Source organism: Nerophis lumbriciformis, linkage group LG23 (assembly GCF_033978685.3).
Source record: "Nerophis lumbriciformis linkage group LG23, RoL_Nlum_v2.1, whole genome shotgun sequence".
Classification (NCBI taxonomy): Eukaryota; Metazoa; Chordata; class Actinopteri; order Syngnathiformes; family Syngnathidae; genus Nerophis; species Nerophis lumbriciformis.
In genome coordinates, this window is record NC_084570.2 from 1,470,806 (window position 1) to 1,542,894 (window position 72,089).

The 72,089-nt window shown below is 41.5% G+C and overlaps 1 long non-coding RNA gene across 1 annotated transcript; it reads right to left on the reverse strand.

The window, feature by feature from the left end:
- Nucleotides 1-5,580: 5,580 nt before the first annotated feature.
- Nucleotides 5,581-45,411, reverse strand: LOC133622616 (uncharacterized). The gene is made up of 3 exons (XR_009817808.2): nt 45,302-45,411; nt 12,715-12,850; nt 5,581-6,587 (listed from the first exon to the last, which is right to left on the reverse strand). It is a non-coding gene; the product is annotated as an uncharacterized lncRNA (long non-coding RNA).
- Between the last annotated feature and the right edge of the window lie 26,678 nt (nt 45,412-72,089).

Here is a 72,089-nt window from a genome sequence, read left to right on the forward strand (position 1 = left end):
ATTTTTATTTTTATGTATTTATTCATTTTACATTTTATATTAAATGTCTTGGTTTTTCCTCCCTCTGAAAATCCTATTCAATGTTTAACATGCCATCCTATAATAATAAAACAGCTATTAATGTAACAATACAATAAAACAAATATATTTAATGATGTTTTTTTCATTATTTTAACAATAGGCTAATGTATATTACTTTATATAGATTCTACAAGAAACACAAAACTTAAAAAATAAATGATTTACAATTGCACACTAAAGGTTTTGTGCAGCTTCACTCATTGTAAAGGAAGATAATGTGCTTTGTACACCTGCAGGACCGCAAGCAAGGTCGCAGAGAAAATGCGGGCTGGAATTTGAGTGATGTGGGCATTTTCTATATGAACAAGTGGAATGGATTGGATACCGACGCACGAAAGGGGCTCTCTACCTTACGCTACGAAGTGAGGGGAAACTGAGTGAATAATAACAGGTTATATGATTTATTTAAACTCATATTTGGGCCACTTTATAATGAATATATCGGCACAGGATGCGAGCGAATGTTACGCACGAGCACAAAACCTCACAAACGGCTAACAAAGACTTAGAAATTATTCATTGTTATTTTTTTATTTTTTTTAAATGCACGGGACGAAATGAAATGATCCCCGGGACGATGGCTTTTAACCATATATTTTCTTTTTCTTTTTATGTATTTATTCATTTTACATTTTATATTAAATGTCTTGGTTTTTCCTCCCTCTGAAAATCCTATTAAATGTTTAACAAGCCATCCTATAATAATAAAACAGCTATTAATGTAACAATACAATAAAACAAATATATTTAATGATGTTTTTTTCATTATTTATATCTTTATATAGATTCTACAAGAAACACAAAACTTAAAAAATAAATGATTTACAGTTGCACACTAAAGGTTTTGTGCAGCTTCACTCATTGTAAAGGAAGATCTTGTGCTTCGTACACCTGCAGGACCGCAAGCAAGGTCGCAGAGAAAATGCGGGCTGGAATTTGAGTGATGTGGGCATTTTCTATATGAACAAGTGGAATGGATTGGATACTGACGCACGAAAGGGGCTCTCTACCTTACACTATGAAGTGAGGGGAAACTGAGTGAATAATAACAGGTTATATGATTTATTTAAACTCATATTTGGGCCACTTTATAATGAATATATCGGCACAGGATGCGAGCGAATGTTACGCACGAGCACAAAACTTCACAAACGGCTAACAAAGACTTAGAAATTATTCATTGTTATTATTATTATTTTTTTAAATGCACGGGACGAAATGAAATGATCCCGGGGACGATGGCTTTTAACCATATATTTTCTTTTTCTTTTTATGTATTTATTCATTTTACATTTTATATTAAATGTCTTGGTTTTTCCTCCCTCTGAAAATCCTATTAAATGTTTAACATGCCATCCTATAATAATAAAACAGCTATTAATGTAACAATACAATAAAACAAATATATTTAATGATGTTTTTTTCATTATTTTAACAATAGGCTAATGTATATTACTTTATATAGATTCTACAAGAAACACAAAACTTAAAAAATAAATGATTTACAATTGCACACTAGAGGTTTTGTGCAGCTTCACTCATTGTAAAGGAAGATAATGTGCTTCGTACACCTGCAGGACCGCAAGCAAGGTCGCAGAGAAAATGCGGGCTGGAATTTGAGTGATGTGGGCATTTTCTATATGAACAAGTGGAATGGATTGGATACTGACGCACGAAAGGGGCTCTCTACCTTACGCTCTGAAGTGAGGGGAAACTGAGTGAATAATAACAGGTTATATGATTTATTTAAACTCATATTTGGGCCACTTTATAATGAATATGTCGGCATTTATTTGTAAAAAACAAACAAAAAAAACCACCAAATTATTTAGGGGGGCTTAAGAATATTTTAGGGGGGCTTGAGCCCCCCTAAAATAGGCCTAACAACGCTAATGATGCCCACTAATAGTATACACACTTTTTATAGTTTGCACACACTGTTTTGCACATGTTATTTAGATCTTAGTAGATCAGGCCCTTAGTGTGTGCAAGTGCAAACAAACAGCATTGAACGTTTACACCTACCACACATCCACTCCCAGGACCTGATCCACGACCCTCAGGGGTGTTTGCAGCATTGCTGGGATGGGATTGTGCCAGGTTGCTGCTGCGGAAGACGCGGCTCTTGCCCATCTCATGCCTGGGCCCAGTACGGCTGCTAATACGCTCCCATTTCTCATCCAGACAGTCAGTAAAGCACTGGGGCAAAATATTCTGTCTCCCTGAGCAGCTTCTAATAAATTGTCCTTTCATCCGCACGCAAGACACATTTTGCCTTCTTTCCCTTCTCTCTGCGTGCCTACTGCTTCCTCGGCTGCACTCGAGCGCCCTCCTCTCCGAGGTTGGTCGGCTCCCTGCGTTTTTTTTGTATAAAACTGGCACACTCCGCCCGACATTGAACCGCAAGCGATGCCAGGGCCGGTTTGCAAAAGGGGTGAAAGAGCGGCGACGCGGGGAAGTGGTTTACAACGCGGCGGCTCGGCGTAATCGGCTTCTTCTTCGTAATTGCACAATTTGCGCCGCAGCCTGGTTTCCATACATCACAAACAGTACTAATAACGCTAGCTGTGCCGACTAAAGCCAAGATGCATTCAGGGCAGCGTTTTGTAAAAATGTGAGCCGATTCATCATGATCTGTTTTCCACTCCCACCCACCGCCTTAACGCCCCTACTCCCTTGTCTTTGAGGCTGACCTTGTGTTGTGTGTGTGTGTGTGTGTGTGTGTGCATGCTCGAACATGTGCTTGAGTCTTAGCATGCAGAGGTTCAATTTGCTCATTGTTCCTCACTCCAACACCTTCATGTGCATGCACACCTCCACATGAAAAACAAAAGGGATTGCTTGCACGGCTACACTGCAAAAAGTCAGTGTTCAAAAACAAGAAAAAAAAATACAAAAATGAGGGGTATTTTATTTGAACTAAGCAAAATTATCTGCCAATAGAACACGAACATTTTGGCTTGTCAAGACTTTCCAAAACGAGTCAAATTAGCTAACCTCAATGAACCCAAAAATACCTTAAAAGAAGTATATTCTCACTAATAACAAGTGCACTTTTCTTGGTAGAAAAAAAAGAGACATTTTTGCTCAATATGTTGAAAAATATTCTTAAATTAAGTAAATGCTATTGCCATTATTTTTGACATAATGATATGCGCTCTGCATTATATTTCTTGAAACCAGCAAATTTATACTAAAAACTAATTTATTGTTCTTAATGGAAAGGCAACAAGGCAAGCGCTTGCTACTCTCGGGGTCTCCAATCCGCTCAGGAAAATCATATTGTCTAAAAATGCATTTTTCCATCGATAACATGACATCATCGCACCAAGTGCGTGCTCTTTCAGTCAATTAGTGCGCATATATACAGCCCGGCCCCCGGCCAAAACATGTTTAATTGTAATTTTGAAGAATTTACCTGAATGTGCATACATTATTTCTGTTCAAAATTGTTAGAAATTAAATTAAATGTTAAATATTAAGTGTCGTATTTTCTATTGCTTCATTGAAAATAAAACAGCAAAGTCCATTTGGCTGCCATCTGTTTTAATTATGAGACACAATTGTGTCAAAGTCATGATTTTTTTTATTCATGCTTAAAATAAGAAATTATTACTTTAAAAAAGTAGTTTTATACTTGTGAGAGTTGATGACACAGCTTTGCAACAGTTGATATTCTAGTTTCAAGCATGTTTTACTCAATATAGGTCATCAAATCTCAGCAACAAGCTGTAATATCTTACTGAGATCATTTAGGACCAAAACCCTTAAAACAAGTAAAACACTCTAACATAAAATCCTGCGAGAAAAGTATAAAAATGTACCTAAAATTTTGGAATGAAAGAAACAGCAGTTCTAAATGTGTCCACCGGATGTTGTAATCAGTCGAGGAAAATGAGCAAACTACATAAATAGCATACTGTAATTTGATTTTGATAACATTTTGGGTAACACTTTAGTATGGGGAATATATTCACCATTAGTTAGTTGCTTATTAAAGTAACACATACTTAACTTAGAGATATTTAGACACTAGGGGAACATATAAGGATTAGGGTTAGGGTTAGGGTTACTAGTAAGAAATACTTTACTCTTAGTTAATGGCTTACTGGTTGTATGATAAGGCCACACTGCAAAAAGTCAGTGTTCAAAAACAAGAAAAAAAATACAAAAATTAGGGGTATTTATTTGAACTAAGCAAAATTATCTGCCAATAGAACAATAAAATTCCGCTTGTCACGACTTTCCAAAACAAGTAAAATTAACTACCCTCAATGAACCCAAAAATACCTTAAATTAAGTATATTCTCACTAATAACAAGTGCACTTTTCTTGGTAGAAAAAAAAGAGACATTTTTGCTCAATATGTTGAAAAATATTCTTAAATTAAGTAAACGCTAGTGCCATTATTTTGACATAATTATATGCACTCGGCATTACATTTCTTGAAACCAGCAAATTTATCGGAAAAACTAATTTATTGTTCTTAATGGAAAGGCAACAAGGCAACCGCTTGTTACTCTCGGGGTCTCCTAACCGCTCAGGCAAATCATATTGTCTAAAAATGCATTTTTCCATGGATAACATGACATCATCGCGCCAAGTGCGTGCTCTTTCAGTCAATTAGTGCGCATATATACAGCCCGGCCCCCGGCCAAAACATGTTTAATTGTAATTTTGAAGAATTTACCTGAATGTGCATACATTATTTCTGTTCAAAATTGTTAGAAATTAAATTAAATGTTAAATATTAACTGTCGTAATTTCTATTGCTTCATTGAAAATAAAACAGCAAAGTCCATTTGGCTGTCATCGGTTTTAATTATGAGACACAATTGTGTCAAAGTCATGATTTTTTTTATTCATGCTTAAAATAAGAAATTATTACTTTAAAAAAAGTACTTTTGAACTTGTGAGTGTTGATGACACAGCTTTGCAACAGTTGATATTCTAGTTTCAAGCATGTTTTACTCAATATAGGTCATAAAATCTCAGCAACAAGCTGTAATATCTTACTGAGATCATTTAGGACCAAAACCCTTAAAACAAGTAAAACACTCTAACAGAAAATTTGCCTAGTGAGAAAAATGATCTTATCAGACAGAAAATAAACAAATATCACCCTTATTTGATATATCACCCTCTTGGGGTCTCCTAGCCGCTCAGGCAAATCATATTGTCCAAAAATGCATTTTTCCATGGATAACATGACATCATCGCGCCAAGTGCGTGCTCTTTCAGTCAATTAGTGCGCATCAAAAACATTTTTAATTGTAATTTTGAAGAATTTACCTGAATGTGCATGAACTATGTCTGTACAAAATTGTTAGAAATATCACATGTTAAATGTTTGAATATTAACTGTCAAATTTTCTTTTGTTTCATTGAAAATAAAACAGCAAAGTCCATTTGGCTGATATGAGACACAATTGTGTCAAAGTCATGATTTTTTTTTTTTCATGCTTAAAATAAGAAATGATTACTTTAAAAAAGTACTTTTATACTTGTGAGTGTTGATGACACAGCTTTGCAACAGTTGATATTCTAGTTTCAAGCATGTTTTACTCAATATAGGTCATCAAATCTCAGCAACAAGCTGTAATATCTTACTGAGATCATTTAGGACCAAAACACTTAAAACAAGTAAAACACTCTAACATAAAATCTGCTTAGTGAGAAGAATGATCTTATCAGACAGAAAATAAACAAATATCACCCTTATTTGAGATATTTCATCTTACTTAGATTTCAGTTTTTGCAGTGTTCATGTGCACCTTCCACATGAACACAAAAGTGATTGCTTGCACGACTACGTTGTCCGTGTACTCCCTCTGCGTTCTCTAAAACCCCCTCGCTCGCACACGCCGTGGCTAAAAGGCATTCATTTGCAAGATTGCAAGCGGTAGAACACCAGTCATTTTTCCTCACCAATTTCCAGTGCACTTTCCCCTTTAGCTGTCATAAGCAGTGCATTAAGTAAGTGAGGCAAATCCGCTCCGCCGCTCGACGCCATTTCCACGTTCTTTCAGCTCGCCGCTTCTCCATCACCCACTCGTCACCCTCCCTTATCCTTGCTTGCATGTTGCTGCTGTGAAGATTTGCAAGCGCACGCCCATCCCCTCGAACATCCCTGTTTCCTCTCATCCTTCCCTTTCTGCCGAGTTGTGGAAGCCAAGGATGACTACCCCCCACCCCCAACCCCAGAGCTCATCAGAACCCTGCTGGCTTTTCACCCCGCAGAGCCGCCCTGAGCACGCTGCACTGTAGATACCTGCCCTGCTCCGGCACATCCTGCTGTGACGCTTGCAACCCGGCGAGGCTGCACCGGAGGGGGCGACGCTCGGGGCCGGGCTCGGGGAGAGTTGGGTGGAGGGCTGCGGAAAGGGGTCTGGAGCCAAAGGGAGGCTGAGCGCTGAGATCTGGCGTTGAGGATGTGGCTCGGGAAATATGTGAAGATTATTCAGAAGCTGATTCAGCCTTCAGGTTGATCCTTTAGAAGCAGCTTCCTGCAGATGAAAAGGAAGGCAAAGGAATAAGACAGAGCTAGACTTTGTCTTAAAGTCCACCATCATTAGATTGGCTGATTAAGCAATCCTGTAAAATATTTTGACAAAAAAAAAGGGGGAAATAACCGAGGTTTTCTGACTTATTCCACACTTTGTGCCACATTCATATTCATATGGGCCAATGCACCCAAAGTTGTTATGTTTACGGAGGGGGAGTAGACGGCACAGACCACAAGGGGGCGTAGTTAAGCTATATGTTTTATTTATATATACCGTATTTTTTGGAGTATAAGTCGCACCGGCCGAAAATGCATAATAAGGAAGGAAAAAAAAAACATCTATAAGTCGCACTGGAGTATAAGTCGCATTTTTGGGGGAAATGTATTTGATAAAAGCCAACACCAAGAATAGACATTTGAAAGGCAATTTAAAATAAATAAAGAATAGTGAACAACAGGCTGAATAAGTGTACGTTATATGAGGCATAAATAACCAACTGGTATGTTAACGTAACATATTATGGTAAGAGTCATTCAAATAACTATAACATATAGAACATGCTATACGTTTACCAAACAATCTGTCACTCCTAATCGCTAAATCCCATGAAATCTTATACGTCTAGTCTCTTACGTGAATGAGATCAATAATATTATTTGATCATTTACGCTAATGTGTTAATAATTTCACACATAAGTCGCTCCTGAGTATAAGTCGCACCCCCGGCCAAACTATGAAAAAAACTGCGACTTATAGTCCGAAAAATACGGTATACAATATATATAAATACAAATATACAAATATAAATACAAACCCCCCAGCTAAGGCCCTGGGCGACCGGTGCAATGGATGTCGAGTGGATCTAGCATAATATTGTGAGAGTCTAGTCCAGGGGTCGGCAACCCGCGGCTCCGGAGCCGCATGCGGCTCTTTGATCACTCTGATGCGGCTCAGCAGCTTAACTTGCCGAACCCCCCGATTTTCCCGTGAGACTTCCGGAATTCAGTGACTCTCGCAGAAAACTCCCGGTATTAATATTCACCGATTTTCACCCTTACATCTATAATAAGGGCGTGCCATGATGGTACAACATTTGACGCCCTCTACAATCAGTATTAATAGTGTGCCAGCCCAACCACTTGTTATACAGTATGCATCTTCTGCTTGCACACGTACGTGACAGCAATGCATACTTGGTCAACAGCCACACAGGTTACACTGACGGTGACCATATAAAACAACTTTAACACTCTTACTAATAATGCGCCACACTTTGAACCAAAACCAAACAAGAATGACAAAAACATTTCGGGAGAACATCTGCACCGTAACACAACATAAACACAACAGGACAAATACCCAGAATCCCATGCAGCCCTGACTCTTCCGGGCTACATTATACACCCCTGCTACCACCAAACCCCGCCCCCACCCCAACCCTGCTCCCTCACACATCAACCCCCCCCTCTCTGTGCGTCGGTTGAGGTGGGCGGGGTTTGGTAGCGGGGGTGTATAATGTATCCCGGAAGAGTTAGGGCTGCATGGGATTCTGGGTATTTGTTCTGTTGTGTTTATGTTGTGTTACGGTGCAGATGTTCTCCCGATAGTGTTTGTCATTCTTGTTTGGTGTGGGTTCACAGTGTGGCGCAGTATTAGTAAGAGTGTTAAAGGTTTTTTTTATACCGCCAGCGTCAGTGTAGCCTGTGTGGTTGTTGACCAAGTATGCCTTGCTGTCACTTACGTGAGCAAGTGGAAGCCCACACAACGTGTGGTTGATCAGTCACACTGGTTGTAGTGGGCGCTATATGCTGTACCATCTCGGCACGCATGACGCTGACAATCGCCATTCATATAAAACCCGCGTCCAGTCCATAGTGGATCTAACATAATAGTGAGAGTCCAGTCCATAGTGGATCTAACATAATAGTGAGAGTCCAGTCCATAGTGGATCTAACATAATAGTGAGAGTCCAGTCCATAGTGGATCTAACATAATAGCGAGAGTCCAGTCCATAGTGGATCTAATAATACTGAGAGTCCAGTCCATAGTGGATCTAGCATAATAGTGAGAGTTCAGTCCATAGTGGATCTAACATAATAGTGAGAGTCCAGTCCATATTGGATCTAATAATAGTGAGAGTCCAGTCCATAGTGGATCTAACATAATAGTAAGAGTCCAGTCCATAGTGGATCTAACATAATAGTGAGAGTCCAGTCCATAGTGGATCTAACATAATAGTGAGAGTCCAGTCCATAGTGGATCTAACATAATAGTGAGAGTCCAGTCCATAGTGGATCTAATAATAGTGAGAGTCCAGTCCATAGTGGACCTAACATAATATTGTGAAAGTCCAGTCCATAGTGGATCTAACATAATAGTGAGAGTCCAGTCCATAGTGGATCTAACATAATAGTGAGAGTCCAGTCCATAGTGGATCTAATAATAGTGAGAGTCCAGTCCATAGTGGACCTAACATAATATTGTGAAAGTCCAGTCCATAGTGGATCTAACATAATAGTGAGAGTCCAGTCCATAGTGGATCTAACATAATAGTGAGAGTCCAGTCCATAGTGGATCTTACATAATAGTGAGAGTCCAGTCCATAGTGGATCTAATAATAGTGAGAGTCCAGTCCATAGTGGACCTAACATAATATTGTGAAAGTCCAGTCCATAGTGGATCTAACATAATAGTGAGAGTCCAGTCCATAGTGGATCTAACATAATAGTGAGAGTCCAGTCCATAGTGGATCTAACATAATAGTGAGAGTCCAGTCCATAGTGGATCTAACATAATAGTGAGAGTCCAGTCCATAGTGGATCTAACATAATAGTGAGAGTCCAGTCCATATTGGATCTAATAATAGTGAGAGTCCAGTCCATAGTGGATCTAACATAATAGTGAGAGTCCAGTCCATAGTGGATCTAGCATAATAGTGAGAGTTCAGTCCATAGTGGATCTAACATAATAGTGAGAGTCCAGTCCATATTGGATCTAATAATAGTGAGAGTCCAGTCCATAGTGGATCTAACATAATAGTGAGAGTCCAGTCCATAGTGGATCTAACATAATAGTGAGAGTCCAGTCCATAGTGGATCTAACATAATAGTGAGAGTCCAGTCCATAGTGGATCTAACATAATAGTGAGAGACCAGTCCATAGTGGATCTAACATAATATTGTGAAAGTCCAGTCCATAGTGGATCTAACATAATAGTGAGAGTTCAGTCCATAGTGGATCTAACATAATAGTGAGAGTCCAGTCCATAGTGGATCTAACATAATAGTGAGAGTCCAGTCCATAGTGGATCTAACATAATAGTGAGAGTCCAGTCCATAGTGGATCTGGCATAATAGTGAGAGTTCAGTCCATAGTGGATCTAACATAATAGTGAGAGTCCAGTCCATAGTGGATCTAACATAATAGTGAGAGTTCAGGCCATAGTGGATCTAACATAATAGTGAGAGTCCAGTCCATAGTGGATCTAACATAAGAGTGAGAGTCCAGTCCATAGTGGATCTAACATAATAGTGAGAGTCCAGTCCATAGTGGATCTAACATAATAGTGAGAGTTCAGTCCATATTGGATCTAATAACAGTGAGAGTCCAGTCCATATTGGATCTAACATAATAATGAGAGTCCAGTCCATAGTGGATCTAACATAATAATGAGAGTCCAGTCCATAGTGGATCTAACATAATAGTGAGAGTCCAGTCCATAATGGATCTAACATAATAGTGAGAGTCCAGTCCATAGTGGATCTAACATAATAGTGAGAGTCCAGTCCATAGTGGATCTAACATAATAGCGAGAGTCCAGTCCATAGTGGATCTAATAATACTGAGAGTCCAGTCCATAGTGGATCTAACATAATAGTGAGAGTCCAGTCTATAGTGGATCTAACATAATAGTGAGAGTCCAGTCCATAGTGGATCTAACATAATAGTGAGAGTCCAGTCCATAGTGGATCTAGCATAATAGTGAGAGTTCAGTCCATAGTGGATCTAACATAATAGTGAGAGTCCAGTCCAGTCCATAGTGGATCTAACATAATAGTGAGAGTCCAGTCCATAGTGGATCTAACATAATAGTGAGAGTCCAGTCCATATTGGATCTAATAATAGTGAGAGTCCAGTCCATAGTGTATCTAACATAATAGTGAGAGTCCAGTCCATAGTGGATCTAACATAATAGTGAGAGTCCAGTCCATAGTGGATCTAACATAATAGTGAGAGTCCAGTCCATAGTGGATCTAACATAATAGTGAGAGTCCAGTCCATAGTGGATCTAACATAATAGTGAGAGTCCAGTCCATAGTGGATCTAACATAATAGTGAGAGTCCAGTCCATAGTGGATCTAACATAATAGTGAGAGTCCAGTCCATAGTGGATCTAACATAATATTGTGAAAGTCCAGTCCATAGTGGATCTAACATAATAGTGAGAGTCCAGTCCATAGTGGATCTAACATAATAGTGAGAGTCCAGTCCATAGTGGATCTGGCATAATAGTGAGAGTTCAGTCCATAGTGGATCTAACATAATAGTGAGAGTCCATTCCATAGTGGATCTAATATAATAGTGAGAGTTCAGTCCATAGTGGATCTAACATAATAGTGAGAGTCCAGTCCATAGTGGATCTAACATAATATTGTGAAAGTCCAGTCCATAGTGGATCTAACATAATAGTGAGAGTCCAGTCCATAGTGGATCTAACATAATAGTGAGAGTCCAGTCCATAGTGGATCTAACATAATAGTGAGAGTTCAGTCCATAGTGGATCTAACATAATAATGAGAGTCCAGTCCATAGTGGATCTAACATAATATTGTGAAAGTCCAGTCCATAGTGGATCTAACATAATAGTGAGAGTCCAGTCCATAGTGGATCTAACATAATAGTGAGAGTCCAGTCCATAGTGGATCTAACATAATAGTGAGAGTTCAGTCCATAGTGGATCTAACATAATAGTGAGAGTCCAGTCCATAGTGGATCTAACATAATATTGTGAAAGTCCAGTCCATAGTGGATCTAACATAATAGTGAGAGTCCAGTCCATAGTGGATCTAACATAATAGTGAGAGTCCAGTCCATAGTGGATCTGGCATAATAGTGAGAGTTCAGTCCATAGTGGATTTAACATAATAGTGAGAGTCCATTCCATAGTGGATCTAACATAATAGTGAGAGTTCAGTCCATAGTGGATCTAACATAATAGTGAGAGTCCAGTCCATAGTGGATCTAACATAATAGTGAGAGTCCAGTCCATTGTGGATCTAACATAATAGTGAGAGTCCAGTCCATAGTGGATCTAGCATAATAGTGAGAGTTCAGTCCATAGTGGATCTAACATAATAGTGAGAGTCCAGTCCATATTGGATCTAATAATAGTGAGAGTCCAGTCCATATTGGATCTAACATAATAATGAGAGTCCAGTCCATAGTGGATCTAACATAATAATGAGAGTCCAGTCCATAGTGGATCTAACATAATAGTGAGAGTCCAGTCCATAGTGGATCTAACATAATAGTGAGAGTCCAGTCCATAGTGGATCTAACATAATAGTGAGAGTCCAGTCCATAGTGGATCTAACATAATAGTGAGAGTCCAGTCCATAGTGGATCTAACATAATAGTGAGAGTCCAGTCCATAGTGGATCTAACATAATAGTGAGAGTCCAGTCCATAGTGGATCTAACATAATAGTGAGAGTCCAGTCCATTGTGGATCTAACATAATAGTGAGAGTCCAGTCCATAGTGGATCTAGCATAATAGTGAGAGTTCAGTCCATAGTGGATCTAACATAATAGTGAGAGTCCAGTCCATATTGGATCTAATAATAGTGAGAGTCCAGTCCATATTGGATCTAACATAATAATGAGAGTCCAGTCCATAGTGGATCTAACATAATAATGAGAGTCCAGTCCATAGTGGATCTAACATAATAGTGAGAGTCCAGTCCATAGTGGATCTAACATAATAGTGAGAGTCCAGTCCATAGTGGATCTAACATAATAGTGAGAGTCCAGTCCATAGTGGATCTAACATAATAGTGAGAGTCCAGTCCATAGTGGATCTAACATAATAGTGAGAGTCCAGTCCATAGTGGGGCCAGCAGGGGATCACCTTGAGTGGAGACAGGTCAGAAGCGCAGAGACGTCCCCAACTGATGCACATACGAGTGGTCCACCCTGGGTCCCGACTTTGGACAGCTAGCGCCTCATCTGTGTTCACCGAATTACTGCTGCAGTTGGTTGACCTCCTAAAAGGTCATAGTGAGCTATTGGTATCCATACTAGATGAAACAGGCTGAACCTTCAGCCCTGCAATCCCCTCACAAAGTCTCCATAACAAATTCTATAGCCAAGGTTGAAATCATGTATATGACGGAAGTTTACTATTTGTTTCAACTTGACGGGATGGTGAAGGCCTTACAAGTCATCTTGTCATCTACAAACCCCGTTTCCATATGAGTTGGGAAATTGTGTTAGATGTAAATATAAACGGAATACAATGATTTGCAAATCATTTTCAACCCATATTCAATTGAATATGCTACAAAGACAACATATTTGATGTTCAAACTCATAAACTTTATTTTATTTTTTGCAATTAATAATTAACTTAGAATTTCATGGCTGCAACACGTGCCAAAGTAGTTGGGAAAGGGCATGTTCACCACTGTGTTACATGGCCTTTCCTTTTAACAACACTCAGTAAACGTTTGGGAACTGAGGAGACACATTTTTTAAACTCCTCAGCTGGAATTCTTTCCCATTCTTGCTTGATGTACAGCTTAAGTTGTTCAACAGTCCGGGGGTCTCCGTTGTGCTATTTTAGGCTTCATAATGCGCCACACATTTTAAATGGGAGACAGGTCTGGACTACAGGCAGGCCAGTCTAGTACCCGCACTTTTTTAGTATGAAGCCACGTTGATGTAACACGTGGCTTGGCATTGTCTTGCTGAAATAAGCAGGGGCGTCCATGATAACGTTGCTTGGATGGCAACATATGTTGCTCCAAAACCTGTATGTACATTTCAGCATTAATGGTGCCTTCACAGATGTGTAAGTTACCCATGTCTTGGCAACTAATACACCCCCATACCATCACACATGCTGGCTTTTACACTTTGCGCTTATAACAATCCGGATGGTTCTTTTCCTCTTTGGTCCGGAGGACACGACGTCCACAGTTTCCAAAAACAATTTGAAATGTGGACTCGTCAGACCACAGAACACTTTTCCACTTTGTATCAGTATGATGCTTTTATTTTTATTTTATATTTTATTTTATTTTTATTATTTTTTATTTTTTATTTTTTATTTTTTTCTGTTTTGTGTAGTTATAATTATATGCTTTTACTTGTAATTGTATTGAATTGTAGACCCCAGGAAAACTAGTGGGTTGTTGAGGCAACCAGCTAATGGGGATCCTTAATAAAAATAAATAAGATAAATAAATCTTAGATGAGCTCAGGCCCAGCGAAGCCGACGGCGTTTCTGGGTGTTGTTGATAAACGGTTTTCGCCTTGCTTAGGAGAGTTTTAACTTGCACTTACAGATGTAGCGACCAACTGTAGTTACTGACAGTGGGTTTCTGGTGATATCCTTTACACTCTGATGTCGCTTGTTGATGCAGTACAGCCTGAGGGATCGAAGGTCACGGGCTTAGCTGCTTACGTGCAGTGATTTCTCCAGATTCTCTGAACCTTTTGATGATATTACGGACCGTAGATGGTGAAATCCCTAAAGTCCTTGCAATAGCTGGTTGAGGAAGGTTTTTCTTAAACTGTTCAACAATTTGCTCTCGCATTTGTTGACAAAGTGGTGACCCTCGCCCCATCCTTGTTTGTGAATGACTGAGCATTTCATGGAATCTACTTTTATACCCAATCATGGCACCCACCTGTTCCCAATTTGCCTGTTCACCTGTGGGATGTTCCAAATAAGTGTTTGATGAGCATTCCTCAACTTTATCAGTATTTATTGCCACCTTTCTCAACTTATTTGCCACGTGTTGCTGGCATCACATTCTAAAGTTAATGATAATTTGCAAAAAAAAAAAAATGTTTATCAGTTTGAACATCAAATATGTTGTCTTTGTAGCATATTCAACTGAATATGGCTTGAAAAGGATTTGCAAATCATTGTCCAGGGTGTACCCCGCCTTCCGCCCGGTTGTAGCTGAGATAGGCTCCAGCGCCCCCCGCGACCCCAAAAGGGAATAAGCGGTAGAAAATGGATGGATGGATGTATTCCGTTTATATTTACATCTAACATAATTTCCCAACTCATATGGAAACGGGGTTTGTACGAGACAACTGAGAATGTAGTAAAGGTTAATTGTTCTCTGCATGGCCCCTCGCATATTTTCTATCCATGCTGCTCGGCTAAAATAGGTCAAATGAAAAGCACGTAATTATACGCTGTACATCCATGCACGTTAAAACACGGAGTTTTCAGTGGGGATTAATTGGCATTTGTCGTTTTTCAAATCATTTCAACAAGATAGAAATGTAACATCATAACAAGCACTCAGCTGGCGAACTAACACGTCTCCCACCTTGGTGTTAATGTGTTTGGTGCTACTTGTAAAACACCCACTTGTTTAGAATTTTTTCACAAGAGCCTTGGCACCATTGCCATTGGCAGTTAGCACGGGAGCCCAATTACTGTTTTGACTTTATTTTTTTATGAGAGCCACATGACATGCCAACTTTTCGGTGCATTTGACATATGGTCCTTTTTTCCCCCTGTCACTGCCTATTTTGATAAGTGGGCATTTTAGAGTGCTGCGACCTGAAGGCAATGGGCTCTCCAAGTGTCACCATAATGACCAATATTAAAGTACATTAGCGTAGTGTGCCTAAGTATTCAATACAAACAAGGCAGAGGTTTTATTTAACACGTATATTTAATATTGTGGCCATTGTAAAATCACTGCAACACTGTATTTGAATATAGGAGGATAAAACACTGTACTTTTATCAAGTGTATTTTTTGGGGGGGCGTTTTTGATTGATTGATTGAAACTTTTATTAGTAGATTGCACAGTACAGTGCATATTCTGTACAATCGACCACTAAATGGTAACACCCGAATACGTTGTTCAACTTGTTTAAGTCGGGGTCCACGTTAATCAATTCATAGTACAATTATATTCTATCAGCATAATACAGACATCACACAAGTTAATCATCAGAGTAAATACATTGAATTGTTTACATTATTTACAATCCGGGGCGGTGGGATGTGTTTGGTTTGGTTGATATCAGCACTTCAGTCATCAACAATTGCATCATCTGAGAAATTCAAGATTCAAGATGCTTTATTATCGTCCGTTCTTTAACATGTACAAGACACATAAGAACTGACATTTCATTTTCGGCACAGCCCCACTAAGAGCAGACATACGTTACAGGGGGACAAGACGGGACCGCCGAAGACTCAGCCACTTATGGCGCTCCTTAAAAAAGGTGGGGAAAAAGGTGATATTGGGAAAGGGGGGAAGAGTAAAGAATACCAGTCTAAGGCTGGACCCTCGGGAGGGGGTCCAGACTGAGTCCAAGGGAAAAAACTCATTTAGCATAGCACACATAAACATGTTACATATAATCACAACAACTCGCAACAGAGGGGGGGATTTGGGGCCATGGAGCGCTAATATCCGTCCATAACCCCGAAGAAGAAATAAGCAGTGGTGATGAGAGGCGTTGGATGTGGATGGGGAGTGTGTTTGTATATATGCCCATTGTCTTTGGGTGAAGTGTAAATGTTCATAAGCCCAGAGTCGTTCTGCATGCAATGCAAGCAAAGTTCGATTCCCAGGTGTCGTTGAGGAGGGGAGGCGGTAGGGAGGTCAAAAAGTGTCCATCTTTGAAATTCCTTAGGGGATTATTACAGAACAGCCTGTTCTTGTCTCAGGCCATTCGGGGGAGTCAAATCGTAGATAAGGATTTTTGTTTTTTCTCGAACAGGCATTAACAATGACTTGTCTGTTCTATTCGTCCATGCTGGCTCTCATATCCAAACCTTCCTTTATAGCAAGCTTTTTCATGATGTGATCCATCTTGCGATTCAGTTCAGAAATCGCCACAGACCATACTTGCCAATCTTGAGACCTCCGATTTCGGGAGGTGGGGGGTGGGGGGGCGTGGTCGGGGTGGGGCGGGGGCGTGGTTGGGGGCGTGGCTAAGAGGGGAGGAGTATATTTACAGCTAGAATTCACTAAGTCAATTATTTCATCTATATATATACACAGTATATATATATATATATATATATATATATATATATATATATATATATCAAGAGGGACAGAGACAGCGCACAGTGCATGTGGATCACATGTTACCATGGCGAGAAAACATGGAGAGACTGCCACTTATCTAGTCTCCACCAGTTGCAGAAAATGTGCCATCAGTACAACTGGACAGTGCTGTTTCAGTTCCATCACCAGGACCATCAGTGAGTCAGACACAAACTAGTCTCATCATTGAACCAGATTCAAGGGCTGCTGAGTTGCCATCATCAGAACCCAGATCACCCACAACAAAAACCCCACCAGTGATCCGCAGGTACCCAGAAAGGTTTCGAGTACCACCAAAAAAACTGAATCTCTGAAGACAGTATAAAAATCTGTGTTAAAAAATACTGTTTGTATAATAAGCATGTTATTGTTTACAAATGAGGGTTAAGAGTTCAGTACAAAAAAAAAGAATGTGGCTTAAGTACAGTTTTTTAATTGAGCTGCTGCATTTTTTGGTTGGGTTGTTTATTTCTTTTGAGTAACTTCTACATTTATAAAAGGGGAGGAATGTAATGGAGTGATCTATGTTTGTCTGTTGCCATCTCCTGGTGAATGTTGGCTATAGCGTACTGGGGTTACTTTTTGGTTGGCCACCGATTTACGTGGTGTTGCGCACCTGACGTCAAGTGTGTGAGTCTGTTCTGAAGTCTACAGTAAAGAGACGTACTTCATCCCCTCGCCTGTTTATTGCCTCCAACTCAATATATTACAACAACATTGGCATGGAGCTGGATGGGGCGTGGCCTCCAGGTCCGCCTGAATTTTGGGAGATTTTCGGGAGAAAATTTGTCCCGGGAGGTTTTCGGGAGAGGCGCTGAATTTCGGGAGTCTCCCGGAAAATCCGGGACGGTTGGCAAGTATGCCACAGACTGTGTTCCTACAACCCGGCCCAATCCGTCCATTGCGACAAACAGCCTTTGGGCTCCTTGAGTGGCTGCCATCGTCTTACGAATTTGACGATACACCAGAGCAATGCCCAGCCCAATCAGCAGGTGCCCCACGATCATGGTTCCAAATAGGTAGATGTCTTCCACGTCCTCGATGGAAAGGACTGAGAGGCACATGATTCTCCATTTGTCCCAGGAATCTCTCACGTACCCCGCTGCAATGGTTCCATAAGGGTAGCCAGGCTCCCCAGAACCTCCTTTCCTCGTCGAAAAGGCCCAATTGGGAACTTTCAGTTTTGGTTTATTTTGGCGGCGACATTAGACCAAAGCGGTAGTGTTTTGCTTTAAGGAAAACCACATTTCCCATGAGGAACAGCGCGTATAGCATTGTAATTCGTCATCAACTACTGTCATGTACATACAAACTGACACGATAATACCACGATGATTCCGTATGACGACTGAACCTACATATTTTACTCAAACTTTATACCTTCGGTTTGCAGTCATTGCTTTGTTTTCTCTTCATACGTTCGTACACTGGCACAGTGTGCAGTGTCTGCGAACTTTTTTGTTGTTGTTGTTGGTGAGCAAATCAAGCAGATGCGTTCTGAAGATGGACGGTGATGAATCAGGCATTCTTTGCGTCATGTCAGAGTTAATGGAAGTAAATGGTTCCACATCTGCGCCGCCGATCCTCCAGGTCGCATGTTTGTTTGCGCCGGTTCCTGCACACACATTTGCACCCATCATTTTTTCCCATCGCCGCTTGTTTGCCAAGATCAGAGGCAGACGTCCTAGAGTATGTGAAGTGTTCCCATCATGCATCACTTCGTGCCTGGGCCGCTCACGCCCACTCATCATCCCCACATTAGCGCCCTTCTCCCGCCCGCCGCCTCCCTCACAAACGCTCTTTTTTTCCCCCTTCCTTTTTTCCCATTCCACCAATGCTGCTCTGTGATCTCGCTGTTTATGTTTGGCCTTTTTTGCCGCGCTGCACCGGCTAATGACGGCGCAGAGATAGCAGGTGTGCTGCATTAGGCGACTGCTGCCGTGGCGGAACAAATTAGAGGTCCGCCGACTCTGAGCGCCAACCTTTTCACCGCCGCTCCTCCCGTTAGTGGCCGTGAAAACAAACACGTAAGCCCGCGTGCCAGATATGCAAACTGTACGAGCTCGCACGCAGAGAGAGAGACGCACCGTGGGCTGTCAGGTGTGTGCAATTTCAGTTAAACGATGCAACCCGACCATGTAATCTTCTCACCTGGGGAAAATGTGAAATGGAGGACATTTGAGGTACATAATAACGGTTCTTTTGGACTGTACTCTGACAAACTTAATACCCTGCTGAATTGTTTAGCTCTGAAATAAATAAACACACAGGACAAATGACTTGGCACCATGTATCCTCCTCAGCATGACAGTCATTCTCACTGTACAATATCAAAATACTAATACTAGACATCAACTCTCTCATGTCCATTGGACACTTTATGATGGGTTAGACATAGTAGTGTATTTTGAATTATAATATTTATTTCTGTACAACCAATGACAACATTTTACATTTGTGACAGTCTCTCCCTGTCAGGGTTCCATGGACCACCAAGAACTGACATGACTGCAAGCAGTTTCCATCCATCCATCCATCCATCTTCTTCCGCTTATCCAAGGTCGGGTCACGGGGGCAGCAGCCTAAGCAGGGAAGCCCAGACTTCCCTCTCCCCAGCCACTTCGTCCAGCTACTCCCGGGGGATCCCGAGGCGTTCCCAGGCCAGCCGGGAGACATAGTCTTCCCAACGTGTCCTGGGTCTTCCCCGTGGCCTCCTACCGGTCGGACGTGCCCTAAACACCTCCCGAGGGAGGCGATCGGGTGGCATCCTGACCAGATGCCCGAACCACCTCATCTGGCTCCTCTCCATGTGGAGGAGCAGCGGCTTTACTTTGAGCTCCCCCCGGATGACAGAGCTTCTCACCCTATCTTTAAGGGAGAGCCCCACCACCCGGCGGAGGAAACTAATTTCGGCCACGTGTACCCGTGATCTTGTCCTTTCGGTCATAACCCAAAGCTCATGACCATAGGTGAGGATGGGAACGTAGATCGACCGGTAAATTGAGAGCTTTGCCTTCCGGCTCAGCTCTTTCTTCACCACAACGGATCGATACAGCGTCCGCATTACTGAAGATGCCGCACCGATCCGCCTGTCGATCTCACGATCCACTCTTCCCTCACTCGTGAACAAGACTCCGAGGTACTTGAACTCCTCCACTTGGGGCAGGGTCTCCTCCCCAACCCGGAGATGGCACTCCACCCTTTTCCGGGCGAGAACCATGGACTCGGACTTGGAGGTGCTGATTCTCATCCCAGTCGCTTCAGACTCGGCTGCGAACCGATCCAGTGAGAGCTGAAGATCCTGGCCAGATGAAGCCATCAGGACCACATCATCTGCAAAAAGCAGAGACCTAATCCTGCAGCCACCAAACCAGATCCCCTCAACGCCTTGACTGCGCCTAGAAATTCTGTCCATAAAAGTTATGAACAGAATCGGTGACAAAGGGCAGCATTGGCGGAGTCCAACCCTCACTGGAAACGTGTCCGACTTACTGCCGGCCATGCGGACCAAGCTCTGACAGTGATCATACAGGGAGCGGACCGCCAAAATCAGACAGTCCGATACCCCATACTCTCTGAGCACTCCCCACAGGACTTCCCGAGGGACACAATCGAATGCCTTCTCCAAGTCCACAAAGCACATGTAGACTTTTTGGGCAAACTCCCATGCACCCTCAAGGACCCTGCCGAGAGTATAGAGCTGGTCCACAGTTCCACGACCAGGACGAAAACCACACTATTCCTCCTGAATCCGAGATTCGACTATCCGGCGTAGCCTCCTCTCCAGTACACCTTAATAGACCTTACCGGGAAGGCTGAGGAGTGTGATCCCACGATAGTTAGAACACACCGTCCGGTTCCCCTTCTTAAAGAGAGGAACCAACACCCCGGTCTGCCATTCCAGAGGTACCGCCCCCGATGTCCACGCGATGCTGCAGAGTCTTGTCAACCAAGACAGCCCCACAGCATCCAGAGCCTTAAGGAACTCCGGGCGGATCTCATCCACCCCCGGGGCCCTGCCACCGAGGAGCTTTTTAACTACCTCAGCAACCTCAGCCCCAGAAATAGAAGAGTCCACCACAGAATTCCCCAGGCACTGCTTCCTCATAGGAAGACGTGTTGGTGGGATTGAGGAGGTCTTTGAAGTATTCTCTCCACCGATCCACAACATCCGCAGTCGAGGTCAGCAGAACACCATCCTCACCATACACGGTGTTGACAGTGCACTGCTTCCCCTTCCTGAGGCGGCGGATGGTGGTCCAGAATTGCTTCGAAGCCGTTTGTGACTTTGTTTATTTTTCAATAGTACTCAGTTGCTTTTCAGCACATTCCTCTTCCACTGCTCGCTCTTCCGGTCGCTTTTCAGCCTCCCGCGTCATCGTCTGTCCCTCGCTCGCGTCTCTCCAGCTCCTTCTGCCTCGCCCTTTTATTCATTGAGAGGAGATTATATAATTGTGCCCAGGTGGGCGATCCACGCATCTGGCATTTATCGCCTCGCCGCTGGCCCGCCGGCCACGCCTCCTCGCCGCCATCTCGGAGTCGGCCCCGGCGTGCCCTGCCTTGCTGTCGGTCTGCTGGCCACACCTCCCCACAACATTCTAATGTTTTTTTTTTCCAACGAGTGTCGTCCTACTTGCCGTTCCATCAGCATGACATTCGTAATAACATTTAATATTTACAATATTTCGGTCATTATAAGCATTACCGCAACGTATGTCCTGGCTGCATTGATTTCGCAGCGTGCATAGTAGAGATGCGCGGTTTGCGGACACAACCGCGGAGTCCGCGGGTCGGGCGGTTGAAATAAAAAAAAAATAGATTTTATCCGCGGGTCGGGTCGGGCGGTTGAAATAAAAAAAAATTAGATTTTAAATAGATTCAGGCGGGTGGCAGTTAAACCAATTGGGAAATATATATACATAGTTAAATGTTGTTACCCACATACGAAAAACGAGCAGGCACCTGCAGCATATGCCACAACAGAAGAAGAAAAAAAAAGAGATGGACACTTTTACGGAGCGGAGAAGGGACGCCTCGCCGGGGTCCGGGACCGAGGCCCCTTACCCCGAGAGGGCCCCACCGGGAGCCGTAGCTGAGGTGATCCGCGAGAAGGGCCCGACGCACGTCCAGGGTCACCACCGCGCCCACCGCACCGACACCCCGCCTCGTCCGCCTTCGCCGCGGCCGGCGTCACGCGCAGCAGGTAAGCAGCTTACCTGCCCGCCACCCCAGTGGCCGGGGGCTCGTAACAGGGGTCACTCCGCGCGCTCCGCCCGCGCAGCTTACCTGCCCGCCACCCCCGTTGCCGGGGGCACGTAACAGGGGTCACTCTGCGCGCAGTGCGCTCACGAAAGGGGTGGGGCTCACCCTGGTGAGCCGAGTGGGCCACTTTTGGTAAGCAGAACTGGTGCTGCGGGATGAACCGAACGCCGGGTTAAGGCGCCCGATGCCGACGCTCATCAGACCCCAGAAAAGGTGTTGGTTGATATAAACAGCAGGATGGTGGCCATGGAAGTCGGAACCCGCTAAGGAGTGTGTAACAACCCACCTGCCGAATCAACTAGCCCTGAAAATGGATGGCGCTGGAGCATCGGGCCCATACCCGGCCGTCGCCGGCAGCGACAGCCGCGAGGGCTAGGCCACGACGAGTAGGATGGCCGACGCGGTGCGCGCTGAATCCTCGGGCGCGAGCCCGGGTGGAGCCGCCGCGGGTGCGAGGGACATCGCACCTCCACGCGCTTGGAGGTGCGCTCAGCGCGGCTCCCAGATGATTGCGCACTGGTGTGCGTCTGGGCCGTGACAGCGTGGCACGCATTGAATGTCTCTGCTAAATTGGATCAGTCTCCTTTCTTTAACAGGCAAAAGCTTTATAACCTCACTAATGCCTTGCATCGTCTATATTAGATATATAACAGCGGGCGGGTGCGGTTTTGATTAAATGTTAGTTCACATCACCCCCCCCTTCTGTGCGTCGGTTGAAGTGGGTGGGGTTTGGTAGCGGGGGTGTATAATGTATCCCGGAAGAGTTAGGGCTGCATGGGATTCTGGGTATATGTTCTCCCGAAATGTGTTTGTCATTCTTGTTTTGTGTGGGTTCACAGTGTGGCGCATTATTAGTAAGACTGTTATAGATGTATATTGTACAAAAAGTGTTGGGCTGGCATGCTGTTAATACAGATTGTAGAGGGCGCCAAATGTTGTACCATCATGGCACGCCCTTATTATAGCTGTAAGGGTGAAAATCGGTGAATATTAATCCCGGGAGTTTTCTGCGAGAGGCACTGAAACCCGGAAGTCTCACGGGAAAATTGGGGGGTTCAGCAAGTAAGCTGCTGAGCCGCATCAGAGTGAACAAAGAGCCGCGGGTTGCCGACCCCTGGATTAGACCAAAGAAAATATGACCCGCTGGCTACTGATTGGCTCAGCCTCAGGCAGCACAACTATAATGTATTAAACAAGTGTAAATATGTAGGCCTTGTCTTTTTATGTTCTAGTTATGAAAATATTTAATATTTATGATACATGATGACATTTTGCCTACCCGAAATTAGGTTTTACTGTCCTAATTTTAGTCGTGTTATGTTTTTTTTGTCTGCATTTACCGGCAAATAAGAAGCTTCAAAAGTCATGCCCAGGCTGTCATAACGTGTCAGGTTTTCTGTTACGTTCAATCGCACAGCTAAGTCAGCTGGCATACCTTACATCGACCGAGAAACAAGGTTTGAACAAGCCATCAATGATGTCCGGAGGGGGAAAAAATGGGTTGCTAAAATGAATTCTAGCCTTTACAGACCAAGAGCAATGAGTATAAGAGATGGGTAAAAAGAGGCAAGAGAATTAAAAAAAAAAAATACTTGATTGGAGTGAAATTGCTGTTGGTTAAAATAAGCACCTGTAGCAAAGGAAAGAAAAATATTTCCCTCATTTTCGCCTCGACCAAAAGTGCTATTCTGTAGCATGTCATTGGGCCGCTGTATTACTGTCATTACAGCAATGGGCCCACTCAATGTGTTTGTCAGCGGGCGACTCGCGGTTGAATGACACCCAATCTACATGAAACGCGATTGCCTTTGGTCCAGAGGGAAATGGGTAACCTTGCCCCTTCCTCTTCATCAGACATCTCTGATTGATACCGGATGTTTTCTGAGTGATGGTACACTTGAAGCCATACGCTTTCATGTTCCATGGCTGCAGGATGGTGACAGCCAAAGGGCCTGGGGCCTCATGTATTAAGACTTGCATGGATTTCCTACTAAAAATGGGCAATTTCAGAATATGTTGGCATCCATTGCAGCCGGTTGCACCCAAGAGGGGCGTCCCCGCATTTGTGGCCTCTTCCCAAGGTTTATTTTTTCTCCCATTGGGTTTTTGGAGTTTTTCCTTGCACATCAGGGGATGCTGTTGTTGTTTGTGCTATACCGAGCTATACGGCAGTACAAACCAGACCAAAAGCAACTTTGTTATTTCAACAGCAGCCGCTCGCTCTTTCTCACTTGCGCCCATACTTGCCAACCCTCCCGAATTTTCCGGGAGACTCCCGAAATTCAGCGCCTCTCCCGAAAACCTCCCGGGACAAATATTCTCCCGAAAATCTCCCGATTTTCAGCCGGAGCTGGAGGCCACGCCCCCTCCAGCTCCATGAGGACCTGAGTGAGGACAGCCTTTTTTCACGACGGGAGGACAACAGGGTGACAAGAACTAAATCATCCAGACTAGAGACAAATTGTATTATTATGTTTATCTTAACTAAAAATAAATATATTTATTAAATAAAAAAATAAAAATAAAAAATACATTTTTACTATATTTTGCTGAAAACATCCAAATTAATTGTATTTTTATTTGTATTTTTTCTGACTCCTTATTACATCCAGCCATAGAATTATACATTAAAATAAACATATTTGAAATAATTAATTTTAAATTATCACAATAATTCTTATAAAATGACCATATTTAATTATTAAAATCATTGCTTGTTTATCAACAACTTTAGCATTTTATTCATTACATTTTGAAGCTCTCGGAAACATGTTATGTTATATTCCTTAATATTTATTTATGCAAGTTTGAAGTATCAATTATCTAAACACAGTTTTGTTTGCATATTTTCAGGATATATATATATATATATATATATATATATATATATATATATATATATATATATATATATATATATATATATATATATATATATATATATATATATGTATGTGTGGGAAAAAAATCACAAGACTATTTCATCTCTACAGGCCTGTTTCATGAGGGGGGGTACCCTCAATCATCAGGAGATTTTAATGGGAGCATTCGCATACCATGGTTTATATAGGGCACAGAGTGGGTGGGTACAGGCTGGCCTAGGGGCGTGGTGATTGGCTCATGTGTTACCTACGAGGTGTTTCCGTCTATGGCGGCATGTTGTTACAATTTCGCTGCGCTTGTTGAGGGATGACAGGTCTGGACGGTAAATAATAAACAGTTTCTCTTTCAAGCATAGGTTGCATCTTTTATTACCACTATTGTAAGGTGTGCTGGATGCAAGAATTTGCCATGTTATTGAATATTTAACATTATTGTCTTTGAGGTCCCAAATGTGTTTGCTGAGTTCTGTGGTATTTCGCAGGTTTTTGTTCCTGAAAGAAGCCTTGTGATTGTTCCATCTGGTTTTGAATTCTCCCTCGGTTAATCCTACATATGTGTCGGATGTGTTAATGTCCTTGCGTATTACCTTAGATTGGTAGACAACTGATGTTTGTAAGCACCCCCCGTTGAGAGGGCAATCAGGTTTCTTTCGACAGTTACATTCTTTGTTGGTTTTGGAGTCGCTCTGTCTGGGGGCCGACGGCTCATTTGCAATTGTTTTGTTGTGGTTTGAGATGATTTGTCGTATATTGTTCATGCAGCTGTAGCTCAATTTAATGTTGTTCTTGTTGAATACTTTTCTTAGGGTGTTGTCTTTGGGAAAGTGTTTGTCAATCAGATTGAGGAATTTGTGTCCAATGTTCGTTGAGACGTTTTTGCTGTATGGGGGGTTGTACCAGATGATGCCGTTTCGTTTTCTGTTCTTTTTTGGCTTGTTTCCTGGCGTGGGTTCATAGGTGAGGGTGAAATTGTATCCGCTTTCATCAAGGGCTTTTTGGTACGGGGGGGGCTTGCTTGGTCAAATTCAGCTTTGCTAGATGACAGCATCGATAGTATTTTATTGATTCCGGTAGGTATTCTTTTCGTGGTGGTGGGTGGGTGGTTGCTGTCATGGTGCACGTATTGGAGTGTTGTGTTGGGTTTCGTGAATGGTTGGTAGCTGTTATTTCTCAGGTTGAAAGTGACGTCAAGGAAGTTGACGGTTTGCTTGTTGGCTTCAATCGTGATCCGTAGGCCGTTCTCATATATATATATATATATATATATATATATATATATATAGGTAAAAGCCAGTAAATTAGAATATTTTGAAAAACTTGATTTATTTCAGTAATTGCATTCAAAAGGTGTAACTTGTACATTATATTTATTCATTGCACACAGACTGATGCATTCAAATGTTTATTTCATTTAATTTTGATGATTTGAAGTGGCAACAAATGAAAATCCAAAATTCCGTGTGTCACAAAATTAGAATATTACTTAAGGCTAATACAAAAAAGGGATTTTTAGAAATGTTGGCCAACTGAAAAGTATGAAAATGAAAAATATGAGCATGTACAATACTCAATACTTGGTTGGAGCTCCGTTTGCCTCAATTACTGCGTTAATGCGGCGTGGCATGGAGTCGATGAGTTTCTGGCACTGCTCAGGTGTTATGAGAGCCCAGGTTGCTCTGATAGTGGCCTTCAACTCTTCTGCGTTTTTGGGTCTGGCATTCTGCATCTTCCTTTTCACAATACCCCACAGATTTTCTATGGGGCTAAGGTCAGGGGAGTTGGCGGGCCAATTTAGAACATAAATACCATGGTCCGTAAACCAGGCACGCGTAGATTTTGCGCTGTGTGCAGGCGCCAAGTCCTGTTGGAACTTGAAATCTCCATCTCCATAGAGCAGGTCAGCAGCAGGGAGCATGAAGTGCTCTAAAACTTGCTGGTAGACGGCTGCGTTGACCCTGGATCTCAGGAAACAGAGTGGACCGACACCAGCAGATGACATGGCACCCCAAACCATCACTGATGGTGGAAACTTTACACTAGACTTCAGGCAACGTGGATCCTGTGCCTCTCCTGTCTTCCTCCAGACTCTGGGACCTCGATTTCCAAAGGAAATGCAAAATTTGCATGGTTGGGTGATGGTTTGGGGTGCCATGTCATCTGCTGGTGTCGGTCCACTCTGTTTCCTGAGATCCAGGGTCAACGCAGCCGTCTACCAGCAAGTTTTAGAGCACTTCATGCTTCCTGCTGCTGACCTGCTCTATGGAGATGGAGATTTCAAGTTCCAACAGGACTTGGCGCCTGCACACAGCGCAAAATCTACCCGTGCCTGGTTTACGGACCATGGTATTTCTGTTCTAAATTGGCCCGCCAACTCCCCTGACCTTAGCCCCATAGAAAATCTGTGGGGTATTGTGAAAAGGAAGATGCAGAATGCCAGACCCAAAAACGCAGAAGAGTTGAAGGCCACTATCAGAGCAAGCTGGGCTCTCATAACACCTGATCAGTGCCAGAAACTCATCGACTCCATGCCACGCCGCATTAACGCAGTAATTGAGGCAAAAGGAGCTCCAACCAAGTATTGAGTATTGTACATGCTCATATTTTTCATTTTCATACTTTTCAGTTGGCCAACATTTCTAAAAATCCCTTTTTTGTATTAGCCTTAAGTAATATTCTAATTTTGTGACACACGGAATTTTGGATTTTCATTTGTTGCCACTTCAAATCATCAAAATTAAATGAAATAAACATTTGAATGCATCAGTCTGTGTGCAATGAATAAATATAATGTACAAGTTACACCTTTTGAATGCAATTACTGAAATAAATCAAGTTTTTCAAAATATTCTAATTTACTGGCTTTTACCTGTATATATATATATATATATGTATTAAATACTTGACTTGGTGAATTCTAGCTGTCAATATACTCCTCCCCTCTTAAACACGCCCCCCACCCCCGCCCGACCACGCCCCCCACCCCCCACCTCCCGAAATCGGAGGTCTCAAGGTTGGAAAGTATGCTTGCGCCAATACATGTGTAGTGAGTCTTATTCTGCGTTGTGTAATTTTTAAAAATAAAAGACACTTCACCATGCCGTCGGTTCAGTATTTATTGGCAACCTGTGTTGGAAACATGAAACACACACACACAGGTCTCAACTTTCTGGCGGAGTGATATCTGCTCCTTCTCATTCAAAAGTCAGAAGGAAGAGGAAGTAACAGACATTCATTCATATAAAAATAATAATACATTAAATCTAAGGCTGAAACGACGCGTCGACGTAGTCGACGTCATCGGTTACGTAAATACGTCGACGCCGTTTTTGTGCGTCGATGCGTCACATATTTACGTCACACTACCGTCATGGCGGAGCGCAAAGCAGATGATGCGAGCGGTGCGAGCGAGGGAAAAAAAGCACGCCAAAAGTCGTCAAAAGTGTGGGAGTATTTCAATAAACGGCCTAATAATGTAGTAGCGGCGAACAGCTGTCTCGTCAGCTGACGCGCGAGCTCGCAACCGTGGCTGCTTAGCAACCAGCCAAACCCCACTTAATAAAATTATATTTGATCTTAGAGCACATCCGCATCCCTATTCACCTAGGCAACCCCAGGAAATGTATATACTTCGGCATTATTTCGGCCAGTCGGCTTATATGATCAGAGCCGATCAGTTTACGTTCACGCGCAGGTATAACGCGGTGCGCTCCCGTCTCATCTGCTGGTGCGCGAGCCCGGTAATTAGACAGCTTTGTCAAATCAAGGTGTACAAAAGACGCCAGCGCAGAGTGGAAAAAGGTTTAGTTCATTACAGATAACCAAGAGTTGTGCCAAAAGTGTACCAAAAGCTGAACGGACAGCCGGTAAGATTTAATATTTCTCTTTGTGGGTGTGGCGCACCGGTTGCGCTGGTGAGATTGGGGTGGGGGGGAGTTGTGTGCATGTAGCGTGCTTAGTCTGGAGGCTAAATACACACGGTGTTTTATGTAACTGTTGTTTAGTGTTGATATTCTTTGCTTAGTTTGATAAATGTTGGAGCAGTTTGCTTCATCAGGAGGGTGAAGTCGCTCAACTTAAAGTGTTGGATTTAACTGTGTTGGATCATTGGCTGCTGGTGAGGGCATAGAAAAAGGGGCATTTTTCTACCAGTTGACAGCGTTTAAGATTGAGTGTTTCACTGCTAAATTAATAATATATTTATATTGAATATGGATTTTAAATATGTATCTAAATAGGTGGTTAATTGGTTAGGTATTTATGTATTTGCATATTGGGTTTTCTGTTGCATTTATCTATTGTGTTTCTGGGTTTAAATGTATTTTATATGTATCTTGGTGCATTTATGTTGAGACAATTTATTTAAAATCTGTTTTAACTTAAAGGGAAAAGATGTGTCCATTTTCTTGCACTTGTTTAATGGTTAAGAGTTTGATAGCCTAATTAATAATTGTAAATTATGGGATTGATAATTGATTGATTTTTTACAGCATGTTAATCTTGTGGTGTTTTGTCCTTAAAGGTTTTTCACCTACTAAAGAAGCTAAAGGCTACTAAAGAAGCTAAAGGCTACTAAAGAAGCCAAAGGCTACTTAAGGCTTCTAAAGACAGCTAATGACAGCTAAAGAAACTAAAGTCTACTAACATTGCTAAAGACTGCTAAAAAGACTAAAGAAGAAAAAAGAAGCTGTTTCTTTGTTGGAAAAACTGTTGCAAACTAATGGAAAATAAAAGGAAAAAGTAACTACAGTCTGGTCTTTTGAGTGAAATCCAGAAGCCACATTCAGCATTGGTACATCCCTTCAAGTGTGGGATAAGCACAGCGAAAAAAGCAAAACACTTGACAGTTGTTGTATGCACACTGTGTCGAGCGGAAATGGCCTATCATAGCAGCACAACGGCTATGAACGAACATTTGAAAAGAAAACACCCGACAGCGTTCTTGCCATCACCATCAACTAGTCAATCGTCCGCGTGAGTATACGTTGTCATCATTACACAAAAACATGAATGTGTCATTTGTATCTGCGTTGTAAATTCATAAACTAAAACACTGTTTCGCTCTGAGAGGCGCGTTTGGCGTGCCTGTTCAGTGTTTACAAAGACGCGCTCCTCTTTAACGCTAACGTTAATTAGTTGTGCAAATACCTTTTACAACATTAACAGTTATATATACTATGTACAAATGAACGATTAACTTTCACTTTAATCATACTATCATTGTTGTGTTATTAAGCAAAATAAGCAATACTTTTACTTTAGAAATGCTTATACTATTGCAGAATATTAAGATTTGCACTGGATGTTTACTTTTATATTTGCACATTAAAAAGAAAATAAGCTACTTTTAATTGTGTTAAATGTTACAAGTTTTAAATGTTTACATTGTTACAGAATATTTTGTCATGTTGTTGTCAATGTTGACTGAGTGGCCATACTTTTTTTTTTTTTGTAAATAAAAGTCATGCCTTTTGAAAAAACTGGCCTACATTTATTTTTTCATCTTCATTTTAAATAAAAAAAATAATCGGTAAAAGGAAAAATAATCTATAGATTAATCGAAAAAATAATCTATAGATTAACCGATTAATCGAAAAAATAATCTATAGATTAATCGATAGAAAAATAATCGTTAGCTGCAGCCTTGATTAAATTACATTAACAAAAACGTCTTCTCACAAAATAATAATAATGCACAAATCACATACCTGTGTTGGAAACATGAAACACACACACACAGGTCTCAACTTTCTGGCGGAGTGATATCTGCTCCTGTGTGATGTAAATACTACCAAACAATTCACACAGTCGACGTTCTACGTCTAAATAAACAAAATTGTGCATACAAATTACTCAAAACAACACATCACTTGTACCCACAACAATATTGGGTTAACTTTTCAAGTATCTAGGAACGTTTAGGAATAATATTTACAATATGAAGAAACACAGAGCAGTGAAGAACTATTACCTTCTCATTCAAAAGTCCGAAGGAAGAGGAAGTAAAGCAATCGAAAAAACAGCAAAGACACTTTCCGCACCGGACATCCGGTTCTTCAAAATAAAAGCGATACTTCAAAATAAAATATAACACCCTGTCTAGTTCATAATATAGCGCAACAACATCACACTATTACACGTGCACATATGGCACTTAGCCAGTGATGCGTTTACAGCCACACAAAAAGTCGGACATCTCCAACACCACACATAAAGTGTCATTCCAGGTCGTTACACTATGATTTACCAATCAAATGTGTGCTTATTCTCAGGGCCGGCCCGTGGCATAGGCCGCATAGGCAAATGCTAAGGGCGCCGTCCATCAGGGGGCGCCACGCCAGTGCCACAAATGTTGGAGAAAAAAAAAGAAAAAAAAAAGTTGGTACTATTATTTCTAAATACAAAAAATAATCCCACGTTAATTAAAATGCAAAGTAAAGCCTATTTAATAGAAATATTATTTGTTACAACACTACGCCGCCCCCCCCCCCCCCCTCCTCCCCCCGCACGGTGCGCCCCCTCCCTTCCCGTATCATGACTCTTTTTGGACGTCACCACATCAAAAAATCAACACAAGATGTCAAAACGGCCAAAACTGTCAGGTGCCCAGGGAAGAAAAAAGAGAAAAGAAGATGAGGAGAAATGAGAAAAGACAGAGGTAGCAGGTAGGTAACGTTAGCCTACATGAAATTATTTGTCTGTTACAGAATGTGATAGTAACCTGGCTTTTTAGCATTAAGCTAATGTTACATGATTCGGCAATTGCTAATCAATAAATAGCTAGTTCTGTTTTAACGTCGGGTTAATATTGTGGAGGGGGCTAAATTGTTATGGAAAATAATAATGTAACGTTAGGTAATTACAGTACTCCCACCTTACATTCCTCAGGGACATTTCTTTCTTTCTTTAGTTTATTTGGAACATGAACACACTTACATCATAATACATCACACAATTTCATATCATTTCATTTTACATCATGCCCGAAAAGGAGTAGGAAGAAGCAAAGCTTATTTAATCCTACCCCTTTCCCACTTCAAAGCGTTTACAAATATATAGAATCATTTACTGACCTTTTTATATAATAAAATAACATCTATGAATTAGTATACAACAGTTTTGTAATATGTAATTAATTAATTAATTCAGTCATTATTAACATACTGAGATGAAGAATATCTTATTTTCAATAAGGTTGAAAGTATTTCTCATAATTCTTCTTCTTTGTACTCTGTAAGCACTATTATTTTGAACAACCTCTTAAACTGGATCATATCAGTACAATTTTTAACTTCTTTACTTAATCCATTCCATCATTTAATTCCACATACTGATATGCTAAAAGTTCTAAGTGTTGTACGTGCATATAAATGTTTGTATTAGATCTTTTAAGCAGGTGTTTTTTGTTTACATTGTTATTGCCTTCTGGTTAGCTAATGTTTGCCCTGCAGGTAATCGTCACTTTTCCACCCCTTTATATATTAGGTATAGTTGTAAGTAAAAACAAAAAGGTCAAAGACAAAGCTATTCGGGTTCTTGTGAGTATATACACTTCACTGCCGATGTGGGGGGGCGCCACCTAAAATCTTGCCTAGGGCGCCAGATTGGTTAGGGCCGGGCCTACTTATTCTAGTGTCATTTATAAGGAATCTTAGTTTATAAACAGTAATCATGAAAAGCTGTTAGTATATTAAATAAATACTAATAAAAATATTTTTTACAAACAGGAAGTTGCAGGAATGTACACATGATCCCCTGCTTACATCTCATTGTGCAACATGTGAATGTTTTAACGGGAACTAAATGCAATGTCTGAAAGGGGTACACATTATTTCCAAAGCAGGACCTCCACCCAGACAAACAATACAAGTACACAGTTCATGAAAAACACTATTTTTTGTTATTGTTATTGTAAGGGGGCCTAAACACTTATATTAGAAATGGAAATGACTGCTGTCATTTGATTATAATAATAAGAGAATATTGTCTATCTGTATTGGCCCTGCGATGAGATGGCGACTTGTCCAGGGTGCACCCCGCCTTCCGCCCGAATGCAGCTGAGATAGGCTCCAGCACCCCCCGCGACCCCGAAAGGGACAAGCGGTAGAAAATGGATGGATGGATGGAGATCGAACTTGTTATTTAGTCAGGTTTGGGACAGGTGTAGCCACAGTTGTTGCTCACATGGGCTCCACTGAATGCTCAGGGAGTTTTTGCGTTTGCTCACACGCATGAAACATTAGAGGGAACATTGCACACCACAGAATTCAATATCTAATTTGGGCGCAGTTGATTTAACGAGTGAAAGTTACCAGCGTGACTCTATGTGAACATTTCACAATCTACATGTTTACAGACAAACCTGCAGGGGTAAAGGCTCTTTGAATTACATCTGCAGGTTCCTTTTCTGTGGGACTCAGCACAGGCTTAATATTGACATCACACAATTGATATTAATGAAAACATATGGAGTGCCGCTGCACGCCGCCGCAAATGAACCCGAGTTCCCGGTGAAATGAGCCAGAGCCCGGCGAGCGGCTCCAAATTAAACGCTATGATTTGTTTGCGCCGCACCTGCTTGTGCATTTGCTCGTGTGTGACGCAGACACGGCTAATTAGGCATTACGGAGTAAGGGGAACCCAATCGATTGCACGACGTCAATGAACAATGCTGATCAATTCTACTGTATTGACTACATTTCCCTCGCTCATTAGCGTCTGTGATGTGTGTATGCTGGCCCTTTGTGTGTGTTTTGGGTAGAAGCCTGCGTCTCTGCGGCGCTATACGCATGTTTGTTTCAGGCATGGAGGTAGAATTCTCTTATTAACACACAGGGTGTCAGGCACTGGTTCAAATGACGCCCCACGCACATATTTATGCAGATTGTTCTAATCGAGGGTATGAGTCAAGAGCAACAGCTGCACTGCAAAAAGTCAATGGTCAAAAACAAGAAAAAAAATACAAAAATTAGGGGTATTTTATTTGAACTAAGCAAAATTATCTGCCAATAGAACACGAAAAATTTGGCTTGACAAGACTTTCCAAAACATGTAAAATTAACTACCCTCAATGAACCCAAAAATACCTTAAAATAAGTATATTCTCACTAATAACAAGTGCATTTTTTCTTGGCATTTTTGCTCAATATGTTGAAAAATATTCATAAATGCTAGTGCATTTGACATAATGACATAATGATATCCCCTCGGCATTACATTTCTTGAAACCAGCAAACTTATACTAAAAACTAGTTTATTGTTCTTAATGGAAAGGCAACCGCTTGTTACTCTCTGGGTCTCCGAAGCCGCTCAGGCAAATCATATTGTCTAAAAATGCATTTTTCCATGGATAACATGAAATCATCGCGCCAAGTGCGTGCTCTTTCAGTCAATTAGTGCGCATATACACAGGCCAGCCCCCGGCCAAATTTTTTTATATTATAATTTTGAAGAATTTACCTGAATGTGCATGAACTATTTCTGTTTAAAATTGTTTGAAATGTCACATGTTAAATGTTTAAATATTAACTGTCAGTTTACTGTGCCAACTGTACTACTATATGAGTATGTGTTTTCTATTGCTTCATTGAAAATAAAACATCAAAATCAATTTGGCTGTCACGGCGTGGCGCAGTGGAAGAGTGGCCGTGCGCGACCCGAGGGTCCCTGGTTCAATCCCCACCTAGTACCAACCTCGTCATGTCCGTTGTGTCCTGAGCAAGACACTTCACCCTTGCTCCTGATGGGTGCTGGTTAGCGCCTTGCATGGCAGCTCCCTCCATCAGTGTGTGAATGTGTGTGTGAATGGGTAAATGTGGAAGTAGTGTCAAAGCGCTTTGAGTACCTTAAAGGTAGAAAAGTGCTATAGAAGTACAACCCATTTATTTATTTATCATTTATCTGTTTTAATTATGAGACAATTGTGTCAAAGTCATAATTTTTTTTTTCGTGCTTTAAATGATAAATTATTACTTTAAAAAAGTAGTTTTATACTTGTGAGTGTTGATGACACAGCTTTGCAACAGTTGATATTCTAGTTTCAAGCATGTTTTACTCAATATAGGTCATCAAATCTCAGCAACAAGCTATAATATCTTACTGAGATCATCCATCCATCCATCCATTTTCTACCGCTTGTCCTTTTTGGGGTCACGGGGGGGGGGGGGGGGGGTTAAAAATGATTTTCAAGGTTAAAAATTATTTTCAAGGTAAACAAATGATTTTCAAGGTAAAAAATTTTTTTCAAGGTAAATTTTTTTTTTCAAGGTTAAAAATGATTTTCAAGGTAAAAAATGATTTTCAAAGTAAAATGTTTTTTTCAAGGTTAAAAATGATTTTCAAGGTAAACAAATGATTTTCAAGGTAAAAAAAATTTTTCAAGGTAAAATGTTTTTTTCAAGGTTAAAAAGGATTTTCAAGGTAACAAATGATTTTCAAGGTAACAAATGATTTTCAAGGTTAAATTTTTTTTTCAAGGTTAAATTTTTGTTCAAGGTTAAAAATGATTTTCAAGGTAAAAAATGATTTTCAAGGTAAAAGTTTTTTTTCAAGGTTAAAAATGATTTTCAAGGTAAACAAATGATTTTCAAGGTAAAAAAAAATTTAAGGTAAAATGTTTTTTTCAAGGTTAAAAATGATTTTCAAGGTAAACAAATGATTTTCAAGGTTACATTTTTTTTTCGAGGTTAAATTTTTGTTCAAGGTTAAAAATGATTTTCAAGGTAAAAAATGATTTTCAAGGTAAAAAAAAATTTTCAAGGTAAAAGTTTTTTTCAAGGTTAAAAATGATTTTCAAGGTAAACAAATGATTTTCAAGGTAAAAAAAAAATTTCAAGGTACATTTTTTTTTCAAGGTTAAAAATGATTTTCAAGGTAAAAAAAAATTTTCAAGGTACATTTTTTTTTTCAAGGTAAAAAATGATTTTCAAGGTAAAAAAAAAATTTCAAGGTAAATTTTTTTTTTCAAGATTAAAAATGATTTTCAAGGTAAACAAATGATTTTCAAGGTAAAAAAAAAATTTCAAGGTAAAATTTTTTTTTCAAGGTAAAAAATGATTTCCAAGGTAAAAAATGATTTTCAAGGTAAAACATTTTTTTGAAGGTACATTCTTTTTTTCAAGGTTAAAAATGATTTTCAAGGTAAACAAATGATTTTCAAGGTTACATTTTTTTTTCAAGGTTAAATTTTTGTTCAAGGTTAAAAATGATTTTCAAGGTAAAAAATGATTTTCAAGGTAAAAAAAAATTTTCAAGGTAAAAGTTTTTTTCAAGGTTAAAAATGATTTTCAAGGTAAACAAATGATTTTCAAGGTAAAAAAAAAATTTCAAGGTACATTTTTTTTTCAAGATTAAAAATGATTTTCAAGGTAAAAAAAACTTTAAGGTAAATTTTTTTTTTCAAGGTAAAAAATGATTTAGATGTAGAAGCATTTAAGTCCCATCTTAAAACTCATTTGTATACTCTAGCCTTTAAATAGCCCCCCTGTTAGACCAGTTGATCTGCCGTTTCTTTTCTTTTCTCCTCTGCTCCCCTTTTCCTTGAGGGGGGGGGGGGGGGGGGGGCACAGGTCCGGTGGCCATGGATGAAGTGCTGGCTGTCCAGAGTCGGGACCCGGGGTGGACCGCTCGCCTGTGCATCGGCTGGGAACATCTCTACGCTGCTGACCCGTCTCCGCTCGGGATGGTGTCCTGCTGGCCCCACTATGGACTGGACTCTTACTATTATGTTGGATCCACTATGGACTGGACTCTCACAATATTATGTCAGACCCACTCGACATCCATTGCTTTCGGTCTCCCCTAGAGGGGGGGGGGGGTTACCCACATATGCGGTCCTCTCCAAGGTTTTCTCAGTCATTCACCATCGACGTCCCACGTATGTGGGCTTTGTACCGAGGATGTCGTTGTGGCTTGTGCAGCCCTTTGAGACACTTGTGATTTAGGGCTATATAAATAAAGATTGATTGATTGATTGATTTTCAAGGTAAAAAAAAAATGTCAAGGTAAATTTTTTTTTTCAAGATTAAAAATGATTTTCAAGGTAAACAAATGATTTTCAAGGTAAAAAAAAAATTTCAAGGTAAAATTTTTTTTTCAAGGTTAAAAATGATTTCCAAGGTAAAAAATGATTTTCAAGGTAAAACATTTTTTTGAAGGTACATTTTTTTTTTCAAGGTTAAAAATTATTTTCAAGGTAAACAAATGATTTTCAAGGTAAACATTTTTTTTCAAGGTAACATTTTTTTTTCAAGGTAAAAATTTTTTTTCAAGATAAAATATGATTTTCAAGGTAAAAAAATGTTTTAAAGGTAAAATTGTTTTTTCAAGGTTAAAAATGATTTTCAAGGTAAACAAATGATTTTCAAGGTAACATTTTTTTTTCAAGGTAATTTTTTTTTTCAAGGTAAAAAAAGATTTTCAAGGTAAAAAATTATTTTCAAGGTAAAAAAATGATTTTCAAGGTAAAAAATGTTTTTCAAGGTAAAAAATGATTTTCAAGGTAAAAAATTATTTTCAAGGTAAAAAATTATTTTAAATTTTTTTTAATTTTAAAAAAATGTTTTTAAATTTTTTATTTTTTTTTATTTTTAAAATTTGTTTTAACTTATTTTTTTAATATTTTTTAATTTTTTTAAATAATTTAAAACAATTTTAAATTTTTTTTAAAAATTTTAAACAATTTTAACAATTAACATTTTTTTTTAGGAAGGCGGGGGTACACCCTGGACAAGTCTTACTGAGATCATTTAGGACCAAAACACTTAAAACAAGTAAAAGACTCTAACATAAAATCTGCTTAGTGAGGAGAATGATCTTATCAGACAGAAAATAAGCAAATATCACCCTTATTTGAGATATTTCATCTAACTTAGATTTCAGTTTTTGCAGTGTGAAGCTTGCTGATAGTAACACTGTAAGGCGGACCTCTGTAGTGACCATGTTCTAAAATACATGTCCAGTATTGCCTGGAAAAAATATTTGAACTAGATATGCTTAAAAGTGCAAGTCTTTTGTCCCACCTAAAGCTCACCATCAGGGGCATAGCAACAAATTATAGACCCCCATTGACAAGACTCCCAATAGGGCCCCCTGTCCCGCCCTAAATCCAACGTCCCCGCCACATACACACTACTCGGTATGTTTACATGCACTGAAAAACTAATTATTGCATTGATTTGGTTGAAACCAGCTTTTTAAAACACATATAAAAACCTTAAGGAGTAACTGCACTTTTTGGGGAATTGTGCCTATTGTTCACAAGTCTAGCTCTTCCCGGGGGATCCCGAGGCATTCCCAGGCCAGCCGGGAGACATAGTCTTCCCAACAAGTCCTGGGTCTTCCCCGTGGCCTCCTACCGGTCGGACGTGCCCTAAACACCTCCCTAGGGAGGCGTTCGGGAGGCGTCCTGACCAGATGCCCGAACCACCTCATCTGGCTCCTCTCCATGTGGAAGAACAGCGGCTTTACTTTGAGTTCCTCCCGGATGACAGAGCTTCTCATCCTATCTTTAAGGGACAGCCCCGCCACCCGGCGGAGGAAACTCATTTCGACCGCTTGTACCCGTGATCTTGTTCTTTCGGTCATAACCCAAAGCTCATGACCATAGGTGAGCATGGGAATGTAGATCGACCGGTAAATTGAGAGCTTTGCCTTCCGGCTCAGCTCCTTCTTCACCACAACGGATCGATACAGCGTCCGCATTACTGAAGACACCGCACCGATCCGCCTGTCGATCTCACCATCCACTCTTCCCTCACTCGTGAACAAGACTCCGAGGTACTTGAACTCCTCCACTTGGGGCAGGGTCTCCTCCCCAACCTGGAGATGGCACTCCGGGTGAGAACCATGAACTTGGACTTGGAGGTGCTGATTCTCATCCCAGTCGCTTCACACTCAGCTGTGAACTGATCCAGTGAGAGCTGAAGATCCTGACCAGGTGAAGCCATCAGGACCACATCATCTGCAAACAGCAGAGACTATCACGACGTGGTTTTCGCTTACTGCGGGGTCGTTCTCCCAGGAAGGCAAACGGACGACTCCGGACAGGACTTGCAGGTAGGAACGTGATTTAATTTTAAGAAACAATCAACGAGGTACAAAACAGAAAACAACCCGAAGACAAGTGTGCCTATCGCACACGGAAGCTAAGGCAAAAACTTAGGACATGAACCTCATGAAACTGTGGCATGAAACAAACACGAAACTGTGGCATGAAACAACTAACATTAACCATGGCATAGAACAAACACGAAACTGTAGCATGAAACTATTACGACTTACTTGGCAAGGCATGAGGTAAACACTTAGCATAAACTATGGCATTGCATGACACAAACAACTAATGACGCCAGGACGACTGACTGGCAAAGGCAGGCTTAAATAGTCCTCTGATTAGCAGCAGGTGCGCGTCCCGAACACCAGAGGCAGGTGAAAATCATTAAGTAGCCATGATAACTAAAACAGGAACTAAAAGAGTCCAAAACTAACAGAACATAACAAAAACATGATCGGACCACGGATCATGACAGAGACCTAATCATGCAGCCACCAAACCGGATACCGTCAAAGCCCTGACTGTGCTCTGGAAGTGTTATTTATGCTTTATGTTTTATTTATTTAATCCTAGATGGGTTCTGACTTAAAGTTTAATTGCTATGTAGATACACTGAGATAAAGTCTAAGTTTATTGTGTTCTTCTTGGTGTTTCTGAAACAGCACCAATGTTTTCCTCAGAATTTTTAACTAACGAAGTGTTTCTTCAAGAGGATTATTTGTTATATGCACATTTTCAATAGGTGCTGGTTCTACTTTGGGCCGAAGTAAAACAAAGAAAATAATCTAAAATTGTCGTGGTTGTATTTCTAAATTGTCATGCCATGATTTTAACAAGTGGGAATAGACTTCATTGCGGCCTCTGAGCTAAAATGAGTTTGACACCCCTGTTTAAGTTAAAGTCCCAACAATTGTCACACACACACAAGGTGTGGTGAAATGTGTCCTCTTCATTTGACCCATCCCCATGTCCACACCCTGGGAGGTGAGGGGAGAAGTGAGCAGCAGCGTGCGCCACACTCAGGAATCATTTGGTGATTTAACCCCCAATTCCAACCCTTGATGCTGAGTGCCAAGCAGGGAGGTAATAGGTCCCATTTTTATAGTCTTTGGTATGACTCGGCCGGGGTTTGAACTCACAACCTCCCGGTCTCGGGGTGGAGACTCTAACCACAAGGCCACTGAGTAGGCAGACATTCCTACTATAGTTCGAGCAACCTTAATATTGAACTTCCACAAATTCAACACACTTCCACAAATGTTATATTAATATTTATGACATGGTTTTTTTTTTACTTACATATTTAAAGTGCAGGGAAAAACATACACAAACTTTACAAAAGCAAAGGGCCACCCTGTGCCTGGGGCCCCAGTAAAACAGCCTCACTTAACCCTTCACTTCGACGCCCCTGCTTATCATACACCTCTGACCGACTGTGCCACTTAGAGGCTCATTGGTCCGACGCCAACTTTCCTACAGTATTTTCTTCACAAAATTCAATTCAGGCAACACAACAAGGATTATTGTATTAGGATTATTGTGTTCACCATAACCCCTTGCTTTGTTTTCAAATTGTACAGTTGTTTGCGTGTTAGCACTATGGCTGTTTGTTCGTCTTGAGGTTTCACGATGAAAACACCAACCACACTGCAACAAGTCAGTGTTCAAAAACAAGAAAAAAAAAATACAAAAATGAGGGGTATTTTATTTGATTTAAGCAAAATTATCTGCCAATAGAACAAGAACATTTGGCTTGTCAAGACTTTCCAGAACAAGTAAAATTAGCTAACCTCAATGAACTCAAAAATACTTTAAAATAAGTATATTCTCACTAATAACAAATGTACTTTTCTTGGTAGAAAAAAAAAATAGAGACCTTTTTGCTCAATATGTTGAAAAATATTCTTAAATTCAGTAAATGCTAGTGCCATTATCTTGACATAATGATATGCGCTCGGCATTACATTTCTTGAAACCAGCAAACTTATACTAAAAACTAATTTATTGTTCTTAATGGAAAGGCAACAAGGCAACCGCTTGTTACTCTCGGGGTCTCCTAGCCGCTCAGGCAAATCACATGGTCTAAAAATGCATTTTTCCATCGATAACATGACATTATTGCGCTAAATGCGTGCTCTTTCAGTCAATTATTGCACGTACCGTATTTTATATACCGTATAAGTCGCACCTGCCGAAAATGCATAATAAAGAAGGACAAAAACATATATAAGTCGCACTGGAGCCCAAACTATAAAAAAAACTATGAAAAAAACTGCGACTTATAGTCCGAAAAATACGGTATATAAAGCCTGGACCCCGGTAAAAAAATGTATTGTAATTTTGAAGAATTTATCTGAATGTGCATGAACTATTTCTGTTCAAAATTGTTACAAATGTCTCATTTTAAATGTTTAAATATTAACTGTCAGTTTACTGTACTGTGCCAACTGTACTGGGGGCGGCATGGCATAGTGGGTAGAGCAACCGTGCCAGAAACCTGAGGGTTGCAGGTTCGCTCCCCGCCTCTTACCATCCAAAAATCGCTGCCGTTGTGTCCTTGGGCGGGACACTTCACCCTTTGCCCCCGGTGCCACTCACACCGGTGAATTGAATGATGAATGATAGGTGGTGGTCGGAGGGGCCGTTGGCGCAAATTGCAGCCACGCTTCCGTCAGTCTACCCCAGGGCAGCTGTGGCTATGAAAGTAGCTTACCACCACCAGGTGTGAATGAATGATGGGTTCTACGTGTAAAGCGACTTTGGGTACTTAGAAAAGCGCTATATAAATCCCAGTTATTATTATTATTATAACTGTACTACTACCGTATTTTTTGGACTATAAGTTGCAGTTTTTTTTCATAGTTTGGCCGGGGGTGCGACTTATACTCAGGAGCGACTTAAGTGTGAAATGATTAACACATTACCGTAAAATATCAAATAATATTATTTAGCTCATTGACGTAAGAGACTAGACGTATAAGATTTCATGGGATTTAGCGATTAGGAGTGACAGATTGTTTGGTAAACGTATAGCATGTTCTATATGTTATAGTTATTTGAATGACTCTTACCATAATATGTTACGTTAACATACCAGTTGGTTATTTATGCCTCATATAACGTAGACTTATTCAGCCTGTTGTTCACTATTCTTTATTTATTTTAAATTGCCTTTCAAATGTCTATTCTTGGTGTTGGCTTTTATCTAATAAATTTTCCCCCAAAAATGTGACTTATACTCCAGTGCGACTTATATATGTTTTTTTCCTTCTTTATTATGCATTTTCGGCCGGTGCCACTTATACTCCAAAAAATACGGTATGTGAGTACGTATTTTCTATTTTCTTTGAAAATAAAACAGCAAAGTCTATTCGGCTGTCATCCATTTTAATTATGAGACAACATTGTGTCAAAGTAATGGTTTTTTTTTTTTCATGCTTGAAATAAGACATTATTACATAAAAAAAGTAGTTTTATACTTGTGAGTGTTAATGACACAGCTTACAACAGTTGATATTCTAGTTTCAAGCATGTTTTACTCAATATAGGTCATCAAATCTAAGCAACAAGCTGTAATATCTTACTGAGATCATTTAGGACCTCCATCCATCCATCCATCTTCTTCCGCTTATCCGAGGTCGGGTCGCGGGGGCAGCAGCCTAAGCAGGGAAGCCCAGACTTCCCTCTCCCCAGCCACTTCATCCAGCTCCTCCCGGGGGATCCCGAGGCGTTCCCAGGCCAGCCGGGAGACATAGTCTTCCCAACGTGTCCTGGGTCTTCCCCGCAGCCTCCTACCGGTCGGACGTGCCCTAAACACCTCCCTAGGGAGGCGTTCGGGTGGCATCCTGACCAGATGCCCGAACCACCTCATCTGGCTCCTCTCGATGTGGAGGAGCAACGGCTTTACTTTGAGCTCCCCCCGGATGACAGAGCTTCTCACCCTATCTCTAAGGGAGAGCCCCGCCACCCGGTGGAGGAAACTCATTTCGGCCGCTTGTACCCTTGATCTTGTCGTTTCGGTCATAACCCAAAGCTCATGACCATAGGTGAGGATGGGAACGTAGATCGACCGGTAAATTGAGAGCTTTGCCTTCCGGCTCAGCTCCTTCTTCACCACAACGGATCGATACAGCGTCCGCATTACTGAAGACGCCGCACCGATCCGCCTGTCGATCTCACCATCCACTCTTCCCTCACTCGTGAACAAGACTCCGAGGTACTTGAACTCCTCGACTTGGGGCAAGATCTCCTCCCCAACTCGATTTAGGACCTAAACCCTTAAAACAAGTAAAACACGATATAAAATCTGCTTAAGTTAAAGTTAAAAGTTAAAGTACCAATGATTGTCACACACACACTAGGTGTGGCGAAATTATTCTCTGCATTTGACCCATCACCCTTGATCACCCCCTGGGAGGTGAGGGGAGCAGTGGGCAGCAGCGGTGGCTGCGCCCGGGAATCATTTTGGTGATTTAACCCCCAATTCCAACCCTTGATGCTGAGTGCCAAGCAGTGAGGTAATGGGTCCCATTTTTATAGTCTTTGGTATGACTCGGCCGGGATTTGAACTAACTACCGATCTCAGGACGGACACTCTAACCACTAGGCCACTGAGTAGGTCAGTGAGAAGAATGATCTTATCAGACAAAAAATAAGCAAATATCGCCCTTATTTGAGATATTTAATCTTACTTAGATTTCAGTTTTTGCAGTGCAAATTGTTAAAGGGGAACATTATCACCAGACCTATGTAAGCGTCAATATATACCTTGATGTTGCAGAAAAAAGACCATATATTTTTTTAACCGATTTCCGAACTCTAAATGGGTGAATTTTGGCAAATTAAACGCCTTTCTAATATTCGCTCTCGGAGTGATGACGTCACAACGTGACGTCACATCGGGAAGCAATCCGCCATTTTCTCAAACACCGAGTCAAATCAGCTCTGTTATTTTCCGTTTTTTCATCTGTTTTCCGTACCTTGGAGACATCATGCCTCGTCGGTGTGTTGTCGGAGGGTGTAACAACACCAACAGGGACGGATTCAAGTTGCACCAGTGGCCCAAAGATGCCAAAGTGGCAAGAAATTGGACGTTTGTTCCGCACACTTTACCGACGAAAGCTATGCTACGACAGAGATGGCAAGAATGTGTGGATATCCTGCGACACTCAAAGCAGATGCATTTCCAACGATAAAGTCAAAGAAATCTGCCGCCAGACCCCCATTGAATCTGCCGAAGTGTGTGAGCTATTCAGGGACAAAGGACCTCGGTAGCACGGCAAGCAATGGCGACAGTTTGTTCCCGCAGACGAGCGAGCTAAACCCCCTGGATGTCTTGGCTCACACCGTCCCAAGATGATCAAGAGAAGAATATCGACCCTAGCTTCCCTGGCCTGCTGACATGAGGGTATGTCTACAGAATATATTAATTGATGAAAACTGGGCTGTCTGCACTCTCAAAGTGCATGTTGTTGCCAAATGTATTTCATATGCTGTAAACCTAGTTCATAGTTGTTAGTTTCCTTTAATGCCAAACAAACACATACCAATCGTTGGTTAGAAGGCGATCGCCGAATTCGTCCTCGCTTTCTCCCGTGTCGCTGGCTGTCGTGTCGTTTTAGTCGGTTCAAACCGATATGGCTCAATAGCTTCAGTTTCTTCATCAATTTCGTTTTCGCTACCTGCCTCCACACTACAACCATCCGTTTCAATACATGCGTAATCTGTTGAATCGCTTAAGCCGCTGAAATCCGAGTCTGAATCCGAGCTAATGTCGCTATATCTTGCTGTTCTTTCCGCCATGTTTGTTTGTATTCTGTAACCTATATGTACTACAAATGTAATGCAATATTGTATATACTGGTTTTTATGGGCTCAGAACAGAATTCTAGGGTTTCGACTTGGAGAGAGAAGGCAGAGCTTAAACTGTAGTTTGGTTGACACCGTGTATTTAAACAATTTGTGAGGGACAGCAGATATATACACACAATAAGTTGAATGGCCATTCAACATGAAATAAATCGGGACAACAGTGACTACCGGTATATACATACATACAATTCAAATTTCATTAATTCATATTTCTGGATCTGAATAAATCTCAGTTCAGACTTAGAGTTCTTAGAAAAAAAAGGATGGCAGTACAGCTCGTGTACTGCAGGTTAAAGATGGGAAAAAACGTAAAGGGTCGGCTCGAGAGCCTCCTACCCGCCCAAACCGAACAGGTGGTGGGGTTTCTGGCTGGAATCCTCCAAGAACACTCCTTGGACTAGATGCTCCTTTCTTTAGCTCGCCATCAAAACAAGAAAAGCCTGGCCTGTGTAAGAGCCAGGAACATTCTTATAAATCCATGTGTACACAACATATCTTCTTTCCTCCATATTGTACAATATAAATCAATAACATCAAAATCACAATATGCAATAAAATGTCAAAATAACTATTAGCAGCATCAGTGCACTAAACATGCTTATTATCAAAACACATTTAAAAGTACATTTAAAAGTACATTTAACACACAAATAGTTATCAAAAGGTTTAAATCATAAACCTTGTATACAGACGATTGATAATATGCTACAAAGACTGTTGCAATGAAAACAATCGAAGAGGGATAAATGCTAACTGTGCTATGTTCATAAATATGGACTCACCAACAGCTTAATGAGAGAGAGAGAAAAACTCCGGCGCTGGTAGTCGGCTCTATAAAGTTACAAATTAGGCATTTTAGTTTATACTTAGTTAGCACAATACTTCAGGTAAAAACGAGGATTAAAAACCTACCTCGAGCAAACAATCGATCTGTCAGCTGGCAACTTCCTGCTACCGGCTTATAAGCCCAGCTAATTGGACCGCGGCAGTCACGTGACCAGGAAGCACGCACAACGCTCAAAGAGTAACTAGTAAGCAAGAGCATACCAGTCAAATACAAAAAGGTATAAATTTGGCACCTGCGTTACACCTCACTATGTGACGTCACAGGAAAATGGACGGGTGTTTATAACGATGGTTAAAATCAGGCACTTTGAAGCTTTTTTTAGGGATATTGCGTGATGGGTAAAATTTTGAAAAAAACTTTGAAAAATATAATAAGCCACTGGGAACTGATTTTTAATGGTTTTAACCATTCTGAAATTGTGATAATGTTCCCCTTTAAAAAAACAAAATAAAATAGGACATCTGCTGTAACCAGCTGCATTCCACTGAGGACAACAATTGTGTGAGCTTCATTCGTCTTGTGATTACAGTTTGCTTGTTTGCTGCAATTCCGTCTGAGTAACAGCGGTTTGTATGCAGGGTGAACATGTAGTTACGCGGAGTGATGAGCGGCATTAAGACTTGATTATTTCCCCTCTCCAAATAACAAATCAGTTGCAAAAAAAAGTTCAGGGGTAGTTTCTGCGGATTGGACTCCGAGCAAATGTAATTGGCAAGTCATCTGAACTAGAGCAGAAGAGACGATCCGATGTGATGTTCCTCGCTTATTGTCGGCTACTGCAGAAGCTTCCTGACTACAGGATGATTGGCTTCCACAGAATTTATTAAACATAATTGCAAAACTAATTAGTACAGTGATGGCTTGGCACCTCCATCTAGTGCCAGACACTCAATGTGGGTTTACAACATGCATTTAAATTTTACACTAATTGCCGTTCCTTGATTAATTCGTGACTGGGGTGTGCTTTATAATAGTTATTAATATGGCTGTATAGATTAGATTAGGAATTAATTTCCAAATAAAACCCCGGCATTACATGCATGGCGGACACCCGCGTGTTGTGCCGCGCTGATGCATGTGTTGTGTCACGACGCCTTGGCTAAGCACTTTGATTTCACCGCTGCGCGCTTTTGTGCAGATTTGTATGAAATAACTAGATCTGATGAGGCTTTTCTGGATGCGTCCCTAATGAAAGAGGGATAATGCAACGAGATGTCATTCTCAGCCGTAGCATTGTTTGCCCTTGCTGGTTCTGCAAACCCCGTTTCCATATGAGTTGGGAAATTGTGTTAGATGTAAATATAAACGGAATACAATGATTTGCAAATCATTTTCAACCCATATTCAATTGAATGCACTACAAAGACAACATATTTGATGTTCAAACTCATAAACTGTATTTGCAATTAATAATTAACTTAGAATTTCATGGCTGCAACACGTGCCAAAGTAGTTGGGAAAGGGCATGTTCACCACTGTGTTACATCACCTTTTCTTTTAACAACACTCAGTAAACGTTTGGGAACTGAGGAGACACATTTTTTAAGCTTCTCAGGTGGAATTCTTTCCCATTCTTGCTTGATGTACAGCTTAAGTTGTTCAACAGTCCGGGGGTCTCCGTTGTGCTATTTTAGGCTTCATAATGCGCCACACATTTTCAATGGGAGACAGGTCTGGACTACAGGCGGGCCAGTCTAGTACACGCACTCTTTTACTATGAAGCCACGTTGATGTAACACGTGGATTGGCATTGTCTTGCTGAAATAAGCAGGGGCGTCCATGGTAACGTTGCTTGGATGGCAACATATGTTGCTCCAAAACCTGTATGTACCTTTCAGCATTAATGGTGCCTTCACGGATGTGTAAGTTACCCATGTCTTGGGCACTAATACACCCCCATACCATCACAGATGCTGGCTTTTCAACTTTGCGCCTATAACAATCCCGATGGTTCTTTTCCTCTTTGGTCCGGAGGACATGACGTCCACAGTTTCCAAAAAAAAATTTGAAATGTGGACTTGTCAGACCACAGAACACTTTTCCACTTTGTATCAGTCCATCTTAGATGAGGTCAGGCCCAGCGAAGCCGACGGCATTTCTGGGTGTTGTTGATAAACGGTTTTCGCCTCGCATAGGAGAGTTTTAACTTGCACTTACAGATGTAGCGACAAAACTGTGGTTACTGACAGTGGGTTTCTGAAGTGTTCCTGAGCCCATGTGGTGATATCCTTTACACACTAATGTCGCTTTTTGATACGTACAGTCTGAGGGACCAAAGTCACGGGCTTAGCTGCTTACGTGCAGTGATTTCTCCAGATTCTCTGATGATATTACGGAGCGTAGATGGTGAAATCCCTAAATTCCTTGCATTAGCTGGTTGAGAAAGATTTTTCTTAAACTGTTCAACAATTTGCTCACGCATTTGTTGACAAAGTGGTCACCCTCGCCCCATCCTTGTTTGTGAATGACTGAGCATTTCATGGAATCTACTTTTATACCCAATCATGGCACCCACCTGTTCCCAATTAGCCTGTTCACCTGTGGGATGTTCCAAATAAGTGTTTGACGAGCATTCCTCAACTTTATCAGTATTTATTGCCACCTTTCCCAACTTCCTTGTCACGTGTTGCTGGCATCAAATTCTAAAGTTAATGATTATTTTCAAAAAAAAAAAAAATGTTTATCAGTTTGAACATCAAATATGTTGTCTTTGTAGCATATTCAACTGAATATGGGTTGAAAAGGATTTGCAAATCATTGTATTCCGTTTATATTTACATGTAACACAATTTCCCAACTCATATGGAAACGGGGTTTGTACAAGTGTAGAAGTGACTGTAGATGTTCCAATGCGGTGATTGTGTGTCATGTTAATGATTGCTCCTCTCCTTGTCCTTCCCTCCCGCACCTAATGGTCACAGCATGGACCACGCTAGTCTTCACTAATTTCCTCTAATTGAACGCTCGTTAGCGGCTCTGGAACTTGGCACTAATGCGTGCATGTGTGTTAGCCAGCCAACGGGCAGGTGCATCACGGCATTTGTTCCGCCTTGGCACCGTTTGGTGGCGTGCGGGGCACAGTGAGATCATTAATTTGACCCGCCTCTCTGCATGGCTTATTTTGATGTTTTTGTAATGAGTGCCTGCCAGGTTGGGTAAACAGGAGACACTCTCCACATCCCCTTTGATGTGTGAAATCCATGTCGCCATGCCGGGGACTCACTGACTATGTTTACATGCACTATAATAGTCGGATTCCCAAAACAGTTTGGTTTTTCTGTGTCGTTCACGGGCACCATCTCTAACTCGATGGTTGACCAGACACTATGAGGGTCTTTCGCTGCTTAGGTTTCTAGCAACAAGGAAGCTGGTTCTTCACTGTCATTCAGTCAAACTCAAAGAGTCTAAAGTCAATCAATCAATCAATCAATGTTTATTTATATAGCCCTGAATCACAAGTGTCTCAAAGGGCTGCACAAGCCACAAGGACATCCGCGGTACAGAGCCCTCAAAAGGGCGAGGAAAAACTCACAACCCAGAAGGACGTCGATGTGAATGACTATGAGAAACCTTGGAGAGGACCGCAAATGTGGGTGACCCCCGCCCTCTAGGGGAGACCGGATGCAATGGACGTGGAGTGGGTCTAGCATAATAGTGTGAAAGTCCAGTCCATAGTGGATCCAACATAATAGTGAAAGTCCAGTCCATAGTGGATCTAACATAATAGTGATAGTCCAGTCCATAGTGGATCTAACATAATAGTGAGAGTCCAGTCCATAGTGGATCTAACATAATAGTGAGAGTCCAGTCCATAGTGGATCTAACATAATAATGAGAGTCCAGTCCATAGTGGATTTAACATAATATTGTGAAAGTCCAGTCCATAGTGGATCTAACATAATAGTGAGAGTCCAGTCCATAGTGGATCTAACATAATAGTGAGAGTCCAGTCCATAGTGGATCTAACATAATATTGAGAAAGTCCAGTCCATAGTGGATCTAACATAATAGTGTGAAAGTCCAGTCCATAGTGGATCTAAAATAATAGTGAGAGTCCAGTACAAAGTGGATCTAACATAATATTGTGAAAGTCCAGTCCATAGTGGATCTAACATAATATTGTGAAAGTACAGTCCATAGTGGATCTAACATACTAGTGAGAGTCCAGTCCATAGTGAATCTAACATAATATTGTGAAAGTCCAGTCCATAGTGGATCTAACATAATAGTGAGAGTCCAGTCCATAGTGGATCTAACATAATAGTGAGAGTCCAGTCCATAGTGGATCTAACATACAATTGTGAAAGTCCAGTCCATAGTGGATCTAACATAATAGTGAGTGTCCAGTCCATAGTGGATCAAACATGATATTGTGAAAGTCCAGTCCATAGTGGATCTAACATATTTGTGTGAGTCCAGTCCATAGTGGATCGAACATAATATTGTGAAAGTCCAGTCCATAGTGGATCTAACATAATAGTGAGAGTCCAGTCCATAGTGGGGCCAGCAGGAGACCATCCGGAGCGGAGACGGGTCAGCAGCGCAGAGATGTCCCCAACCAATGCACAGGCGAGCGGTCCACCCCGGGTCCCGACTCTGGACAGTCAGCACTTCATCCATGGCCACCAGACCTGTGCCCCCCCCTTTCACAAGGGAGAGGGGGGCAGAAAAGAAAAGAAACGGCAGATCAACTGGTCTAAAAAGGGGGTCTATTTAAAGGCCAGAGTATACAAATGAGTTGAATCAAAGTTCCGTTTTCTGAAACGAGGTAATCTTGATATACAAACTTAATTGGTAACTGGAAAAGGTATGGTTCGCGAACCTAAAAGTTTGTATAATGAAGCAAAGCTCCCCAAAAGAATAAATGTGAAACTGAATAATTGGTTCGAGCCTCGCCAAAGTCCCTACTTTAGTAAAAAATATAAGGTACATATCTATCTATCTATAAACAGTATATAGTGTCTTCAAAGTGTTCAGTTTTTTACTAAATGTATATATATATATGTATGTATATATATATATATATGGTCTGCGGCCGTTTCAGATTCAGCGGAACAGGCTTGTGCGATGTTTAAAAGCATATACTACGTGCCATCAGTCCATGTCTTCCCTTTGCCCTAACACCAGGGGTAATGTTTTGTGGTACTCTTGTTGAACTGCAAACAAATGGGAGCTGCGATCATGTAAATTCAATGAAACTATCTCAGTACGCCATATCCGATTGGTGGCGGTGACAGGGATCATTATCATAATCGCGGCACCTGAAGCAGGGTTGAGGGACCCTGTAGAGTTTTATTGCGTATCTGATCACTACGCAGGGATTGACCGCCCATATGAAAAATATACCTTTGCACCCTTTTGGTTTCTGCAATTGACTGACTACGGAAGGGTATATTTCAGGTAGACATCTCAAGGTTATGTGGAGATATCATTGCCACTTTACAAAAACTAGACCAAAGTACGTCAAGTCATGGTGTGTGAACTGCTTTATGCTGATGATGCTGCCTTTGCCACCCACTCAGAGGCTGAACTACAACTGCTCTCCACATCTTTTGACCCTGCAAGTCAAGAGTTCAGCCTGCAGATTAGCTTAAAAAAGACAGTTATCCTTGCCCAACCTGCAACCCTGAACCCTGCTATCTCCATCTCCAACACATATCTATCTGTGGTGGACAAATTCACCTACCTGGGATCCACAGTCTCCAACATCAACAACCTTGGTGCAGAAATTGACATACGCATTGGAAGGGCATCGTCAATTTTTTAGCAAATTGAGAAAGCGTGTCTGGTACAACAAGAACCTTTGCTGTGCTCCTCAAAGTATGTGTATACCACACATGTGTACTTAGTTCCCTACTAACCGCATCTGAGTCATGGACAACACACAGCAGGAACGAACATCGCCTCAATGCATTCCATTTCCGGTGCCTTCGTTCCATACTGGGTGTTTGTTGGAAGAACCATGTCATCAACTCACTCATACTACAGAAAACAGGCTTCAAAACAGTGACCTGTACACAATTCTTCGCCAAGCCAACGCCATCTCAGATGGGCCGGGCACATTCATCGTATCGTATCGTAATGCTCTGCGCAAACAAGGACGTCACCACCTACGTTTTAAAGATGTAATCAAGAGGCACCTGAAATGTTTCTCCATCAACGTTGACAACCGGGAGGCTCTTGCAAGTGAAAGATCCAACTGGCGTGCAGCAATCCACAATGGCTGCAGAGTCTCTCAAGAGGCATATGGAGGAGAGACGCTTAAAACTGCTGCTGGACTTTTGACAAGAACAAGAAAGTTTGATCATATTACGCCTATACTGGCTCACCTGCACTGGCTTTCTGTGCACCTAAGATGTGACTTTAAGGTTTTACTACTTACGTATAAAATTCTTCACGGTCTAGCTCCAGCCTATCTTGCCGATTGTATTGTACCATATGTCCCGGCAAGAAATCTGCGTTCAAAGAACTCCAGCTTATTAGTGACTCTCAGAGCCCCAAAAAAGTCTACGGGCTATAGAGCGTTTTCTATTCGGACTCCAGTACTATGGAATGCCCTCCCGGTAACAGTTAGAGATGCTACCTCAGTAGAAGCATTTTAGTCACATCTTAAAACTCATTTGTATACTCTAGCCTTTAAATAAACCCCCCTTTTTAGACCAGTTGATCTGCCGTCTTTTTTCTGCTCTGCTTCCCTCTCCTGCATGGAGAGGTTATTTGGTTACCAGAGATGATCCGCTAGCTGTTCAAAGTCGGGACCCGGTGTGGACCACTCATCTGTGCATCAGTTGGGGACGTCTCTGCGCTGCTGACTTGTCTCCACTCAAGATGATCTCCTGCTGGCCCACTTTGGACTAGACTCTCACTATTATGTTAGATCCACTATGAACTAGACTCTCACACTATTAACTAGATCAGTGGTTCTTAACCTTGTTGGAGGTACCGAACCCCACCAGTTTCATATGTGCATTCACCGAACCCTACTTTAGTGAAAAATATGTTTGTTTGTTTTTTCAAATTCAAGACAAAGTTATGTTTTTTTTCCTGGTGCACAAAATGAACCGTGCATGATCATCACCTTGTTCATAGACCAAAACCATGAACTCACAACGAATTACACACCTGCAAATCAGTGTGACTTCTGCTGTTGCCGTATCCATAATGCGCCGATAGGGAGAAGTTTATATTTACACGATGAGGCAGAGGCTCCGCCGAACCCCTGAGGCCGACTCACCGAACCCCTAGGGTTCGATCGAACCCAGGTTAAGAACCACTGAACTAGATCCACTTGACGTCCATTGCACCGGTCGCCCAGGGGATGCCCCACATCTTCGGTCCCCTCCAAGGTTTTTCATTGTATCCCATTGGGTTGAGTTTTTTTCTTGCCCTGATGTGGGATCTGAGCCGAGCTCTTTGAGACACTTGTGATTTAGGGCTATATAAATAAACTTTGATTGATGATTGAAAACAGGAAGCAGTTTGTCGCATGCGACAGGAACGGCCATTGTTAGAATAATTATGTATATATTATCACACTAACTTTATGCTTAAGGTTTGTTGCTATAAATGATTGTCAATTGTGCTGAAGTGGTATTTTTGTATCTGTGCAAGCTGGCAATCCAAAAGACTGCCAGCCGACTTTATCAGTGTTGTGTCCAGACTCGGCCTGCTGATTGCCAAGGCTGAACACCGCCGTGACGCAGACAGAGCAGAGACAAGGCGATATGACCTGCGTCAACTAATTTTCATTTATTCTATAATCATATATTGTGTCTAACTGGAGTTGTCCAGATTACCCCCTTCCCTCAGCGACAGCTTCAGTGATGTAACAGGGCCCTTACAAATAAATAGAGGAGGCGCGCGGGCTTGACTTTTAGAATATAGTTTGGATCTGTACCTAGAACACAGCCCGAAACACATGTCTCCTCGAGCTAAATTGAACTCTGTCTCTCATACTTTCAACCTTGAGACCTCCGATTTCGGGAGGTGGGGGGGGGGGGGGGGGGGGGCGTGGTCGGGGGTGGGGGTATGGTTAAGAGTGGAGGAGTATATTTACAGCTAGAATTCACCAAGTCAAGTATTTCATATACATATATATATATATAAGAAATACTTGACTTTCAGTGAATTCTAGCTATATATATATATATATATATATATATATATATATATATATATATATATATATATATATATATATACATATATATATATATATACATATATATATATAAATATACATTTTATTATATATATATATATAATATATATATGTATTTATTTTATTATATATATATATATATTTATTTTATTATATATATATATATATATATATATATATATATATATATATATATATATATATATATATATATATATATATATATATATATATATATATATATATATGTATATATATAAAAGAGAAATACTTGAATTTCAGTGTTCATTTATTTACACATAACACTCATCTACTCATTGTTGAGTTAAGGGTTGAATTGTCCATCCTTGTTCTATTCTCTGTCACTATTTTTCTAACCATGCTGAACACCCTCTCTGATGATGTATTCTGCTTCGTCTCCTTGTTGTGTGCGCAGTTGTGCACTGCACTCTCTAAAAGCCCTAGATGTTAATGTCACATATGCATGTACAGTAGATGGCAGTATTGCCCTGTTTAAGAGTGTCACAACATTGCTGTTTACGGCAGACGCACTGCTTCACGGTAGACGAAAACCTGACTGCTGTTGTTGTGTGTTGTTGCCGCGCTGGGAGGACGTTAATGGAACTGCCTAACAATAAACCCACATAAGAAACTAAGAACTCGCCCTCCATCATTCTACAGTTATAACGTCATTGGGCAGGCACGCTGTTTATATTGTGGGAAAGCGAACGTGAAAACAGGCTGTCGACACGTCACTCAGCTCCGCCTGAATTTCGGGAGATTTTCCGGAGAAAATTTGTCCCGGGAGGTTTTCGGGAGAAGCTCTGAATTTCGGGAGTCTCCCGGAAAATCCGGGAGGGTTGGCAAGTATGCTGTCTCTGCATGATTCCTTGCTTCTTGTCTGATTAATAGATGTCATCAGTGTTTTAACCTGACAGCCATAGTACTACAAAAACTATTTCCGTGCTAAAAGTTGTGACTTTAATACATTTTGTCGGAGTGAATCATAAGGGCACAGGCGTAGTGATGCTTCAGAGGACAATCGAGCATGAGCGTGCTTCTGTGCACAGGTTTATTCACCAGTGTCCGGCCGTGACTCACTTCCCACACCGGATTTAGCCGGGCACTGCCCACGTACACGGAACGGAAAGATAAGCCACCTCACCGGCTTTGTGCATTCTCATCCGCAGACCTCTGACCCCAGCAAACCGTCTCCCCGGCGCTGCAGCTGAGTCGCATTAACCCCCCCCCCATCTCCTCCATGTGCCTGCGCAGCAACTCTGTCACGTTGCTGCTTCCTGCCTGGCGAGATGTGTAATAATACATGCATGCTCACACCCATAAGGCTCAGCACATCTTGCAGAGATCAGAGGCTGGCAAAGAGGGCGGGTGGTGAGTATGAGGAAGACGATGACGTAAATGGAAGAGGATGCTCTTGTGTGTGAGTGCTGGTCATATTCCTCACCTCACTTGCTTAAATTATTCCTCAGCAGAGTTGGTAATTACGGCGTTAAAGTGTAACGTTGATTCCAACTCCTTTATTTATTTCAGTAATCTCATTAATTAACTTCCCCATCGTTGCAACGTTGTTGCCGTTACGGAGAATGTGAAGTGGCTCGTTGCTCCAGTTTGGTTGAATGAAGTGCAAGGTGTCAGTTTTCATCCGCACGTCAGATGCCTGAGAGAGAGCAAATGTTGGGGGATGACGACGCCGTTGTAAATGCGGTGATGATGATTGGCTGGGTGGGTGGGCGGATCGTGCACCGCTCACGCTGTCTCACACTGCAAAAACTGAAATCTAAGTAAGATCGTCCTATCTTGTCGATTGTATTGTACCATATGTCCCGGCAAGAAATCTGCGTTCAAAGAACTCCGGCTTATTAGTGATTCCCAGAGCCCAAAAAAAGTCTGCGGGCTATAGAGCGTTTTCTATTGGGGCTCCAGTACTATGGAATGCCCTCCCGGTAACAATTAGAGATGCTACCTCAGTAGAAGCATTTAAGTCCCATCTTAAAACTCATTTGTATACTCTAGCCTTTAAATAGCCCCCCTGTTAGACCAGTTGATCTGCCGTTTCTTTTCTTTTCTCCTCTGCTCCCCTTTTCCTTGAGGGGGGGGGCACAGATCCGGTGGCCATGGATGAAGTGCTGGCTGTCCAGAGTCGGGACCCGGGGTGGACCGCTCGCCTGTGCATCGGCAGGGAACATCTCTGCGCTGCTGACCCGTCTCCGCTCGGGATGGTGTCCTGCTGGCCGCACTATGGACTGGACTCTTACTATTATGTTGGATCCACTATGGACTGGACTCTTACTATTATGTTGGATCCACTATGGACTGGACTCTCACAATATTATGTCAGACCCACTCGACATCCATTGCTTTCGGTCTCCCCTAGAGGGGGGGGGGGGTTTACCCACATATGCGGTCCTCTCCAAGGTTTCTCATAGTCATTCACATCGACGTCCCACTGGGGTGAGTTTTCCTTGCCCGTATGTGGGCTTTGTACCGAGGATGTCGTTGTGGCTTGTGCAGCCCTTTGAGACACTTGTGATTTAGGGCTATATGAATAAAGATTGATTGATGATGATTGAAATATATCAAATAAGGGTGATATTTGCTAATTTTCTGTCTGATAAGATAATTCTTGTCACTAAGCAGATTTTATGTTAGAGTGTTTTACTTGTTTTAAGGGTGTTGGTCCTAAATGATCTCAGTAAGATATTACAGCTTGTTGCTGAGATTTGATGACCTATATTGAGTAAAACATGCTTGAAACTAGAATATCAACTGTTGCAAAGCTGTGTCATCAACACTCACAAGTATAAAACTACTTTTTTAAAGTAATCATTTCTTATTTCAAGCATGAAAACAAAAATCATGACTTTGTCACAATTGTGTCTCATAATTAAAACAGATGATGACAGCCAAATGGACTTTGCTGTTTTATTTTCAATGAAACAATAGAAAATAGGTACTCATATAGTAGTACAGTTGGCACAGTACAGTATCAATCAATCAATCAATCAATAATTGTTTATATAGCCCTAAATGACAAGTGTCTCAAAGGGCTGCACAAGCCATAATGACATCCACGGTACAGAGCCCACATAAGGGCAAGGAAAAACTCATCCCAGTGGGACGTCGATGTGAATGACTATGAAAACCTTGGAGAGGACCGCATATGTTGGTAACCCCCCCCCCCCCCCTCTAGGGGAGACCGAATGCAATGGATGTTGAGTGGGTCTGACATAATATTGTGAGAGTCCAGTCCATAGTGGATCCAACATAATAGTAAGACTCCAGTCCATAGTGGGGCCAGCAGGACACCATCCCGAGCGGAGACGGGTCAGCAGCGCAGAGATGTTCCCAGCCGATGCACAGGTGAGCGGTCCACCCCGGGTCCCGACTCTGGACAGCCAGCACTTCATCCATGGCCACTGGACCTGTGCCCCCCCACGCCCCCTCCACAAGGAAGAGGGGAGCAGAGGAGAAAAGAATAGAAACGGCAGATCAACTGGTCTAAAAGGGGGGTCTATTTAAAGGCTAGAGTATACAAATGAGTTTTAAGATGGGACTTAAATGCTTCTACTGAGGTAGCATCTCTAATTGTTACCGGGAGGGCATTCCATAGTACTGGAGCCCCAATAGAAAACGCTCTATAGCCCGCAGACTTTTTTTGGGCTCTGGGAATCACTAATAAGCCGGAGTTCTTTGAACGCAGATTTCTTGCCGGGACATATGGTACAATACAATAAACAAGATAGGACGGAGCTAGACCGTGTAGTATTTTATACGTAAGTAGTAAAACCTTAAAGTCACATCTTAAGTGCACAGGAAGCCAGTGCAGGTGAGCCAGTATAGGTATATATATATGTATATATGTATATAAAGGTATATACAGTATAGGCGTAATATGATCAAACGTTCTTGTTTTTGTCAAAAGTCTAGCAGCCGCATTTTGTACCAATTGTAATCTTTTAATGCTAGACATAGGGAGACCCGAAAATAATACATTACAGTAGTCGAGACGAGACGTAACGAACGCATGAATAATGATCTCAGCGTCGCTAGTGGATAAAATAGAACGAATTTTAGCGATATTACGGAGATGAAAGAAGGCCGTTTTAGTAACACTCTTAATGTGTGATTCAAAGGAGAGAGTTGGGTGGAAGATAATACCCAGATTCTTTACTGATTCGCCTTGTGTAATTGTTTGGTTGTCAAATGTTAAGGTGGTATTATTAAATAAATGTCGGTGTTTAGCAGGACCGATAATCAGCATTTCCGTTTTCTAAACTGACAGTTAATATTTAAACATTTAGCAATTTTGAACAGAAATAGTTCATGCACATTCAGATAAAGTCTTCAAAATTACAATTAAAAGTTTTTGGGCCGGGGCCAGGCTGTATATATGCGCACTAATTTACTGAAAGAGCACGCACTTGGCGCGATGATGTCATGTTGTCGATGGAAAAATGCATTTTTAGACAATATGATTTGCCTGAGCGGCTAGGAGACCCCGAAAGTAACAAGCAGTTCCCTTGTTGCCTTTCCATTAAAAACAATAAATTAGTTTTTAGTATAAGTTTGCTGGTTTCAAGAAATGTAATGCCGAGCGCATATCATTATGTCAAGATAATGGCACTAGCATTTACTTCATTTAAGAATATTTTTCAACATATTGAGCAAAAAGGTCTTGTTTTTTTTCTACCAAGAAAAGTGCACTTGTTATTAGTGAGAATATACTTATTTTAAGGTATTTTTGGGATCATTGAAGTTAGCTAATTTTACTTGTTTTGGAAAGTCTTGACAAGCCAAATTTTCTTGTTCTATTGGCTGATAATTTTGCTTAAATCAAATAAAATACCCCTCATTTTTGTATTTTTTTTTTCTTGTTTTTGAACACTGACTTTTTGCAGTGTGGTTGGTGTTTTCATCGTGAAACTTCAAGACGAACAAACAGCCATAGTGCTAACACGCAACTAACTGTACAATTTGAAAACAAAGCAAGGGGTTATGGTGAACACAATAATCCTAATACAATAATCCTTGTTGTGTTGCCTGAATTGAATTTTGTGAAGAAAATACTGTAGGAAAGTTGGCGTCGGACCAATGAGCCTCTAAGTGGCACAGTCGGTCAGAGGTGTATGATAAGCAGGGGCGTCAAAGTGAAGGGTTAAGTGAGGCTGTTTTACCGGGGGCCCCAGGCACAGGGTGGCCCTTTGCTTTTGTAAAGTTTGAGTATGTTTTTTCCTTGTTCTATTGGCAGATCATTTTGCTTAGTTCAAATAAAATACCCCTCATTTTTGTATTTTTTTTTTCTTGTTTTTGAACACTGACTTTTTGCGTGTAGATATTACTTTATTGATTTCTTCAGGAGAGTTCCCTCAGGAAAACTAACATTACAGCAGCAGTGTACAGAATTGAGATCAAATTTAAAAAGTAAAAAGTTAATGATGGTATAAATAAATAATAATTATTGTTTGGCATCCCCTGTCATCCTAGTACCTTCCCCTATCCCATAGAGAGAAAGGAGTTTTTTAGTCTATTAGTCCTGCACTTGGGATGAAGCAGTCTGGCTACTGATAAGGGTATACAGAGGGTGACTGGCATCATCCAGGATGCTCACTAGTTTTTCCACAGTCCTCTTCTCTGCCACCGTCACCAGTGAGTCCAGTTTCATTCCGATCGTAGAGCCGGTCCGCCTGATCAGTTTCTCCAGTCTGAGAATAAATCGATCAATCAATCAATCAATCAATGTTTATTTATATAGCCCTAAATCACAAGTGTCTCAAAGGGCTGCACAAGCCACAACGACATCCACGGTTCAGCGCTCACATAAGGGCAAGGAAAAACTCACAACCCAGTGGGACGTCGATGAGAATGACGATGATAAACCTTGGAGAGGATCCCAGATGTGGGTAACACCACGCCCCTCTAGGGGAGACCGGATGCAATGGACTTCGAGTGTGTCGAGCATAATATTACGAAAGTCCAGTCCATAGTGGATCTAACATAATAGTGAGAGTCCAGTCCATAGTGGATCTAACATAATAGTGAGAGTTCAGTCCATAGTGGATCTAACATAATAGTGAGAGTCCAGTCCATAGTGGATCCAACATAATAGTGAGAGTCCAGTCCATAGTGGATCTAACATAATAGTGAAAGTCCAGTCCATAGTGGATCTTACATAATAGTGAGAGTCCAGTCCATAGTGGATCTAACATAATAGTGAGAGTCCAGTCCATAGTGGATCTAACATAATAGTGAGAGTTCAGTCCATAGTGGATCTAACATAATAGTGAGAGTCCAGTCCATAGTGGATCTAACATAATAGTGAGAGTCCAGTCCATAGTGGATCTAACATAAAAGTGAGAGTCCAGTCCATAGTGGATCTAACATAAAAGTGAGAGTCCAGTCCATAGTTGATCTAACATAATAGTGAGAGTCCAGTCCATAGTGGATCTAGCATAATAGTGAGAATCCAGTCCATATTGGATCTAACATAATAGTGAGAGTCCAGTCCATAGTCGATCTAACATAATAGTGAGAGTCCAGTCCATAGTGGATCTAACATAATAGTGTGAGAGTCCAGTCCATAGTGGATCTAACATAATAGTGAGAGTCCAGTCCATAGTGGATCTAACATAATAGTGAGAGTCCAGTCCATAGTGGATCTAACATAATAGTGAGAGTCCAGTCCATAGTGGATCTAACATAATAATGTGAGAGTCCAGTCCATAGTGGATTTAACATAATAGTGAGAGTCCAGTCTATAGTGGATCTAACATAATAGTGTGAGTCCAGTCCATAGTGGATCTAACATAATAGTGAGAGTCCAGTCCATAGTGGATCTAACATAATAGTGTGAGAGTCCAGTCCATAGTGGATCTAACATAATAGTGAGAGTCCGGTCCATAGTGGATCTAACATAATAGTGTGAGAGTCCAGTCCATAGTGGATCTAACATAATAGTGAGAGTTCAGTCCATAGTGGATCTAACATAATAGTGAGAGTCCAGTCCATAGTGGATCTAACATAATAGTGAGAGTCCAGTCCATAGTGGATCTAACATAAAAGTGAGAGTCCAGTCCATAGTGGATCTAACATAAAAGTGAGAGTCCAGTCCATAGTTGATCTAACATAATAGTGAGAGTCCAGTCCATAGTGGATCTAGCATAATAGTGAGAATCCAGTCCATATTGGATCTAACATAATAGTGAGAGTCCAGTCCATAGTCGATCTAACATAATAGTGAGAGTCCAGTCCATAGTGGATCTAACATAATAGTGTGAGAGTCCAGTCCATAGTGGATCTAACATAATAGTGAGAGTCCAGTCCATAGTGGATCTAACATAATAGTGAGAGTCCAGTCCATAGTGGATCTAACATAATAGTGAGAGTCCAGTCCATAGTGGATCTAACATAATAATGTGAGAGTCCAGTCCATAGTGGATTTAACATAATAGTGAGAGTCCAGTCTATAGTGGATCTAACATAATAGTGTGAGTCCAGTCCATAGTGGATCTAACATAATAGTGAGAGTCCAGTCCATAGTGGATCTAACATAATAGTGTGAGAGTCCAGTCCATAGTGGATCTAACATAATAGTGAGAGTCCGGTCCATAGTGGATCTAACATAATAGTGTGAGAGTCCAGTCCATAGTGGATCTAACATAATAGTGAGAGTCCAGTCCATTGTGGATCTAGCATATTAGTGACAATCCAGTCCATATTGGATCTAACATAATAGTGAGAGTCCAGTCCATAGTCGATCTAACATAATAGTGAGAGTCCAGTCCATAGTGGATCTAACATAATAGTGTGAGAGTCCAGTCCATAGTGGATCTAACATAATTGTGAGAGTCCAGTCCATAGTTGATCTAACATAAAAGTGAGAGTCCAGTCCATAGTGGATCTAACATAATAGTGTGAAAGACCAGTCCATAGTGGATCTAACATAAAAGTGAGAGTCCAGTCCATAGTGGATCTAACATAATAGTGTGAGGGGGGGAGGTTGGTGGTAGTGGGGGTGTATTTTGTAGCGTCCCGGAAGAGTTAGTGCAGCAAAGGATTCTGGGTATTTGTTCTGTCGTGTTATGTTGTGTTACGGTGCGGATGTTCTCCCGAAATGTGTTTGTCATTCTTGTTTGGTGTGGATTCAAAGTGTGGCGTTTATTTCTAACAGTGTTAAAGTTTTTTATACTGGCACCCTCAGTGTAACCTGTATGGCTGTTGATGAAGTATGCCTTGCATTCACTTCTTGTGACTGGGTCTGAACGATGTTAGGATGGATGAAAAGCCGATGTGACGACAGCTCGTAGAGTACGTTAAAGGTTAATTTGTTCAACCTTGGCCCGCGGCTTTGTTCAGTTTTCAATTTTGGCCCACTCTGTATTTGGGTTTGACACCCCTGCCGTGGTCCGAAAACCTGACTTTGTTTTGTTGTGGCCAGAGTTCATCACTGCTGCGTGAATCACGGTGGTAAAGAGCGAACTGTCACTCAGGACACTTTACGGTCAGCCTGGAGGCAAAACACACCAGACCGTGCTGACACACACAAAGCCCCTATTTACCAAGAAGCCCGCCCGCCAATCTCCTTCCAAGCCCGGGCAAATTATTTTCTTTTTGAGTGCTGCAACTATCATGTCACGCCACGTTGTCATTACAGTGATTGCCGGCAACCCTGATAGCCTCCCTGCAGTGATTTGTGCCTTTTGAGGAGTTTTCCCCCGCCATACTCTCCTCGTCTTGATTGCAGCGGCTCTCATCAAGCGCCTTTTTTGCCTTGTTTGTAGCGAAAAAAGAAGAACTCTCCAGAATTTCATCTACCGGCCGAGCTAGGGGGGGGGGGGGGGTGCGGCGGGCCCTCCTTGACCGCGCCTTCTCTAGGCAGTCCTGCCTTCTTTAGTGAGTTCCTTCCTAGTTCACAGAAAGCATTTTCAGTCTCCTGGTCTGATTTGTTGGCCATAATATAGACTGACCATACGTCCTCTTTTCCCCGGACATGTGCTCTTTTGCGAGTTTCTTAAATGCCTCAAATGTCCGGCATTTTGAGTTAGGGTAGCTTGTATTTTCAATGTACCTCCAGGGTTAAGAAGGGGTTAAAAACAAAACAAATTGTGAAGGTGTGCGCACGCAGCAACATTCTTGAGGGAGGGGCAGAGACAGAGCGAGAGAGCGAGACAGTCGAGAGACAGACAGGAGACAAGAGAGAAGCCGAAACGTAAATGCAACTTCACGGATGATTTGCGGGAAAAGTATCTGTGTTTTCGTCCTGGCCGTGACACATGGGAAGCAGAATGCACTGTGTGCAAAGCAGGAACGTATATATCTGTGGCAAATAAAGCCCATATCGACACTACAAAGCACAAAACAGCTGTGCAGGGCGAGAGCTCGTCTGCTGTTTTTTGTTTAAAGGGGAACATTATCACCAGACCTATGTAAGCGTCAATATATACCTTGATGTTGCAGAAAAAAGACCATATATTTTTTTACCGATTTCCGAACTCTAAATGGGTGAATTTTGGCGAATTAAACGCCTTTCTATTATTCGCTCTCGGAGCGATGACGTCACATCGGGAAGCAATCCGCCATTTTCTCACTTTCGTCGGTGTGTTGTCGGAGGGTGTAACAACACGAACAGGGACGGATTCAAGTTGCACCAGTGGCCCAAAGATGCGAAAGTGACAAGAAATTGGACGAAATTTGTTCAAAATACGACGGTGTGGGGAAAGCCGACGAAATGGTCAGTCGTTTGTTCCGCACACTTTACCGACGAAAGCTATGCTACGACAGAGATGGCAAGAATGTGTGGATATCCTGCGACACTCAAAGCAGATGCATTTCCAACGATAAAGTCAAAGAAATCTGCCGGAGTGTGTGAGCAATTCAGGGACAAAGGACCTCGGTAGCACGGCAAGCAATGGCGGCAGTTTGTTCCCGCAGACGAGCGAGCTAAACCCCCTGGATGTCTTGGCTCACACCGTCCCTTATGCCACCGAAGATGATTAAGAGAAGAATATCGACCCTGCTGACATCAACTCCAAAACTGGACGGATCAGCTTTCAGGAAAAGAGAGCGGATGAGGGTATGTCTACAGAATATATTAATTGATGAAAACTTTATTCATTACTCGTGGTTTTACGTACATTTTTATACATAAACTTTGTTTACCAATAATTTAGCTTAAAAACATTTATTTTTTTCAATCATTCGAGTACATTCGGGTAGTCTTGTGTAATGCAGTATTTTGTGTCTATTTAGGTATGGTTAACCTGAGTGCTGAAATCGTGGACAAATATATGTTCTTAGCGCGCCTGAAATGGGCTGTCTGCACTCTCAAAGTGCATGTTGTTGCCAAATGTATTTCATATGCTGTAAACCTAGTTCATAGTTGTTAGTAATGATCTTATCAGACAGTGTTAAGCCGTTGAAATCCGAGTCTTGCTGTTCTATGCGCCATGTTTGTTTGTGTTGGCATCACTGTGTGACGTCACAGGAAAATGGACGGGTGTATATAACGATGGTTAAAATCAGGCACTTTGAAGCTTTTTTTTAGGGATATTGCGTGATGGGTAAAATTTTGAAAAAAACTTGCGAAAAATAAAATAAGCCACTGGGAACTGATTTTTAATGGTTTTAACCCTTCTGAAATTGTGATAATGTTCCCCTTTAAATGTAATTAACTTTATTTATGTTTAGATTATATACAAGAGGTTATTTTGAAAATTTCTACACTGCAAAAAGTGAAATGTAAGTAAGATTAAATATATCAAATAAGGGTGATATTTGCTTATTTTCTGTCTGATAAGATAATTCTTCTCACTAAGCAGATTTTATGTTAGAGTGTTTTACTTGTTTTAAGGGTTTTGGTCCTAAATGATCTCAGTAAGATATTACAGCTTGTTGCTGAGATTTGATGACCTATATTGAGTAAAACATGCTTGAAACTAGAATATCAAGTGTTGCAAAGCTGTGTCATCAACACTCACAAGTATAAAACTACTTTTTTAAAGTAATAATTTCTTATTTCAAGCATGAAATTATATATTAAAAAATATAAATATAAAAAAAATATAAAATTAAAAATCATTATGTCAAGATAATGGCACTAGCATTTACTTAAGTTAAGAATATTTTTCAACATATTGAGCAAAAAGGTCTCTTTTTTTTTCTACCAAGAAAAGTGCACTTGTTATTAGTGAGAATATACTTATTTTAAGGTATTTTTGGGTTCATTGAGGTTAGCAAATTTTACTTGTTTTGGAAAGTCTTGACAAGCCAAATTTTCTTGTTCTATTGGCAGATAATTTTGCTTAGTTCAAATAAAATACCCCTCATTTTATCTTATTTTTTTATTGTTTTTGAACACTGACTTTTTGCAGTGTACCTTTACACTTTTTTCCAAAACTGTGAATGTTACAGAATATAAGTGTGACTTATTTTGTTATACTATTGCACACTTGTTGTGTCATTTTAACGCATTGAAATCAGAAAGGACGCAGATTTTTTTATTCTTTTTTTTTTCTACCATTTACGGCCCACAGCTAATGTTTTAAAGGCCCACGGCACATTCTAAAAATATTATTAAAATAAACAAAAACTTAACAAAAGTGAAATAAAAAAGCTTAAAGGTGAAATGTCATTTAGAAAAAGTTGCAATGTTGACTAATAAAACAAAGCTGTTTACTTTTTCTTTCAAACGGTCATCGCTCAAAACATAATATTGAATCAAAATCAATGTTATTATGAATTATTGACCTATCCAAGGTCCCCATTACTTCACATCAAATATTCCACTTTAAAAATATTTTTGGTGGAAGATTTTGCATATTTTGTGTGTTTGCCATAAAAAACATAGTTGTGTTTGACAAAAAATGGCGGAAAACAAACAAACAAAAAAACAAAATAAATAAAAGTAAAACATTTTGAAATGAGGAATAGATGTGAAGTTAATGTACACTCCAGAGATTTAAAGGCTTACTGAAATGTGATTTTCTTATTTAAACGGGGATAGCAGGTCCATTCTATGTGTCATACTTGATCATTTCGCGATTTTGCCATATTTTTGCTGAAAGGATTTAGTAGAGAACATCGACGATAAAGTTTGCAACTTTTGGTCGCTGATAAAAAAGCCTTGCCTGTACCGGAAGTAGCAGACGAGTAGCGTGACGTCACAGGTTGTGGAGCTCCTCACATCTGCACATTGTTTACAATCATGGCCACCAGCAGCGAGAGCGATTCGGACCGAGAAAGCGACGATTTCCCCATTAATTTGAGCCAGGATGAAATTTTTGTGGATGAGGAAAGTGAGAGTGAAGGACTAGAGGGCAGTGGGAGCGATTCAGATAGGGAAGATGCTGTGAGAGGCGGGTGGGACCTGATATTCAGCTGGGAATGACTAAAACAGTCAATAAACACAAGACATATATATACTCTATTAGCCACAACACAACCAGGCTTATATTTAATATGCCACAAATTAATCCCGCATAACAAACACCTCCCCCCTCCCGTCCATATAACCCGCCAATACAACTCAAACACCTGCACAACACACTCAATCCCACAGCCCAAAGTACCGTTCACCTCCCCAAAGTTCATACAGCACATATATTTCCCCAAATTCCCCAAAGTTATGTACGTGACATGCACATAGCGGTACGCACGTACGGGCAAGCAATCAAATGTTCGGAAGCCGTAGCTGCATGCGTACTCACGGTACCGTGTCTGCGTATCCAACTCAAAGTCCTCCTGGTAAGAGTCTCTGTTGTCCCAGTTCTCCACAGGTCAATGGTAAAGCTCGACTGTCATCTTTCGGGAATGTAAACAATGAAACACCGGCTGTGTTTTCCGGCACAACAGTCAGGGGGTGCATTCTACGGCGGGGGTGCGTTATCCGGCACAACACCTGCCGCAATACACCGCTTCCCACCTACAGCTTTCTTCTTTGCTGTCTCCATTGTTCATTGAACAAATTGCAAAAGATTCACCAACACAGATTTCCAGAATACTGTGGAATTTTGCGATGAAAACAGACGACTTAATAGCTGGCCACCATGCTGTCCCAAAATGTCCTCTACAATCCGTGACGTCACGCGCAGGCGTCGTCATACCGAGACGTTTTCAGCAGGATATTTCGCGCAAAATTTAAAATTGCACTTTAGTAAGCTAACCCGGCCGTATTGGCATGTGTTGCAATGTTAAGATTTCATCATTGATATATAAACTATCAGACTGCGTGGTCGGTAGTAGTGGGTTTCAGTAGGCCTTTAAGCGTTAAATATAAAATGTATGTATGCTCTGGCACAACATGATCATCATTTCATGACCCAAGCAAAACACTTTTTACACTTTTATACTGAAATAAACAACTTATTAAATAAAAACATAGAAAAAACTACCAGCAGCGGTAAAGTTTAGATCCATAAATGAAAGAAGAAAGTGAATGAATGTTTATAACTGAATACATTTACATATGTATACACTTTTTTGAAGCCTCTTTCTTTGCGCTGTCCTCAAATCTAAACATCAAACATGGAGATGATCAGCTGGACTCTCGACGCAATTGACAAAGTCTTTTCGACAAGGAAAAGAGGTTCTGGGGAGCCTGGCTGCCCTGATGGAACCATTGCTGCGGGGTATGTGAGAGACTCCTGGGATGAATGGAGAATCATGTGCCTCTCAGTCCTTTCCATCGAGGACGTGGAAGACATCTACCTATTTGGAACCGTGATCACCGGGCACCTGCTGATTGGGCTGGGCATTGCTCTGGTGCATCATCAAATTCGGAAGACGATGGCAGCCACTCAAGGAGCCCAAAGGCTTTTCGTTGCAATGTAAGGATTGGGTCGGGCTGTGGGAACACAGACTGCGGCGATTTCTGATCTGAATCGCAAGATGGATCACATCATGGAGAAGTTTGCTGAGGAGAATTGAATTGAAGAAATTTAGAGAAAACCAGCATGGACATTAGGGCAGGCAAGTCATTGTTTTCTGTCTGCTCGAAGAAAAACAACATCCTAATCTACGATTTGACTCCCTCGAATGGCCTTGACGCTGTGTTATCAGGAACAGGCTGCTCTTAAAAACTCCCCCGAGGACTCCTCAATGATGGACGCTTTTGACCTCCCTTTTTCTCAACAAGCACCTGGTGTCGAACTTTGAGATCGGCCCCAGTCCACAAAAACACTTCAACATCACACCCAAGTTGATTGGGCATACGCGCACGCACCCGCCCCTTCCCCAACCACCGCCTTCACCACCGCTTGTTTGCTCCAACTCCCCGTCCCTCTGTTGCGAGTTTGTTGTGACTAAATGTAACGTGTTTATGTTTGCATTGCAAATGAGTTTTTTTCCCTTGGACTCAGTCTGGACCCCCTCTTGCGGATCCAGCCTTTGACTGATATTTTTTTACTCTCCCCCCCTTTCTCAATATCACCTTTTTTTAAGGAGTGCCGTAAAAATGGCTGTGTCGTCGGCGGTCTTGTCTTGTCTCCCTGTAACGTATGTCTGTTCTTATTGGGACTGTGCCGAAAATATGCTTTTCAGTTCTTATGTGTTTGTGGGATGAGAATCAGCACCTCCAAGTCCGAGTCCATGGTTCTCGCCCGGAAAAGGGTGGAGTGCCATCTCCGGGTTGGGGAGGAGATCTTGCCCCAAGTGGAGGAGTTCAAGTACCTCGTAGTCTTGTTCACGAGTGAGGGAAGAGTGAATCGTGAGATCGACAGGCGGATCGGTGCGGCGTCTTCAGTAATGCGGACGCTGTATCGGTCCGTTGTGGTGAAGAAGGAGCTGAGCCGGAAGGCAAAGCTCTCAATTTACCGGTCGATCTACGTTCCCATCCTCACCTATGGTCATGAGCTTTGGGTTATGACCGAAAGGACAAGATCACGGGTACAAGCGGCCGAAATGAGTTTCCTCCGCCGGGTGGCGGGGCTCTCCCTTAGAGATAGGGTGAGAAGCTCTGCCATCCGGGGGGAGCTCAAAGTAAAGCCGCTGCTCCTCCACATCGAGAGGAGCCAGATGAGGTGGTTCGGGCATCTGGTCAGGATGCCACCCGAACGCCTCCCTAGGGAGGTGTTTAGGGCACGTCCGACCGGTAGGAGGCCACGGGGAAGACCCAGGACACGTTGGGAAGACTATGTCTCCCGGCTGGCCTGGGAACGCCTCGGGGTCCCACAGGAAGAGCTGGACGAAGTGGCTGGGGAGAGGGAAGTCTGGGCTTCCCTGCTTAGGCTGCTGCCCCCGCGACCCGACCTCGGATAAGCGGAAGAAGATGGATGGATGGATGGATACATTTACATATGCATACACGTTTGTTTTCTTTTGTATTATTGTTTTTTAATGAATTAAGTAACGTTTATGACAACTTTTTTCCAAAACACAATATAGAATGTGACATATAACAGCATAGTGCATACGTTTGTCATTTGTTTTCAAGACGCTTACAAAAAAGTGGGACCGGACCCCAAAAATGTACTGTGGGATCCCATTTTTATGACTTGATGTGGTCCCTGGGAAATTCCTAGCGCCAACACTGCTGTCAACAGAGGAGAAAAAAATGCTTTATTTCAAATAAATATATTATTTATAAAGCATGTTCGAGTATCATTGGCAAATGTTCACCTAGTCCTCTTTTTGGGATTTCAGAATATGGTCAGCCTACCATAATACCAATCATCCCGCTCCTTCCACCTTGTTTCCAGAGGCCCCCCCCTTACCCACAAGTTGTCATTTGTTGCCCATTGTCTGGTTGGTATTTAGCAGCGGGGAGATTAGGCAGCTGTGAATGGACTGCAGCTGTCTGTGCTGGATTAGGGGAGTTTAATCAAAGTATTTTCTAATGCGCCTGGTAATGATGATCCATGGGGACGAAGGCTCTTTAACAGATAATGATTGCTGGGCTGGCTGCCGGATGATGACTCGCTTCTTGAAGCGCTGCTGTCTTATCGGAGCTGTACGTAGAGATGCACCGCAACACCGCTGCTGAGCCAGGGTTCGAGCATTTTGGTCTCCATGTGCTAACTCTTTGCGCACTTCCCGCAAACCCAAACTATAAGAATGTTGTTTTTTGTGCTTCCAAGTGTGTTTAGGTATTGTACTTATGTATGATCGAACCTGACATTTGATTGGTGCCTACCAGGGTTGTACGGTATACCGGTACTAGTATAGTATTGTGGTACTATACTCTGTTTGAAAAGTACCGGTACTAGACAGGCAGGCCAGTCTAGTACCCGCACTATTTTCCTATGAAGCCATTCTGTTGTAACACGTGGCTTGGCATTGTCTTGCTGAAATAAGCAGGGGCGTCCATGATAACGTTGCTTGGATGGCAACATCCATCCATCCATTTTCTACCGCTTATTCCCTTTGGGGTCGCTGGGGTGCTGGAGCCTATCTCAGCTACAATCGGGCGGAAGGCGGGGTACACCCTGGACAAGTCGCTAGGGCCAACACAGATAGACAGACAACATTCACACTCACATTCACACACTAGGGCCAATTTAGTGTTGCCAATCAACTTATCCCCAGGTGCATGTCTTTGGAGGTGGGAGGAAGCCGGAGTACCCGGAGGGAACCCACGCAGTCACGGGGAGAACATGCAAACTCCATACAGAAAGATCCCGAGGCCGGGATTGAACTCACGACTACTCAGGACCTTCGTATTGTGAGGCAGACGCACTAACCCCTCTTCCACCGTGCTGCCCGGATGGCAACATATGTTGCTCCAAAACCTGTGTGTACCTATCAGCATTAATGGTGCCTTCACAGATGTGTAAGTTACCCTTGCCTTGGGAACTAATACAATCCCCATACCATCACAGATGCTTTGCGCCTAGAACAATCCGGATGGTTCTTTTCCTCTTTGGTCCGGAGGACACGACGTCCACAGTTTCCAAAAACAATTTGAAATGTGGACTCGTCAGACCACAGAACACTTTTCCACTTTGTATCAATTCATCTTAGATGAGCTTCGGCCCAGAAAAAGCTGGCAGCGTTTCTGGGTGTTGTTGATAAATGGCTTTCGCTTTGCATTGTAGAGTTTTAACTTGCACTTACAGATGTAGCGACCAACTGTAGTTACTGATAGTGTTTTTCTAAAATGTTCCTGAGCCCATGTGGTGATATCCTTTACACACTGATGTCACTTTTTGATGCAGTACCGCCTGAGGGATCCAAGGTCCGTAATATAATCGCTTACGTGCAGTGATTTCTCCAGATTCTCTGAACCCTTTGATGATATTACGGACCGTAGATGGTGAAATCCCTAAATTCCTTGCAATAGCTGGTTGAGAAAGGTGTTTCTTAAACTGTTCAACAATTTGTTGACAAATGCGTGATTTGTGAATGACTGAGCATTTCATGGAAGCTGCTTTTATACCCATGGCACCCACCTGTTCCCAATTAGCCTGTTCACCTGTGGGATGTTCCAAATAAGTGTTTGATGAGCATTCTTCAACTTTCTCGGTCGTTTTTGCCACTTGTGCCGGCTTTTTTGAAACATGTATCAGGCATCAAATTCCAAATGAGAATTTTGAACATTAAATATCTTATCTTTGCAGTCAATTCAAGTGACTATAGGTTGAAAAGGATTTGCAAATCTTTGTATTTTGTTTTTATTTACGGTTTACACAACGTGCCAACTTCACTGGTTTTGGGTTTTGTAAATGAAAGAACGGTACCGGTGCTTTTCAAAGGCAGTATAGTACCGATTTCAATCAATTAGTACCGCGGTACCTTATTAGTACCGATATACCATACAACCCTACTGCTAATAATTGCAATAGTTTTTTTGTCAGCTTGCCTGAAGTATTAAACAAAAGACGCTCTAGTCCTCTCTTAGCCGGCTCACTGCATTCGGCACCTTTTACTGCCAGTCATTACAGCTAACGAGCAAATTTAACACTTATTTGACCTTTTAAAGAGCAACAGTCCTTTCAAACTATCTACATGTTTAGATTTCACAGAGCAATGCATCATTGTGGTCATTCACAATAGAGATTATGACTTTAGTCAAAAATATACAACATAAAGTAGCAAGAAACAGGTCAATAATGAATAAAGCAAAACATGTTCCAGACCAAAACTCACTTCATATTCTCTACTGCTCA